Here is a 68723-nt window from a genome sequence, read left to right as displayed (position 1 = left end):
CATGCAAGGATAATCGAGGTTCGATATCTCCATTTGAGTTATCTTTTGCTACCAAATTTCTCGCCGTATATTTTATCATCAAGGCCGTTAAAGGTTCACGTCCGAAGACATATCCGTATTTGACTGTTGAGATGGTGAATAAAGCTAAAACCAACGGCGGATTCATTGATCAGAAAATGTTCAAAACAGCAGGAAGATATGGCTTTGATTCTCTTTACCTGACCGAGACTAGCATGCAAGTATTAGATTGCTACATCAATCACATTCGCCCTCGAGAAATGGAAGACAACACAACAAGCTAGGAGAACTAATGAGTAAACTGGTCTGCGATGCAACAGGCAAGTGCGTTCATCTTAGCAGCAGTGCGCAGAGCACAATTTCCGAGGACCAGAAACATAGCTCAGTCGTGGCAAAAGTTCACTATCAAAAACAACGATCACGCAAGGTCGCTAGCAAAGCGCACAAATGTTTGGAAAAACTACACGGCGACAAGGGAACGGAGCTAGAAATGGAAGTGCGAACGAGACTTTCAGACAAGTCAACTTCTTCGTAAGAGCAAAATGATGATAACAGCGATAGTTCACCAGCCGACGAGGACGAAGATATCACTAAAACACGATATGTTAGACAAACAGAAATTGGCACTAGAAGAAAAAAATGTAATGTTCACTCCAGAGGAAGACAGATATCTAAAACTAGGACTTAAGCGACACGGCTTCGGTCAGTGGAAAGCTTGTGAAGGTGTTTTATTATGGTTTCTTTGTAGCTTTCATTTGTGCCGAGCACCGCCGATAGAAACCTCTTCACTGTGCAACTAGGCGCGTTTACACGACTGAAAAATTTGGGTACGGACCCGTCAAAAAATTGGTCCGGACCTCACCCATTTTTGTAGAGAAACAGTCAAATCAAAACGGGGCCACCTTAAGGCGCGTTTTCACGATAGAGAAAATTGGGTACGGACCTGTCAAAAAATTGGTCCGGACCTGACCATTTTTGTAGAGAAACAGTCAAATCAAAACGGGGCCATAGGCGCCTATGGCCCCGTTTTGATTTGACTGTTTCTCTACAAAAGTGGTGTGGTCCGGACCAATTTTTTGACGGGTCCGTACCCAATGTTCTCGCTCGTGTAAACGCGCCTGACTGAATGTATATTTAGAAGATTGAACTTTCTTGTAAAGTTCTCCTTTGTAGAGCGAATAACCAAGTTTTTCCATCGCACGTTCGACGCCATTCATGGCTATTACAATCGTACTGGCTAAGTTAACATTTCCGTTTATTATTTATTTTTCCACAAAAAATAAATTGCCGCCATTTCCTTAATGTGAGCGCTAATCAATGCGGAGGAATGTCATTAAAATATCTATAGGTAAACAGTGTAATCGGTACCAAGCGAGACATTCTAAACCATGAAAAGGTCACCCACGTCTTGCAGTAGTATTCCAAATTTCTTATTGGGCTATATTATCTGTGTTTGTGATAGATTGACCAACTGACAGAGCTGGCACCAGACCAGAGAATGTCTGTTTTAATTTATTTTCCTTTTTCCTTTTCTCTTTCTTATTTTGCATTCATGTATATATTTTTAGACCAGTGATGGAAACTGGTCACACATTTTTTTTGTTTTTGATATTGATAACTTTGTGATTTTTTTGCAAATAACTATATCAACTGGGCCATGTTAAAATAACTCAACTGCAAAGTGTCAAAAGTACACATAGCTCATAAAATAGTCTTACAGTATTACTTTTAACTCTCAGAAAAGGCGATGCTGTTTAATTGCATGATAAACAAGTGCACTGTATAAACAGACAGAAAAAAATATAATAATCATGATCATCTTCAAATAGAACAAAATTCGATAAATCAATTTCTTACCACGCGTGAATTTGATCCAAGATTCAGTTTTGTTCCCACGGAAACACCCACGGTGGCAGTGATCAAGATCTAAAGATGGATGAATTGAATTATAAATGCACAATAAAATATAAGTGAACTTGAAAAAAAAAATCCAAGTTAATCTATTTTTTGCGAATGCCAGCTGAGTTTTGACTACCCTGCCAGATAGATAACTTTGAATATTGGAATATTTAATGTATTTATTTATTTTGCATTTTTTGTTTAGCATTTTTTTGTTTAGCCTTTTTTACAATCTCAGTATTTTTTTACAATTTATTTGGGGAGATACAATGGGAACTATACTTCTCAGTCACCCATGATGACAAAAAGGCGTAAACGTTTGGTTTCTTTCTAAATTTTATAACTTTTTAGCCTTGTAAATAATATTTTTAACAACAATAATAATAATAATTTTTAAATAAAAAATACAAACTTTATTGAGTTCTTTTCATACAAAACTTGAATCTCAGTTGTATCTGTCTAAAAAGAGAATATACATTTGTTTTTCTACAAGTTTTTCCCATGAGATAGTTTCAGTTGACATGTCAATAGACTTAACCTACATAATAACACTTTGTTTTGCCACTTGAGCCACAAGAATCGCTGGAATATTCCCGCCGCAACTTGTTTCCTTTAAAATCACTGAGTTCAGATGTCGCCATGACTTTGGAACAAAGCTAAATTGCGAAGTCCAGTCGGGCCGAAGTTGGGAACTTTGTATCGAAATTGACAGTTTGATTCGCTAACTCGCAACGTAATTGGAAACTCGTAACAAACTTCCAATTTCCCGAAAAAATAACATATTTCCAAGTATTTATCTTGAAAAGACGTGCACAAAAAAGGTCATTCCGGGTTTTAGGATTCCGGGCTTTCTTATCCGGATTTCCGGCATTCCGGTTTTCCGGGTTTCTGGCATTCCTGGTTTTAGGACAACCCCGTTTGCAATGCGCGAGGGGAAATTGTTCCAAGATATGATCGTTTTGAGCCGTTTTAGTTCAGATTTAAGCATATTAGGTGAACAGATACTGTGGATGCGGTTGACTAGGGCTTTAATCCCAAAAATTTTTTCGGCGCCATGGATTTGTGGAATATATTTGTTACGAATTTAGCAAAATGACCCATCAGCTTAATTGTTGTTACATTCTGTATTCACAAGCCTCCAATATCGATGGAAGCATTCATTTGTTAATTATGATTCTTTCAGCAATCTCCGTTATTCATGATTCCCAAGTTTTTTTCTACTAATTTTACAGCTACGATTTATGATTCATGATTCCGCTTCCACCCCCGATAGTACCTGTGTTAAATATATGAGGGAAAACTGTTTTGGAGTCCGAAATCCAGTATAGTTTATTCAAAAGGAGATTGTAATAATGCTACTTGGTTCTTCGAACTCGCCGTGTGATCTTACGCAAGATTTGCAGTCTTGCACACAAGATTGTTCGCATTGTTTCTCAAAGAAATGTTTGATTCCTCGCATGGACAAAATAATATTCATGCAAGTATGATTCTACACTTCGCAATTTCACTAACTAATAATTCATCAAGTTAAAACAATGAAAATCGTATCCGTGACGATGGATACCCAATCTTAATTAGCATAGATTTTTTACGATTTTATTTATACGTTTACTCCTTGTTTTTTTTGTTTTGTTTCGATTGAGAGGATATATCAAACATTCAAGACAGTGATTCATCGGCTATCCAATAATCTAGAATTTCGTCAAAAATGCTCCGCTGCGCGTCGTATTTTCAACTCTCTTCCGCTGCGCGTCGTATTTTCAACCCTATTCTCGCTGTTTGGATGAAGGTTTGATTCTTCCAATAATAATGCGGCATTCGCGCGCTTGATTCTTCAGCTGATTTCTGTGAAATCATACACATTTGATTCAACAATGGATGATGAAACAACTGTGTAAAATCGATTGTGAAATAGATCGATTTATTCATCAAGCAAATCACCTGTGACACAGTCCGTAGGAATTATCCAAACTTACCAACACTCCAGTCCAAACTGGCATGACAATATAACTTGGGACGAATATACGACGGAGTCGATCGAAAATTCCCGTTATGAACATTATGAGCGCCGCTATAAGCTGTAAAGGTGATACAAGTCCACGAAGCATGTGAGGTGCTTGAACCGCCATTTTATGATGAATCACGGAAGTAAAACTCGCGCGTAAAGACTCCTGGCACATTATCTAAAACTTTGTCATGCAATATTATCAGAATTACGTTTTCCTGTTCCTATTTTGCAAGGATTCTTGATGTAAAAACTTTCATATCATATAATCATAAACAGTTAAATGGCAGTGTTCCTTGATATGAACATTAATCCCATTTTCACACAAGTGGCTTTAAACAAAACCTTTGACATAGACGAAAAAGGCAGTATATAATTCACGTTTCGCTAAAAGTCGAAGGTATGCCTAGCCGTGCGTATCAGGCCCCTGTGTTGGAGCGCACGTTCGGCTCAAGTGCGGTGTGAAACGACACCAATTACGTCTAAACCCTATTCAGACCGGGGGGGCGTGGGGGGCGTGGGGGGCGTGGGGGGGGGGGGGGCTTTTGATCGAGGCCTGCGCTAACATTGAACGCTTATTACTTTTTCAAGATTCAACTAAACCCTGCCAAACTTTCTGAGTTTACCTAAAATATATCTGGGAACAATTTGGTTGGATAGGATGTTGCGTCAGGAACTTGACATCACCACGGCAACGGCATTTTGATAGGCATGTTTTCTCAAATTTGTAATTTTCGTGTTTCTTTTAATGAAAATTAACTTTAATACAATTAATTTTTACCTTTTTACGGATTTTAAGCACAGTTTTATTGATTTTGTGTACTTTGCAGTACGTAATTTTGGGCGGTTTTCTGTCATTTCGAAAAAAAAATCGAAATCCAAGATGGCGGATCCAAGATTGCGGCTGTTTTGACATCATGATGTAATTGTCACGTGATGTGACGTCATCGTCCCACGTGACGTATACCAAAAGAAAGATACTATATATCCTATAAGTTTCATTAACCGGGTGGGGGTCACGCATGTTGATTGGCTTAAAACAGGTCATCTTTCATCACCCACTTGAAATAGACCATTTTACAGTTGTCTGCTCAGTGACCTGGCCATTGACTGAAAGTGAGGCTGAAGGTGACCTTGTTTTGATACAGACCTCACTGCTTTTTTTGTGTTAATCACGTTGTTTTGATGCTAACTAGGTTTCATTTACATAATAAAGCAAAGAGGTTTGTATCAATGCAAGGTCACCTGCAGCCTCGCTACCATTCAAAGGCCTGGTCACTTGGTAGACAACTGTAAAATGGTCTATTGCCTCAGTGGCGGAAGGAGAATGAGACAGAGGAAATGTTTAAAATTACTTGCCGTTTGAGGGATTTAAATTACGTGCGTTATACGCGTTTTCCGTGTGTTTAACTCAACAATCATCGCTAAGACCACAGAGCAAAATAGAATTGCTGCTCAGTTAGAAATGACCAGTACGACATATAATTGAAAGAGTCAAGTTATATATTATGCGTTTTAAAAGTAGAACGAAAACAACTCTGATATCTCTACCTTCAAAGTCTTCAAAAGCGATCAAAGTGCCTTTGACCTTTAATACTGACGGCCGAGTATCGTATATATTGCATGTCATGCTTCAACATAACGCACTTCTTGTTAAACAGCAACAAAAGGTAATAAAACGCTACTGTGTGTACGTCTAAATGCCTTAGGCTTTCTTTTTTGTCGGTAGGGCATTGAAGGTCACGTATGTTGATTGGCTTAAAACCGGTCATCTTTCATCACCTACTTGAAATTGCCTCCATGGAGGAAGGGGAATGGGACGGAGGAAATGTTTTAAATTACTTGCCACTTAAGGGATTAACATTACGTGCGTTACACGCGTTTTCTATGTGTTTATATCAACAATAAATCATCGCTTAGACCACAGAGCAAAATAGAATTGCTGCTCAGTTGTTAATGGCCAGTACGAGATATAAATGAAAGAGTCACGTTATATTTTATGAGTTTTGAAAGTAGAACGAAAACAACTTTGATATCTCTACCTTCAAAAGCGATCAAGGTGCCATTGACCTTAAAGACTGACGGTCGACTATCGTATATATTGCATGTCATGCTTCAACGTAACACACTTTTTGTTGAACAGCAACAAAAGGAAATATAAACGCTACTGGGTACGTCTAAAAGCTTTAGGCTTTCTTGTTAGCCAAAAGAGTGGTTAAACATTAACCACCCGGTTTCAAGCTACTCAAGCTTCTTGTTGAGATTGCGTTAATATTCAAATGCTACTGGGACTTGTGTCACGTCACAAAAGTCACCCAATGTCACGATTTACTTTTAATCATTTCCAGAACATGTACAAGGTAAAACCCGATTTATGTATTTACCGGTATATATTTTATTATGATTATTATTATGAAAAATATTGAAAAAAAAAATTGCTTGCAGGGCCTAGAAAGATAAAGAAAATTGTTTGCAAACACGATATGTATAACAAAACATAGGAATTTCGAAACAAAAGTTTGCAGAGGAAAATTTTTCATACCCCACCCTCTCCAAGAAAATAATGGTCCGTCCCAGCTCCGTATGTTTTGTTGCCTTGAACTGGTATACTCCCCTGTAAAAGAGGGAATTCTCTCCATTAATCTTTTATTTATATATTCTATGTATATTCGTTATTAGCCATCACTGTAGAATTGAGCAAATATCAATATCAAGTTAGTTTTGAGCCCAAAACAAGAATCCAACAATGCACCCAGGATGTCTTAAACTAGGTGAACCATCTTCCACCCATGAAAAGAAAATAGATATACACTGTAATGAAATAAGTTCCCCTCCACGTCAACGGTTGATTCGAGTACAGACTGTAACCGTTTATTTTTCGTTGAAACATTAAAAGGAACCCCCTAAAAGAGACCAATCTGGGAGGGGTTCAGGCTTTTTAACGATACTTAAATAACATAAATATAATTTATATTCGTATACGGTGTATTTCTTTATGTGCAACTGACTCTTAACGTGACCTCGACATCTAGAAATATTGGCGTTTTGCCCGGAACAGCGTGAATTTTTTTACGTGAGTGGGACCGAAAATCCGGAAATTAAACCCCTGAGCGAGACAACGAGCATCCCCTCCCCTTTCATACGAGGAATCTCAATGCAGAGACCGACATAACGTTTACACCAAACTAAAAAAAAACGTTGATCCTAGATTCATATTTTATAACTAAAAGGAGCTAGATAAACGGCTACGATTACGAAATATTCAATTTTGAAGAACTGCGCATATACACTTGAAACAATATCGAGGCGCTTGATTTATCTTTGACAGGATATTTCCAAAATGCTCTCACAGAGCGCCTTCCTCGGGTTGGCTACTTACGGTTAGATTTATAGGTTCCATTTACACATGCACAACTCTGTCGCGTCATTCGAAAGAAAAAAAAAATGACAAACAAACAGTATACCGTAATTATTCGACTAAGCGCCCAACCTCGAATAAGCGCCCACCCAATAGGTAGGAAAAGTTAATAAGCGGCCAGCCTCGAACAAGCGCCCACCACTACCCCCTAGAAAGAGGGCACAAGAGAAGTATTGACTATTATTGACTGATTAAGATTGAAATTGACTAAGTACTACTAAGGGACTACCCAGTAGACCGCGTTTTCTTAATATTTTACAGAAACTCGTGGAAGGGTTAAAATTCAGCTTTGGTACATCTTCACGTTTTGTTAATTTATATATGGAGTGTGTTCATGGCGGCCATATTGGAGGAGTGAACAATAAAATGATTTTCCTTTGGGAAAAAGAAATCATTTTTATGCAAATATCTTTTATTGTTTGACTCCTCCAACATGGCTGCCATGAAAACACTCTATTGTTTTCTTGCAAAGTAAATGTAATTTGTCATAGTCGGGATTAACATAAATTAATATTTTGTCGACACAGAACAGAGAACTGGGTGCGAGCGTAGCACGCGAGGACTTATGGTTAGCGTGCTTGAAATAGAGTTCGTTGAGAGAATTGTGACATTCTACGGTCAGCCTCTTTGGCCTACACTTTACTCCGTTTAGTTTGGTGAAAATATTGTTCTGTTATTACCTTTTTCTTTCATAATTGTGAAATCATTGTTCTTTGTTTATGTAAGCCTTAAAACCCCAAAGGCGGCGCCATAGCATTGGTCGGGAGTACACGGTCCCTAGTTTTTCCTAAGTGTTTTTTTGGGGTTTACGTGTCCGGCTGTGGTGCATGTAGGTTTTGTATCTTTTTATCCATGCTGCTGTAATCTAATTGATGTGTCAATAAAACGTACCGTGGGCCCGGCTGACCGACGTGCCCATGCCTCATAGTCTTTGTGTGTGTTCAGTTGTGTAGTGAAGGCAAAATACGTACTTTTTGCTAAAAATGGTGAAAATTTAATAAGCGCCCAGCCTCGAATAAGCGCCAACTCTCAAGGTTCAAAAATTTAGTAAGCGGCCAGGGCGCTGAATAAATACGGTATTTTATTTAAAAAAACGTGATACTTACTTATAAATAACCACTTTCTTTATTTAAAGTCCATAAAACCTAAAGGCAAAATCCGTATTCATTAATCACTATAAGTAGTCAGTTTGGTAAAAACCTTTCTAAGGGTCGATCTCCATTATTAAATCAAAAGTAGACTGACTACAACTAAAGCTGCGTTCACATTTAACCCGAAACATGTTTAGAGTAAACATGTTTCAACGGAACATGTTTCACCTAAACATGCTTGTTATTGCATTGTTCACATTAGGTGTTAGTTTCAAACACGTTTCATGCCTTACGTGTAATTTATGCGGCTTCACGGTTCTTGCATAAATCTTCACCGTAAAAATATCGAAAAATATAGCTCGAAATTACAATAAAGTTTCCATTAAATCTTTGTCTTTCTGTCTATTTTCAAGCCCTTCGATGAAGCAGGGCTTTCAAGCGTTTAGCAAGAAGACAGTATTGTCCGAATTTGCGCTATCAGTCGGTAGCAGAAGATTTTTATTTTGTGAAGTTTGCTTTTCAATTGCAATGCTGCAATTCTGCGCGCTTGTAGCCGCCGTCGTGAACTTTCGTGGCGAAATTTTGCCAAATATTCTGCTTGAATCTATCCGTCGCCGATAATTCATATTGTATCGTTTATTAGCCCATATTTTAAATAAACATTTGGTCTCATAGAAAGCCCAAATTTGAAGCTAATGGGCACTCGCCTTCTCGCCGCATGTCCGCCATTTTTAACTTGTTTAGTCTGATCATGATTGAAACTACCTCGTGAGGTAGTTTCATTCGTGATCCTTTTAATCATGATTCGCGCATGCCTGCCTGATGTGAACACTTTTCACAGCGAAACATGTTTCATTGTGATCAGACTAATCATGTTTCGGCCTAATGTGAACGCAGCTTAAGATAACTTTCCTTTTAGGGAATTTGTATTAATCCACATTGTTCGGATTTTTACGTCTGCTAGGGGAAACAAATTCAGTATTGGTTAAAATAAAACAAACAAAACCTGACAACGCCTTTGTGGAATTCTGTTCGCCGAAGCCAAGAAAGTATTACTGAACATCATAATGATATGGGAAAATTTCATTTGCATTTACTTTCAACACACTTAATTAATATACACGACTATATATTAGAGTGAATTCGTGTAACCCGTTTTTTAAATGCTAATGAGCCGCAAAATATTCTAATGTTTGTGTACAATAAAACAATACACGAGTGATCAGAAAACCTCAAAGCAATCAGTTTAATTGTTTTCCAGAAAATAAACAGGAAGTGTTTCCTGAGGAAACACTTTCCTCCTTCTTTGAACACTTTATAAACCTAAATCGAAATAAAGCGGACATTTAGTTTGAAACCAAAAAAATAAAAGATTATCGGTCTGGCTCAAAACACACAGAATTTAATTTCTTCTCCTTGTTGTTTATCAGAAGACGGCAAAAAATTTGCCAAGAACACGTGCACAGCTATTTTCCTTCTCATTAAACCTTTTGTTTGCGAAACAAAAGTTGATTGCCATCGTGGTTTGCTTAAGCTCCCCAAATGAATTGCGCGCACAGAATTGTGTTACAGTCAAGTTTAATTTTTGTTTTCTTAACGCGATTTTGAATATAAAATGTTTATCGAAAATCGCCAAACAAATGAAGGCATGACAAATATTAAGTCCTGTTATCTGTTTCGGATTTTCTCCTTAGTCCTCTGTCTCCTCTGGGAGAATAGTTTTTTCGGTTTTTACATGTTGGTGAAAGCTTGATGATTTGTCCGTAATTTTCTGTTTTCCTGTACAGCTCATTAGAATATTACACAGCACATTAGCATATAAAAAACGGGTTACACGAATTCACTCTATTAATTAAGTGTTTTGAAGTAAATGCAAATGAGATTTTCCCATATCATTATGATATAACCAGACAACGAATTTAATTTTAAATACTGTTGTAGGTCTTACTTACTTCTGTATAGTAACTACTTATTTTTTACACAGTTATTATCATTTTTACCTTAAACAACTATTTGTAAAGCATTATTTGTTTTAGAGAATTAGAACTAATGCCACTTTCTTGTTCTATCAGAAATAACACCAAAGCCAATCGTGACTCCCTCGTACTCATTTTCCCGCCGTTCGCTCTGGCTACTTTCTTCCTGTTTTTATTGGTTCACTGGGTTGTCTATGGTCTTTGTGATTGGCAGGAGTGAATAATTTGGTTTTAGTTTAAAGACACTCACATTAAAACCGCTCTACCAAAAGTTTCTAACTTGAGCCCTTAGAGGCGTTCCAACCCTAACGCCATAGTCACTTACGGGTATGGCCGTCAACCCATTATCATTAAAATGAGTGGGGGAGGGGTTATTCCGTTAGAGGGTGGATGGAAAAATAGGTAAAACTAAACTTCCTAAATGTAGCTTAACGACTTTTCGAATTTTATTTCTAAATTAGACGAGTCTTTAACTCGAAAACCTAAAGTGCTATTAAGCGGTAGAGTCAAAACTAAGTTCAACTAACTAGATTTCTCTTTGTCGCCCTGAAGTATTATACTATTACTTAATATTCTTTCGTAACAATAAGACTAGCTGAATAAGCGCAAGCATAACCACAAGGATGTACACACTTGCTATAAGCACAAGCACAAGACGACATCCCCAGGCGCATTGCTTTATAAATTCCGATGAAGATTGAATGATAGGTCGTTAAGTCACGTCAACCGCCAAATCTTGCGCATGTGCCTTTTTCAAAAGAACGCTTCTTTTTCTTGAGCTAATGCTTGTGCTTTTATTCACCTCGGTGAACACTTACCGTTTGCTCACAAGTTCGTATGCTTATGTTTGTGCTTATCTCACAAGCGTGAACCAGGCTTAACTATTTAGTAAGTTTGTAATTCTACTGGTTCTTTTGTGTAGCAGTTGCTATTATTTTGGGGGCTAAAGGCATTGTTCCTGTTGTTTGTTCTATTGTTTTCTCCAAGCAGGGTAGCTGGTCATTCATATGAGACCTTGTCAGAACTGCTACTGTACCCGAGCCTACTATCCTACCGAGTACCTTCATGTGATGCTATTCTTGTCTTTATTTTTCACAATATATTGTGAATTTAATAAAATTCTTAAATTCTTCTCAGACCTAAAAAAACCGTCTTCTTACTGTATGATCCACACCATGCCCGTCCGTTTAAATTATGCCCTGTGTGAAACGAAATAAACGTTTTTAGATAAAAATGTTTGCAAATGCGGTTCGTTTAATAAAAATCATTTATGAGCAATAATGTCTGTTGGGATAAAAATCTAGTTCTGGTTAGACGGAAGTTTCCGAAAATTTGTTCGCCTCTCGCTTTATAGTGCAATTCTCTAGATGAGTCTTTTAATAATATCTACATTCGTTTAAAGCCTTCGCTGTATGATTGAGCGAATATCAATATCAATTTAAGTGAGTTATGAGCCCGAAACAAGAATCCAACAATGCACCTATCCGTAGGATATCTTTAACTAGGCGAACCATCTTCCAAGCATGAAAAGAAAATAAATTTCAAAAGTTCTCCTCCGCTTCAATGGATAACTCGAGTAACAGAAAAAAAAAACACTTTATTAAGAGTATATCAAGGTTTTTTTTTTCCTGTTGTGAGGATGTTATGTAGTAAGTGATCGCAAGATTCGCTAGTGAGTTTGTGTTAACAAACCTACGGCTACATTATTTCTCACCTGTGCCTCTTCAGGAGACTGGGGACCACTTGGATAGGTAGTTACTTGGGGCACATGGGAAGGGGTGCTCTCCTGGGTGTTGGCAGAGAGGACCTGGTTAGCTGGAACCTGAACATACATTAGCCCGCCTCCTGATGTACCAGGCATTTGCTGCAAGTTCTGTGCTGGCACTAACATGACAGGAGCCTTAGTGCTTCCCATCTGATTCAAGTAAGCCGGAGCCATCATAACAGGGGCGCCAGCTTGGAGAACAGGCTGTGCCATTGGGTAGTAGGCTGTTGCTCCCTTGGAAACAAACACACCAAGAACAAAATAAATTAATAAATGAAGGCCCGACCGACTGACCGGCCAGCCCGCCATCTTTTACCGCGAAATGGAGGCTATGGCAGCTGTGTATGGTGGGTGATTACCGTCATAATTAAACTTTGGATTATGTTACTTGTTATTGCATTTTGTTTTACAATAAGTTGCTTGTGTGTTTGAATTTTATGTTGGTTGTATCAATTTTCTGTCAGAATTCAGAAATTTTCGCCTAATCAAATTTTCGGTAACTCTAAACTTTCTAGTCATTTGAATTTTTCAGGTTGTGCCAGTTTTCGGGAACTATTCCAATTTCAGACTGTTTTCCAATGCTTTGCATCTCCGATTCGTTTTTCGTTTCTGGTGTATTTTTTGCCAGTAGTTCGAATTTTCGGACACATTCAATTTTCTGCTAGTAGTTCGAATTTTCGGACACATTCAATTTTCTGCTAGTTCCCGGCGCCATATTGGAATAGTAACCGCGCAGACATGATAGCGAGGCTACCGGTGACCCGTGGCTGAGCGTGAAGAGAGATTACAGTGAGGCAGGCAGTGAGGATTCGGCAATTAGCCCGTGTTTTTTCGCGTTTTTCGGAACATAAGCGAAAGTTTTGATTCTAATAATACTCCTTCGTCATCTTCTAAGATGAATGGAAAATATTGGGCCGCTTTTGGCTGTAAAAAAGGCGAGTAAACTTCTCAGGGGCTATCAGTAGTTTGCGTAACAAAACACAAGGAGATCCAGTGAAGAAATCGCATCCATGGTGTAATCTGATAAGACGCCAGCATGAGCATGGTGAGGACAATTTTCTTCGTCTTTAAAGCAATTTTTCTTTGTACTAATCATTACAAAAAAGGAAATATACACAGCTCTCCTGAGCAAGTCGTTGGGATCAGAAAGAAAGGTTTTTAACATGCAATGTTTACAGAACTTTTGTTTTATACTTGCTTCTAATCACTGAAGTTGTTTGATAATATTTTATATCTAGGAAAGCCCTTCTGTTGACAAGTCTCCATTTAAATATATATCTCAATTCAGAAATTATTCCCAATTTTGCCTACGGTTTTTTTTATTTCTGTATTTATTTTGAGTCTGATATAAGCTTATTGTATTTTGATAAGATTTGAAAGAAATAGATTATTGATAACAAAGAGTTGCTTTTAGGTAAAGTTGTAAGCTTAGTTTAAATATATTGTCTCATAGGTGAAAACTATCCCAGTAAACATGGATTGTGAAATTATCACACAAGGAAGTCACTATTTAAAAGAAGGCACAGAGAAACATCTACTCAAGAAATAAAAATGCAAAAGAAAAGGGAAAACTTTTTTCTCATTAACCAGGAGTATTATTGCACCCTATTAAATCACCTGATGAAAAGTCTGATTGATCTGCAAAGAGAATAATGCATCATTGAATTTAAACTGGTTGAATTTCAGGCAAAGTTTGGTCTCAACCACATTACAGTCAGGGTAGTTTAATCGTCCATCAGTGATAACCCATCATTTTGGTATTATTTCTCCAGAAGAGGTTAAAAATCAACTTTTCTATCAGCTCTAGATGAGAGAATTATTTTGGTCAAATTCAGGGAAAAATTTTAATTACTGTTACATCTCCTTTTGTGTACATGTGTATGTATTGACCTGGTAAAGTTTTGGGGCTGTTCATTCTTTGACAGTAAAGGGTTAACCACCCATAAATCTTTTACACTGAAACCAGAAAGTATGTCAATACTTTAAACACTTTCTGAATGTTTATTATCTCAAATGGGGAGCTATAAAATTTAAAGTCCTGCATGTAGTATTGAAAATATTTATGTAATGTTTAAGATGAATGTGTTGTTTAAATAAGACAGTAAAGAAAATAAAAATAAATAAAATCTTCATCATGAAGCTGGATGGAACTCTGCTAGATTAGCTGTAGTTCGGTGTCCATATGAAACTCTACCATCAATGGGGAAGAGGAATTTCTCTTGTTGTAACCTCCAGGTCAATCTGTAAAAGGTAAGGTAAAGTCTGTGTCCGAGCCAAGTGGCTCATACAGCTGGAGCTTATCCCGGTTTCCGTAGCATTAAGCGACTAGGTCTACTCCCCCCTGGATGGAATGCCAGCAGTAAATTCGCTGTTACCCATTTATACACCTGGGTGGAGAGAGGCACTGAGAGTAAAGTGTCTTGGCCAAGAACACAACGCAGCTCCCCCACCAGGACTCGAACCCGGGCCGTTCGACTGGGAGTTGAGTGCGCTAACCATTGGCCACCGCGTCTCCCACACCAGGTCAATGTGTAGGGGTGGAATTTGTTTTGTCTGAGAATGTGGTGTTAAAAAAAAATTGAAAAAGCAAGCCTTTTCTCTCCAAAATAGTCAATAAAATTCCTTTAAGGCCAGAATAAGGCAAGGACAAAGAACAAATACAGTTGTCCCTGGACATGTAAAGTATAGCAATGATTTTATCATTCCCTCAGGCAATTTTTGTAAATATAACTTTAGACTTGCAAGCATTATTGTCAGTTATACATGGTCCACATTTTGTGCATCTCATAATAATAATCCTTACCATACTGTTTGGGTTGGTAATACTTTTTTATAGTAACAGGAACTGTTAAATGGCTTTTTGAAACACCTTGATTCAACACTGCAAATGATTTATTTCAAAACTTAGTAGCTGATGCAGTCATTTCAACTGAAAACATTTTTTATTCTTAAAAAATTGCCCTCTGCTTGTGTTATTTTCCATTTCTTGACTTGAATAGATAATTTTCTGAGCTTCTTTCAACTGGCAGACTCCTTTTAGAATGTTTCACAATCTATGTTGCTGGGATTTCTCTTTACCTATGAGATAATATTAAAACTTTATTTAAACCAAGCTTATAACTTCACCTAAAAGCAGCTCTAACCAATATAAAATAAACTGCCACACTCAGAAATAAAATAAAAAAGAAGTCTGCAAAATTGAGAATAATTCCTGATTTGGGATAACTATTTTACTGAAAACTTTCAAGAATTGGGCATTGTGTAATGTAAAGTATTATTAAACATCAACTTCAGTGATTGAGAGCAAGTAAACAAAAGTTCTGTAAACATTGCATGTTAAAAACCTTTCTTTCTGATCCCAACGACTTGCTCAGGAGAGCTGTGTATATTTCCTTTTTTGTAATGATTAGTACAAAGAAAAATTGCTTTAAAGACGAAGAAAATTGTCCTCACCATGCTCATGCTGGCGTCTTATCAGATTACACCATGGATGCGATTTCTTCACTGGATCTCCTTGTGTTTTGTTACGCAAACTACTGATAGCCCCTGAGAAGTTTACTCGCCTTTTTTACAGCCAAAAGCGGCCCAATATTTTCCATTCATCTTAGAAGATGACGAAGGAGTATTATTAGAATCAAAACTTTCGCTTATGTTCCGAAAAACGCGAAAAAACACGGGCTAATTGCCGAATCCTCACTGTAATCTCTCTTCACGCTCAGCCACGGGTCACCGGTAGCCTCGCTATCATGTCTGCGCGGTTACTATTCCAATATGGCGCCGGGAACTAGCAGAAAATTGAATGTGTCCGAAAATTCGAACTACTAGCAGAAAATTGAATGTGTCCGAAAATTCGAACTACTGGCAAAAAATACACCAGAAACGAAAAACGAATCGGAGATGCAAAGCATTGGAAAACAGTCTGAAATTGGAATAGTAGACCTGCCAACTCTCACGCATTATGCGTGAGTCTCACGCCTGCAGATCCAAAATATCGATCTCACGCATACAGCCCAGTTTCTCACGCTTGACTGACAAATTTAGATTTCTTACTCTTAAAACCCATTAAATGTACATTCAATTCAATTTTGCTGAAACATAACTCAGAAAATGAGCATTGTTATTCGTGTTTGAGTCAATTTTTGCAATTTCACAGACTTCGGCAACGTTTGAAGATCGTCAAAACATCTTCGGAAATATCCAGAAATTGTCGGAACATCTTCGGAAATCTCCGGAAATAGTCGGAACATCTTCGGAAACGTTCGGAAATAGTCGGAACATCTTCGGAAAATGTGGAGAAGGTTATCTCACGCCTTTGACTTAGAAAAAGTTGGCAGGTATAGAATAGTTCCCGAAAACTGGCACAACCTGAAAAATTCAAATGACTAGAAAGTTTAGAGTTACCGAAAATTTGATTAGGCGAAAATTTCTGAATTCTGACAGAAAATTGATACAACCAACATAAAATTCAAACACACAAGCAACTTATTGTAAAACAAAATGCAATAACAAGTAACATAATCCAAAGTTTAATTATGACGGTAATCACCCACCATAGCTGTGACCACGATGCCATGGATTCAGTGATTGTAAATTAAAGGGGTCCCAACTATGTTCACTAAAATGTAAATGTAGCTTACAAAACGCAGAATTTTAGGGACCATTCATTTTTATGGAGTGGGGGGGGGGGGCTGGGAGGGCTGATGGGATTTGACAGACAGTCACTGTTATATATAATGCCCACCCCCCCCTTCTTCATCAGAAACTTTTTCCTGGCCCCCCCTCAAAATCCAATTTTCTTTCCGATGACCACCCCCCCCCCCAAAAAAAAAAATATCAAGTGAAATTAAAATTTATCAAGCGTTATGACTTAAGAATGTATTAGTTGTTCAGTCATAATAACAGACAAACTACATTCCTCCATAAAGCTGACATTGCCTTGACTGTTTATTGTGGATGCCGTTTGAAAGTTTGGGTTGACTGCATTTGTAACCAATATGCTGTTGGGTTGAGTTAATATCAAAGTAGGGGTACGTTACAAAGTAGGGGGGATCCGGGGGTATGCTCCCCGGGAAAATTTGAATTTTCAGAACGACAGGAATTGTTATTTTGGGCAAGATTTTTAACTATTAAAGAAGCCCTTATTACAATACTAATTGTTTTCAGTGACCCCCCCCCCCCCCCTAACTGACCATATTTGTTTGCCTGGCCCCCCCTTTGAAGCCATATTTTTTCGCATGCCCCCCTTCAAATCCCACCAGCCCCCCCTTTCTCATAAAAAAATGAATGGTCCCTTATGATGCCTCGTTACTTTTTAGCGCTAAAATGCAAATAATTGTACCACCATTTTCAATGCACGTGAGGACCACAAAACAAGAACAACCAAGCCATTAACAAACAACGTCGAAACAATAGAGCAACAACAATAGCACCGACCGGCATGGCGAAATTAAATCACCACATTTTCATTGCCATTTCCGTTATGGTTTGATTTCACAACAAACACCACATGTTGACAACAACAACCAGTTAGGAGATACTTTTCTCCGCTTTTACGACACAACTTAGAAAACTTCTTTCACTGCCATAAAAAACTAACCGAACTCTCCCACTGGCTGCCATGTTGTTGTTGTTGTTGAAATTGTTTTGGCAAGTTCTGAATGAGAGGATCTGCTCATGCGCCTTAGAAGCATGGGCTGACTTCCACTCTGATGATAAGAGAATGTATGGGAAGCTGCCCCCATCCTCATATGAGAAAATGTATGGGAAGTTGCTCCCCCCCCCCCCCCATCCCAAGTTAAATTCTGCCTGTTTTGAATGCACAGGTCTAAAGTGTGTGAAGAAAACATTGTCGATTTCCAAAATATAATTATATTAAATTTAAAAATCCCAAACTGGGAAAAAAGAGGGAAAAAATTATTAAACCAACCCTGACAGGCACACTGGCTCGGCTGTAGAGTAACAACAAAAAAATAGATTATACCTGATCTTACTCCCTAAAAATTAATTGTATAGTAGATGTTATTTGCTCTGCATAGTTCAGAGCAATAGTATTATACATGAAGGCTTCAGGCATGATAATGAAAGTTGACTGAGGTCTATAGTTAAGTATTAAAAGTGCCTTTAGTTTATTACATTACCGGTATGTACTTTCAAACATTTCACATGTACATACCTGCATCCCTCCAGATGTTGCATAATTGTTTCCTCCAACTTGATTCAGTGGTACATGCATTCTTGTCTGATTATTATAAGGCTCCATTGGGGGATCAACAAGCTGTTCCAGAATTTGAAAATAATGCACTGAATCAATTTTAAGCTTTTTATTGTGATTTTCAAAGACATACAAACTCTAAGATTCAAAACCCACCAACAATATTGCCCTTTTACTGCTGTCAATCATAATTATGGTCACAGCCAACTAACCTTGAAAAATAGAGCACAAAAATGGATCGAAATCAACCAATCACAACTGACAGATGTGACCCTTTGACCCGGCTGAAAAGAACTTTTGTTCCCTGAGAGGTCAGCTAAAATGATTAAAAGCATAAAAAGCGCAAACTGATGGCTGAGGTTTGAAATAATTCAGAGTTTGCATGTCTTTCAAAACCACAATACAGCTTAAAAGAATCACTTGGGCATAAAAAAGATCAATTTAATTCAAACCAAATCAAATCAAAAAAAAAAAATAATAATCTAAAATAAAAATCAAATCAAAATCAAAATACATCAAAAACAAAAGAAAATCAGAACTACAGAGTAACAGATTTTCATTAAATTGCTGTCTTTGAATCACATGTACAGTACCTGCATGTATGATGAATTTCTTTCTTGTGATGCCAATATCCCCATGATGGAAAGAAAAACTTCAGCCAGCGCCATGACAAAAATTATGGCTACCACTGCAAATGAGTCCTTGTCGCGATCCTCTAGTTCCGTTAGTTGAGCTAACTGGCCATAGGTAGAAAGAGGGGCACCATACCAGAACAGGATAAAACCACACAAGATGGAACAGAAGACATTCAGTGCTCTGTAGGTAATAACCTAGCATGGTTGAAAGGAAACAAAATGTTTTCAACCATTATCCAACAATAACGAATGAGAATAAAAACAATAACTGTTAAAATAATAGTAATAATTGAAGGGCTCGCTGCAAAAAGGGCGGTAGTGATTTTGGCCGAAAACGAACATGGACAAAACGACTCCAAATTTCGCATGTGAGTTTGTTTACGTGTGCTAAACATTGTCCTGCATTTCATTTCGCTGGTTTTTCCTTCGTTTTCGAAAAATAACACATGCAAAAAGACAAGGTTTTTGCTTGCGCGGCGTCTTTTGACTTTTCTTTTACAAACCTTTTGTTTCTCAAGACGATGAAGTCAGCTAAATTTTTAGGGTTACAGTCCTAGCCCTAACGCAAAAGGTAACCCCAAGGCCGTAGGGTCGGGATTAGAGTTTCAGATTAGGGTTACAGACTTAGCCCTAACGCAAAAGCCTAGCCCTAACACACACACACACACACACACACACACACAAAAAAAAAAACAAGTTTAACACTAACCCCAAGGGATTAGGGAGTTAAGCCGTTTCAAGTTAAGTTTAGGATCAGAGTCAGCCTCAAACTTTTATAGATCGCGCTTTTAATGCAGTAAGCTTTCACGCCAGTTTGCTTGCAGCTAGCTTTTTCTGCAGTCCGTTTGCACTTATCTAGTTTTTGTTGTTTCGGGCAAGACTATTTTACTCTGTTACCGTTAGCTGTAATTTGCCGAGGTGAAAGTGAAATAAAGACTGATTGTTGATTGAATACGCTTGCTCGTGTTGTCACATTATACTAGTTTTGCTTTCAGTTGAGTGCCGCCGGCTTGCTCTCACTTCTATCTCCACTCCTTACATCATCACACATCTACAAAATCCCGCGAAAACAAGATAAACTAAGGCACGAATCGATTGATTGATTTATTGATTGATGAATACTTAATGAGACACAGAAAATAATTTTGCGAGGGAACGTCCCCTGGGGAACATATAAAGAATTTTTTTAAGTCTAAAACCAGGTCACCTCTCGGCAACTTTGTCGCGGCAGCACCCAAGGGGACACTGCAAAACTCACGCTGACATAGTTCCCGACAAGAGATCTGTGTTTTAGACTTTATTACCGCTTGGCTCCGCCGGCCTTTGTCAAACAACTTTCTCTCTCAAACGCTAAAGAGCGCTATTGTACAAAACAAAGGCCGAACATCTCTCATTTCTTCGAGAAATGCTGTGGGACTTACGGGTTTTCAGACTTAATGATGTCCTTCAACCGCCAAGTGGACGCACTCGCTCGAACGAACCAGTAGTTTATTTCCCCAAGAAAGGTGCCATTTTTGTTCTCTGTTCTTGAGCCACTAACATGTGACTTAAGACGTCACAATAGAATAGCGAGTCCCAGTCCCTCGCTGCCACCGCCTGGGAGCAAATTAAATATGAGAAAACATGGCGGTCAGCAAAGTTGGTTTCTGAAAAGCTGTTTTTACATCCCGGACGACTGTAATAAAGTGCCTCGGGGCAAGATTTTCACACGCGAGGCGTGGAAAAATGTCTAGTGCTGGATTACTGTGGACAATGTAAGTTACAAAATCTTTTTCTTTTTGCATACGTTATTTTTCGAAAACGAAGGAAAGAACAACGAAATGAAACACAGGACAGTGTTAAGCACACGTAAACAAATCTGCATGCGAAATTTGGAGCTGTTTCGATAATGTTCATTTCAAGAGAAAATCACTACCGCCCTTTTTGCACCGAGCCCTTCAATTAATCATATTAATCATATATCAATCATAATTATTATAATCATCATTGTTACATTTAATATTATTATGAATAGTGATAACTTGAAAATGACATATTAATTTTATATCAATTGATTTTATAACTTGTTAAAAGGCTTAATTAGTATAGAGTGCATACATGTATGATCCTATATAAAACAATTATGTAATTTTTAATCCCAGTGAGGCAAAATCCTAAAAAAACATTAGTGGCAAGAAATAAACCTTTATCACAACTTAAAACCTTAGATGCAGTATAACCAGTATAAAGCCTTAGATGCAGTATAAAAAACCCTTTCTATGACAAGCTGTTGACAGAAACACTAGTCTCATGCCATATGGAACAATATATTTCTGTAACTTAATGAAACTTTGCGTAATTGCTAGGTGTCTTTCACTCTCTCAGTGAACTGAATGCAAACTCTGAAATTCAGTCCTTAACCAATGGTTTACGCTTTTTGCTGTCGTCAATTATCTTAGCAGACCTCTCGGGAAACAGATGTTCACTTCAACTGGGTCAAAAGGTCACGTTGCTTGATTGTGATTGGTAGATTTCGATCCATTTTGTTTGTTTCTGTTTTTCATGGTTCGTTTGCTGTTGCCATAATTCTGATCGACAGCAGCGAAAAACGCTATGGTAAGTTGGATTATGAATTTCAGAGTTCGCAATTCACTGAAAATGGCAATAATATTAATATCGTTGTAAGGGGAAAAATTTTATGCTTGGGTTGCTAGATTAATTTCCATCATTATACCAGGGATATCGTTGAAATCTGCTTCATACAATTTACATGTGCTGTAATGCATCAGTCAATTCCAGCAGTGCCCATCCCCCCCCCCCCCCCGGGCTAACCCCCAGGCATTAGCATTTCTTTAAAAAAAAATTGGCAAATTCCCCGGGGTGGGGATGAAGGAACCGGGCAAATGCCCCGCTCCCGGGTTAATTGTTTTCAATCTCTCGATAGGTGATATAAGAATATAATACAAATTGTTGCTTCTTAGCAATGAAGAAATATCTAAAATTGAGAAAATATACCTTTAAAAACATCCACGAACATCCACAACCTTCTCTAGTCATTCGTGAACTAGCTAATCTGCAACGTAGTCCACGTCTTGGCCAATAAACGCCTCCATCACGAATACGTGACTCACTCCACGGTTTTGAAAGTACATGTCAAATGCCCGGGGGTCAACCCGAGGTACGCAAATGCCCCACCCTCGGGACGGGCAACATTAGGAAATGCCCCGGGGTTGCCCGGGGGGGGGGGGATGGGTACTGCTGGAATTGACAGATGCATAACTTTTGCTGGGACACAGAATGCTGATCGTAGGATGGAATTTTGTTAAATCAACAATCGTAAAATCAGGGTTCCACTGTAGTTGACAACTCTATTCAATTTCGTGGCAAATAATTATATTTCCTGCAGGGCCATATGTTTAAGATAATTCAACTCTAAAATTTAACAACGACAAAAATATGGTCTCAAAAAAAAATAAAGTACTATATTACTTTTATTGACAATAAAAGACATTCAGTACACAGAGCTCAGAAAATGGGCTTATTACTTTTAAACCTCAGAAGAGGGCAATTAAGGCTGTTAAATTGCATGATACACAAGTGCACTGTATAGACACTGACCAAACAATAAGCCTATATGATAATTATCATCATCAACAGTCAACAAAATTTGATATTCAGTTTCTTACCAGGGCTGAGTTTGATGGAAGATTCAGTTTTGTTCCCACGGCAACACCCATGCTGGCAGTGATCAAGATCTGAAAATGGATAAATTGAATCATTATACTGTACCATAAAAAAAATGGTGGTTTCTTGTTACTTGTTTTTTTTTAGTATGAGTAACTGAGCAGAGCATTAAGCTATAAATATTAAACTTAAGACGAAGAGCGAAATTTTATTTAGTCATAAAACTCACCAACACTCCAGTCCAAACTGGCATGACAATATAACTTGGGGTGATTATACGACGGACTCGATCGAAAATTCCCGCTATGATCATTGCGAACGCCGCTAAAAGCTGTAAAGGTGAAACAAGTCCACGAAGCATGACAGGAGCTTGAACCGCCATGATGAATCACGGAAGCGAACTCGCGCGTGAGGTCTCCTGGGACATTATCTAGACTTTGTCACGCGATTTTAAGGAGAGGGCTTTTATATCATGTACACGTGTGAGAGAAATCATACGTCTAATCAGAAGCAGCATTTTATGTTTTTTTTTTTACGTGTAGGACGATTCAAGTTGAAGTTTTCATTCCCAAGGCTGATTGGCGGCGTTTCGCGAACAAGCCATTTCGGCGCAGTCTCCCTCGCAGCTGTTTTTAGTGGCGTCACGCAACGCTCCTCCCCATGTGACTACACTAATTATTACTCCAACGTTTACCTTGAAGCTTTCTCAATATACAAAAGTGAAAAGCCCACGGTTCTTAGGGACCTGTCATTTTTTATTGGGAGGGAGGAGGAGGTATTGGGGGGAGGGTCACTAATTTTTGAGCGCCAGTTTGGGAAAGGCCATTACTTTGTACACTGTACTTTACTTTCAGGGGAGGGCTCTAGGCTTTTATAGATTGTGCTCCTAAATTTAAAAGTGGCATATTATGCTACTAGCAGTGCTCAAAATTTTGCCAAATTATGCAAAAATTATGCCAGAATTCCCAAATTATGCTTCTGATTTCCGAAATTATGCTCACAAAATGACGTAGATTCTATACATAGAGGTGCGCAATAACGACACCAAATTATGATGTTTTTTAAATAAACTGTTATTGTAAATTTATTTGTGTTTATGGCAGTTTATCACGGCCGTCAGCTGTCCAAATTAGCTGCTCGCATCTCTAAACCGTTTGTAAAATGCCTCCAACGACTTAACAATCACAATTGTATAGCTAAAACACGCATTGCAAGAACAAACTACCTAAATTTCATTTATTTCTGTAGAAAGTACACCATATTTACTACATTTTATGAATTTATGCTCCAAAAAGTGCTAAAAATTGCTAATTATGCCGTGGCAGTGCTCGTTTCACAAATTATGCTTTTTAGCTCCAATTATGCCAAAAATTATGCTAGCACAATCTATAAAAGCCTAGAGGGCTCTGAATTTGTTTAAGTTAAAACTCTACCAAGTGTCTTAAATGATTTTTTTATCAAGTTCTTAATTTTGAAACGGATGTTCGCCCTTTCTCATGACGTCACTATGGCGTTGACAAAAGATTCAAGTCAATATTCAAGTATATGAACAGTAATGAGCTTTTCTCTTTTCAAAGACTGTATTTTGACTTTATTTTTATACACCTTTGCCTTAACTACATACTGTTTTCTGCTCACGACAATAGTCAAACATTCCGTCAATAGTGCTTATTTTACTATAGCCTCCCACGCAATCGTTTAAGGGGGGATCGTGGAGAGAGTAAAAAACGATCGCCCCTAAAAAGTGACTTCGTGGGAGGCCAATTTTACTAGTTAGTTGCAAAACCTAGGTATTAAATACTGTTTCTAGCAGTCCTTCGATAACAGGTGTTTTTAACTGGTATGAATTGACAACTTTTCATTATTTTTGACAGTTTGAGTACATTTGTTGTAATTTTAGAATCCATAAAATGAAAAAAAATCCCGGGAATGCTTGCAAAATTTCCCTGGGAAAGCTTGCCCCAACACCAATATGTGTACATTCAAAGGGTCACAATTTTCTGGACTCCAATTTGGGCGGGGTTACAATATTTTGGCTCAAATTTGGGGGAGGGTCACATTTCTTTAAGCGTACTTCTTTCAAGACTTAGTGACCCTCCCCTCTGATAAATAATGACCGGTCTCTTAGGCAGAATTATATATCGAAAGTCAGGAGAACAAGAATACACAAGAGAAAAGCAAAGCGGACGTGAAACTGTTGGATGAATATTTTTGATAAGCGAAGGACCTAACGACGAGCGAACTCGCAGGTTATTCTACCCGTTAGTTTAAGTTGACTTGAACAATTAAAACAAAAATAAGAACCGAAAAAAGAAGGCCGTGGAAGCAAATACAAAGCTGCTGAACGTGCCGTTGACCAACGAAGACTTTGAACTGCTTTACGAAATTAACTGCTTGGACTGTTGGAGTATCTTCGACTGAATTGTTCATTAAATGGGGCGTTCAATGACTTTAATGACAATCTCAGTACGTATATTTGTAAGGTATTTACGCACTCGTCAATTGCTTCGTCAAGAAATGGAAGAGAAGAAAACGATCCAAAAACTCCCTTTGAACTATGGCCAGGGGGTATCTTAACCCTATTCAGAGGGCCTCTTCACATGAGCCCGGTTTACGGGATGTCTCAGTTACCAGGACGGATTTTGACGTCTGTTCATATGGAAAATTTTAGCCCGGTTGACGGGGATAAAATTCAAGAAACAAAGCCAAAATGGCGACACATACAGTTGCATCTTTCGCGACTATCGTAGCTTTATTGACCCTTGTAACTTTATTAATAAAGCTAATTCGCATATTTCTGAAGTGGAAATAGATACAAGGCAAAATTAAGCCATTTTGACCACCCAGTTACGAAAGGGAAGCTATTTTCTCAAAAAAAGTTGCGTCCCGGCGACCGGGCTGGAGTGTTCATATGGGAAAATATTCTTCCCGGTTGCCGAGATCTCGGTTGCAGAAACCGAGATATCGGTAACCGGGCTGGCCCACCTTCTCATATGAACACATCCAAAATTTTACAAAGAAAATAGGAGTGAGCCGAGATCTTGGTAACTGGGCCAGCCCGGTCAACCGGGATCACGTGAAAAGGCCCTTAGACCGGGCTTTTTGGGGGGCGTTTGGAAGCCCCCCTCCCCCCCCCCCCCTATAACTTACAGAACATTTTAGCAATCACAATGAAACTTTCGGGATGTATAGTATGTCCGAACATCTATCTTTTGGTATACATCACACGGGATGATGTCGTCACATCACGTGACAATTACATTATGACGTAAATTCCAGAATATTTAAGCAATGACAATGAAACTTACAGGACATATAGTATGGCCAAACATCTATCTTTTGGTATACATCACGTGGGATGATGACGTCGTATATCACGTGACAATTACATCATGATGTCAAAACAGCCGCAGTCTTGGATCCGACATCTTGGACTTCAAATTTTTTCCAAAACGCCAGAAAACCACCCGAAACTACTGCAAAGTACTCAAAATTAATAAAACTGTGATTATAAACAGTGCAAAGGTAAAAAGAATTGTTTTAAAGTTAGTTTTAATTTAAAGAAACACGAATAAAGTATTTTTCGTTTGTCTCACGACGTAGTCACGTGTGATGGAGATCGCGACGTTTCAAATGCACACTGCTAGTCTTCATCAGGCGATAAGGTCGACTGGTTGTGCGTGAACTTATAAAGCACGCTGCTGCGCTGTGATTGGTGCATTTCGATCCTCGCTGTTTCTGTGTCATGTTGTTCCCCCAGCGGTCCGCTGTCGCACAGTTCTCCTGTTGTTGTGTTTTTTGATCGTGGGCATCCATGCTTCAGGAATTTCAATTCCATTATCCCTGTTGATATTATTAGGGTGAAGTCTTATGTCAATTGCTTCTTTGACCCTGCGTTTGTACCAGTGTGGGTCGCGATCAATAAACTTTACCTCATTCCAAAGCGGGTAGTGTCCGGTGTTGTTGGTGTCTCCTGCAACGGTGGAGGTCTGGGTACGGGCGAGTCGGATGTCCCGGTCGTGCTCTTTGATCCTGTCTTGCATAGGTCTTCTCGTCTCACCGATGTAAACTTTGGCACATTCACAGGGAATCCTGTAAACAACGCCATTTTGCTTAGTGGAATCAACATCGTCTTTCGGCCGTGCTAGGTGTGACCGTAGTGTGGTTTCCGACTTGAAAACAGCCCGCGGCCGCACGCCTTGTTGTTGTTAGCCTGCGAATACAGCCGCCTCTCACGTAGGGTCGCTGTTTACCAACGTTCCTATCGACTGTCAGCCGATAGATAGAAACCTCGAGCTCGCCGTCTAATTTTTAATTAGTAAAAACTCAACTGTGTTCTATTGAAAATCCGCGAATCTGATTGGTTCTCTCACTTTTTTTCTATTCGCTGATTGAAAACGATCGCGCGCTCGTTGCTCATTTAAAGATTAATTTTTCATCATTTTTGGCTTATACGAACGTAAAATTGTAGGTTTTTTAGCGTTCAGTCCTTTAAGAGTTTCTACTCAGTAAAACAATTAATTAGACAAGTCGTCCTCGCTTTCTATGAGCGATAGTCAACTCGCCTGCGCCTCGTTGACTATTCGCTCATAGAAAACTCGGGCTCGTAGTCTAATTGTTGAATAAAAACTAGATTTAACTCGCAAAGTTTGGCAGCAGCGTGTGGTTGAATCTTAGAAAAAAGTTATATGCGTTCAAAGCCCCCCCCCCCCTCCCCCCGGTCTGAATAGGGTTAAGAAGATGGCTGTTACATCAAAAGAGTCGGCTATTTATTTCAAAAGATTTGACTTGAGTGCTGTTTTGTTACAAGTAAACTCGGATGCTTCTCTGTGGTTTCTACTTCTTCAAGGTTCAACTAAGGGGGCCGGAGCTTTGAGTTTTAATCAATATATAATATCTGAACCCCCCTTTTTTAACCCATTGACTCCTGAAGATTTTCCAAAAAAAAAAACCCGCATTTTTTGGATGTTTTGACCTTTTAAGGTCTATTATAAGCTAAATTAGCTCCAAATCGCTCAAAACAGCCCTTGAAATGCAGAATGCATCCGTGTTGTTCAGCAGAATCACGTTTAACAGCTTTTTAGCTCGTGCATGCGCACAAATCAAAGTATGGAGATAAACCGTCGATTTTTTCGATTTTTTTCGCTTTTCCTTTTTCTCTTCTTCCTTTTTTTTTTGCTGCAATGTTTAGCCTTCTATCAGGCTTCTTTCTAGTAAAAGAATTTCCGCGAAAGTGCAGACGAGGCAAGAACTACTTACAATGGACAAGCAAAGAGGTTTGAAGGGGAAATTTTCCTCTGAGTTCTTCACTAACATTTGAAGCGTTTAGGTGCATATTTCAAGCTCTATCAATCTAATCGCGCTGGTTTAGGTAACGTTCTGCTTCACAATTGGAGCATAGATGTCACCTTTCTGGGTGAAAGGTGATGACGTCACAAGCGGGACAAATGCCCGGTTCCTTTACGGCTGGTTTAGGCCGGTTCAGGAGTCAATTGGTTAATCAAGCAGACAGACGAACTTTCGCCACGGAACTTGTAATATTGAATGTACGAGCTAAGTTCACACCTACGAAAATAAAACAGCCAAAAACTTTGGCTTCTAGTTGCAGAAGCATGTATTTGCTGTATTTTCTTGTGGTGTGTAAATTCTGCTATTTTGTTCCTGCTGCGTGTTGCTGCGACATTTCCCTGCAACATGATCCTTTCGTATGTCAGCAATTTTACAAGGACCAGAATCAGTGAACTCGTTACGCAGTAGCCTGTGAACAGGCTCTCCGGTCGAGAATATGAGGGGACGCAGGCGGTGTCAACTGTAAGTTCTTCATAGGAATGCTAGGATATTATCCTAGCATTCCTAACATACCTCACACCAGGTTCCTTCGCTTGAGCCGCGAAAGGTATCATAATCTGTTTCGCTGTCAAAAACATTATTTAATCTAATGAAGACCAGAAAAAGAAAATCATAATACCGTCGACTAATAATTTTGTGATGTTGTGATAACAGCGCGCTGTGATTTCGAGTTTTTAAAATGTTGTCGATGTACCTCGGCAAAATCGGAAAAACAAGGAACCAATTTTAAAGATGATTATTGAAGAAAGCGTGAAAATAAACAAATTTTTAAACTGACAACGAAAATGCACAGCACATTTTATAATACCGGGGAGGCTGTTAATAAAATACAGCCGGTCTGCTGTATCGGTACACCTTGTTCGATTTTCCTGATCCAGCCTATCAAAAAAACTATAGAATTTTCGAACTGACGAGCTCATATTATAGCCGCAAGTAGCTTACCAAACTGAATTAGCTTCATAATGAGCGGCCGACAATAATAGAAAGGCCAAAACAGTTTAATTCTTGAACTGCGAGAGTAGCGGCCTTTTGCGTACTAGATTCGTACTGGTAACAGGCCCCGTAAAATCACGAAACTGAATCTTAAAGCTGTATCGAAGCAAAGCCTTCAGAAAAAAAAAACGCATTCAATGAAAAACAATGCTAAATAACGCCGCACTGTTTCTATTTTCAGCATTTTGTACAATTTACAAGCGTTGTGGCAAGCATATGTGTGCAGCCGTCTTCAATAGAAACATGCACATAAAATTATTTTTTGCAGTTGTTTCATGACGCTGCACCACCTAAAACAACGTTGCCAGCTAATGATTAGTTACTCTTGATTATGTATTCCATTGGGAGAACAGACTTGCAGGTTACATCGGACTGTATGAGGCGCGCCGCCCGCCAGCTCCGATGGAGAAAATATTTTAAAGCGGTTGCAGTATAAGAATTGCAGGTTACATCGGACTGTATGAGGCGTGCCGCCCGCCAGCTCCGATGGAGAAAATATTTTAAAGCGATGCCGTATTAGAATTGCAGGTTACATCGGACTGTATGAGGCGCGCCGCCCGCCATCTCCGTTGCAGAAAATATTTTAAAGCGGTTGCAGTATTAGAATTGCAGGTTACATCGGACTGTATGAGGCGCGCCGCCCGCCAGCTCCGATGGAGAAAATATTTTAAAGCGATGCCGTATTAGAATTGCAGGTTACATCGGACTGTATGAGGCGCGCCGCCCGCCAGCTCCGATGGAGAAAATAGAATTGAGCAGAATTAGAATTGCAGGTCAAGTTGCTAATACTGGTCAGTTTAACGACGATACGGCTGTTTATTTTAGAGAACGAATAGAAAATGAATGTAGCGAGACATAATGTATCGCAAATAAAATGAGCCCGCTCAAATCTGTGTTTTTGTAACAAGAATCCGACCAAATGTTACAACAAGATGGAATCTTCAATTTACTGACCATGACCTAAAAGTAGTAATGTTTAATGGATTGACTTACCTGGCGATCTTCTTATTACTTATCCATGACGTGGTAGCCCGGGCTAAAACAAACACAACATTTCGAACGATGGCGTGCAGTTGAGCGCTTGCCTTAGTGCTGCAGAACGAGTGTCCGTGAAACCGACAATTAATTTTCACGGCACAACTGAAAGGTACGAACCATTTGCAATATGTCGTAACATATTCAGGATTTTGAACGACTTTCTGCATGGAAGGCGCCAGCATCACCGCAACTCGCGGCTGCAAACTCACCGTAAATGATCATCTTGCATAAGGCAAAAACAACCCTAAATCTTAAAAGGTCGAAACGTTTACGCAACATCAAAGTATCTAGAAATCATTCCTTGCTAGATGACCTTCTTCTGTCTTTCCCCAATTGCCGCCAAAGCAGAATTCGCCGCGAACATTATAATTTATTCTGCCGCCAGAATGGAAATTGATCCATGTAATATAACACAACTGATGAGAAGATAACTCAAATGCTGCTGACAGATTATAACACTTTCGGTAACCGCGAACTAATCCTCTTAAGAAATCAGGAACTTACAGTTGACGCCACTTGCGTCCCCTCATAACTGTCCTCATTAATAAACGTTCACCAAAACACACCAAAATCTGTCAAATATGAAGTAATATGGAAATGTCAAACAACACAGTCAAACATGTAGTACTCATTTAACAATACTTGCGTGAAATCCTGGGCATAAGTGGAAAAAGGACGGGGGGGGGGGGGGGAGGGAGAGAAGGAGAGAAGCGGAGAGCCTGTTGACAAAGCGTGAACAGGCTCTCCGGTCGAGAATTGGGCGAAAAGAAAGCGGAAGAAGTCAAATTAATAAATAAATTTGTTGAACGTTGCGATTGGCTATTGGAATGGAAACGAAGGAATGTCTTACCTATTTTCAAAAAGGACGATGCTACTGTGCTTTCATCTATGGCTAAATTTTATGATAAAGTTATCTATTTCCAATTAAGAAAAGCTAACCCTTGCATAATTGTGATGATTTTCCCAACCACCTTGTTTGCTGTTCCAAACCAACCCATAATGCCAAATATTAGGTGCATTGTCCTGGTCAAGGGAAACAACAACAACATGAAAGGATAAAATACGAATCGAAGTTGTTTCCATGTTTCATGATCATGATCTCAAAATAAATCATCATCAATATCTTAGTTTTATCACGTGTTATGTGTTTTTTTTTTTCTGTGTTTCTCCTTTTTTCAATTTGTAGGCTTTAAAAAAACTACTGCCTCCTTGGCTACTTAAAAACGAGCAAACATTACCACAGTGTATTCTGTAATTAGTCAAATAAGCAAGGTTGTAATATTTTGAACTTTTAGAAAACAGATGCATATATGAAGCAAAACCGTTCCGAAAAGCAATACAATTCAACAGCCACCGTCGGATTAGACGATGTTATAATACGCTCGTATCAGAACTGTGACCAGCAAGATTGCCGAGAAATCATCATGAAGTCAATGAAGCAATGGATTTATCTCGCGCTGCGCCTTGATTTCCCGAGATATTGTCGGCTCATTGCAGTCGTGGGTGTCTTGGCTCTTTTTGCAGCGGCTTTTACATGGTCTACGTACATTGTTTGTATTTACATTGGTATTTGTATTATTATTTTGGTGCTGCTCTATGCTAATGCTTACAACAATGGAAAAGAACTCATGGATCGCTGTTTGAAAGCAGATTTCAAGGACATTGGAAAATCTTACATGTCCAGTGAAGGTTGTCATATGTGGGTGGCTGAGTGGAATGGCAAAGTTGTGGGCATGGTGGGACTTCTTCGTGATGAAAGCCACAAGCCAGGGGTCGCGGAATTAAAAAGGATGCATGTATTGTCTTATGTTAGAAGACAGGGCGTTGCTATTAAACTACTTCAACGACTTCTCAGCTACGCAAAAGAGCAAAGATACGACAAAATTGTACTGTCTACCACAAGTGTGAATACAGCTGCTATTCTTTTTTACCAGAAATACGGTTTTCAACTTATACAAGTCTTCCCTTTTCAGCAAAAACTCCCTACAGATCTGCAAATGTGTTACTTTGAGCTTTACTTATAAAATAAGACTTTTTCGTTATTTGTCAGTCCTTATGAGGCACCCCCAGGTGATGTCAAGCGGGATCCCGGCAATCCCACTGATCCCGCCTAAATGCAGTAAATGGTGGGATCCCGGGTGAGAACTTGACCGGGATTATGGAACGCCCCAGGATTTAGACGGGATCCCAGGTAAGATCCCACTCTGTGAGATCTTAGGTCCCATGGGATCCCACCTGGGATTACAAAATTTCCCAGATGAGATCGCACCTTAGGTGGGATTACCTTTGGCTCCCGGGAGGGAATGGCGGGATCCCGCCATTCCCACCTGGCCACCCTGGGTGGGATGGGCAGGATCCCGCCTAGATCCCACCTGCGTTTTTACCTGGGACGGCCGTATTGCGGGCCCAAGAGAGGCCCGCAACCCTAATCTTGACAGTGACCAGCGGATTGCGTATTACGCGTGCGCGCCACGTTTATAAAGGCTATCTGCAAACCGGAAGTTGAAAATTTTGTTCTTCCACTAAGAACGATCAGAATGCAAAAAATGTGTCAATCACGACAGTTTGTCGTAACACCGGAAGAGAAAAATCTTGTCTCCAAGAGCGATAAGAATGCGAAAAATGAGGCTTCTGTCGAAATATTGCAGACATTACGTTTTGCAGACGTTGTTTTATAGGTGTTGCTTTTGAAAAGATCTGCTGTGATTGTATCACAGATAAACTACGGCAAAGCGAATGATTCCAACAACGGTTATTCTCGAGAAATTCCTTATAACACTGACAACAAAGCGAGTTTGCCGACGGAGGAAAATCACATCTCAATTCACACCGCGTGCTCGACTACACTTCGCAAAACTGTCAATCAAAAAAACAACTCTGATTGGTTCGCGGCAATAGGAAACGATAGAAAACATTCGTGACTTAAGCGTGACGCGTTACTCGACCTTACTCGCAATAATTTTCTTTTGTCCAGTGATTTATCGACACTGTCTGAAAAATTTAATATCGATAAACTTTGGCTTATTCACCATTGAAACATGGCAAACTTGTCAACATATGATTGGTAATATCAAACACGTAAAAAAATCATCATAATTTCGCACACATTGAGATACTGTTATTCTCGGTGGACAGACTCCCAATAAACAACTGCAGTTTATAAAAGAAATCTCAATTACCACAGTTATGCCAACTTCTGGAAAACTTCCCAAAAACTTCGACTTGAAGTAATTTTCCAAACTAACAAAAAACACTTCCCTCCCAGTACCTTCTCTTAACTGCATCGAGGCCCGCACTTTCTAACCTGTGGTTACCACTAGTAATAAATGGCTAATATTGTCTCCCTTTGTTGTGGGTTTCCTTTTTTTTTTTAATTTCCCAGTACGAACTTAGTAACTTTCAGGTCTTCCATATTCATTCTTGCGGCTTCGTTGACTTCGGCTTTGTATGTTTCATTGTTTCGAGCGGGGCGAGAAAGTCTTCTGTAAATTAACGAAATCCTCACTCGATCTATCTTGAAATCCCGGTCGCTTTTTACAGAGACCCATTGGGTTTTCTTTCTATTCTAAAAAGGCTATGCGATTCAAGGAAAATCTATTACCTGACTGATTCCACGTTAAATTTAACTTGAAAAACCGATATCGCACTCATCGCTTCGCGATTCGTGCGATATCGGTTTTTCGCGTGAAATTTAACGTGGAATTCCCTCGTTAGGTAATGGATTTTCCTATAATAGATGCGTTTTAAACACATACCAAACTTTCAGCGTATTGCAGGTCACAGAGTTTGTCAAATTAAAACCACAAATGAAAAAAGGCTAGCCAGACATGATTTATCCCATGAGCTTTTTTTTGTTTTGTTTTCTTTAAGCTGACTAGTGATGAAAAGGGGGAGGAGGGGGGGGGGGGGGGCTGACAGGCCGGCATATTCATAGCTCATAGCGATTCCTGAATGTGGTGACGAATTATTACTAATCAGCAAGTTCCTTAGAATGACATCATCGCTGCATAATTATCGTTTAAAGTTTGAAGCCCGGGAACGTTCAAGACAATAATAATTAGTAAAAAAAAAAAATCATATTACAATTCTCAGGAATCTGAATATCTGAAAAAGAAGCAGTAAATATGTTTAAGAATTATATAAAATCCTTAACATATTTTCCGTCTAAAGTTGTAATGTCTTCATAGACGAGGCGGATCTCAGGGAAAGCTTTTATCAGAATCTACTAGGAGTCGGAGCAATCAATAGTAATCACGAGGATTTGTTTCTCAACACCTTATATATCCCTTTTAAATCAAACGATGATAACATATTGCAGCTTCCTTGTTGCCAACAAGAAAGTAAAGTATGTTTTCTCAGTTTTGTTTTGCGCTAGTAAGCAGTGCCAGCAACGAATTGACTATACCAACAACGTTATGTCTGTGTTTTTTTACATTTTTAACCTTCGGAGACACGTTCCCCATTCCATGACCTTAAGCTGCTTTTTTCATGGCAACGAAGTGTATGGATTAAGAACAACGATGTATAAAAAAATAATAATAATAATAATAATAATAATAATAATAATAATAATAATAATAATAATAATAAATATGTGTAATGTTTCATAGACTTTTTTAAGCGACTTCCCTTCTATTTAAAGGCCCATAATAGATAGCTAATAACGTTCAGTACGACATTTCATGCAAACCGAAATATTTACTGACATCGATATGCAATTTTTATGTTTTCTGTTGGGAAATCAAAGCTTGTCTACGACATGGAATGTATGCTAGGAATTCTTTCCTGCTGGTGATAAAGGGTTAACGAGGTCCGGAAAGCAATTAAAGCTCCTGTCAATGCTACGGAACAAGGTATAAGATTTCAATGCTTTAGCAATCAATTTAAGTGTTTATTATCCGTACAATACGGTGGTAAATTACTAGTATTTTAACGCATGGTTTAATAATAGCGTTTTCGCATTATCAGAAAAAGGTAAACGTTACGAAAAAAACGCACTCTTAGTCTGGTTGTTACGGTGGCCCACAACTGTCACGGCAAAATCGTTTTCGCTACGGCAAAATCATTTTCGCCACGGCAAAATCGTTTTCGCCACGGCAAAATCGTTTTCGCCACGGCAAAATCATTTTCGCCACGGCAAAATCAATTTCGCTACGGCAAAATCAATTTCGCTACGGCAAAATCATTTTTGCCACGGCAAAATCAACTTCGTCATGGCAAAATCATTTTAAATACGCCAAAATCAATTTCGTACACGGCAAAATCAATTTTGTGTTACGGCAAAATTAAATTCACTCACGGCAAAATCAATTTGACTCACGACAATTTTTTTTCCACTCACGTGATGCTGGCTCGCAAAGTGTCATGGGAGTCAATCCAACATGGCGGAGCTGTGTTCACTCGTGTGACTTTTTACCGAGGATGTTTTGCGCAAATTGTGGCACTAATGTGCCACCAACAGCACGATTTTGCGTGCAGTGTGGACAAGGTAGGCTGTAGTGTTAATCAGATCTAGAATGTATTTAAATGATCTAGCTTTTATTACATTTATTGTTTTGTTTGCAACTGAACCTAGCCGTGCATGATGACCGACTCTGAGATATAAACTCGGAGTACTTCAATATAGAAAAGTCAAAGGCCTAATAACCATACATACCCTTGTGGTATTTTTTTTGAATGCTATGTTTTGGTCATTTTATAGTTATACCTACAAACAGTAACACAAGCAGTTCATACTCAGACTCAGACTCTGATACTGACCCTGACGACGAGGAGTGCGAATTCGACGAAGAGGAAGTTCTAAAGTATTACTTCAATCGTGGATTCAATTACCAAGAAATTCTTCTGTTTCTTTCTGAACGCCATAATCATCCTTTAAGTTACAGTACACTGTTACGGCGACTGAAAAAGTATGGTTTGGGAAGGCGAGGCGTGACAAATAAAGACGAATTTAATGATACCTTTGGTAAGGTGCAACAGCGCATGGCGGAACTTATAAATGGACCATGGTCATCGGCAGGATATCGAACAATTTGGCACATACTTGAAATGGAAGGTCTAAGGATACCAAGAGCAATTGTACAAGACCTGCTGAAAGAGATGGATCCAGACGCAACAGCACATAGGCGTAAACATCGCTTGAAGAGAAGAAGATATCAGAATCCTGGGCCAAACTACGCCTGGCACATAGATGGGTACGATAAGTTAAAGCACTGGGGTTTTCCCATTCATGGAGCAATTGATGGATTTAGTCGGAAGATACTATGGCTTGAGGTTGCACGTTCTAACAATTCTCCTCATAAAATAGCCTCGTACTATGTGCGAACAGCTTCAGAGCGGGACAAATGCCCTGTAGAATTGATCACAGATTTGGGCACAGAAAATGGCTTAGCAGCGGCTATACAGACATTTTTTCGCGACAATCCCGATGCCCATCGTTATGTTGCCTCGCCAAGAAACCAAAGAATAGAGGGGTGGTGGTCTTTTTATTCCAAAAGTCACTCTAAATGGTGGAGAAGCTTTTTCAATGATTTGGAATTTCAAGGAACGGTGGACACTTCATCTGAAATGGCCATGGAATGTCTCTGGTATTGTTTTAACGGGGTTCTGCAAGCAGAGTTGGATACAGTGAAAGAGCGATGGAACACCCACAGAATCCGAAAATCAAGACACGACACAGTACCAGGGCGTCCTGACTCTCTGTTTTTCTTACCAGAGCTCCATGGCGCATCTGATAATGGCGTGCCAATAGCAGTTGCAGAAATACTCTATGTCACCCAAGAAATAATTGAAGACGACCACAGTCAAGATAACGAGTATCAGGAGTACTTTGACTATGCAAGAACAAGCCTTTCAATTCCTCTGCCAAACAACTGGGAAGAGGCCCTTTCCTTATACACAAAATTGATGTTTGTTGCTACTCATGGCCAGTAGCTCCCCTAGTTCTTACACGCTTAGATTTACATACAGAGAAATACCCTCTAAGTTTTTTGAAAAGATTTTCGTCTAAAAAGGATGCATAACAGAAACTTTACAAATCTTCCGTCGTGTTAAGATTTTTACGTCACCCTAAGTGTGATAGCTAGCTAAATACCATTGACACTTAAATAAAGTTTTTATGATGATACTTAAGAGTATCCAAAAATTAAATTGACTTGCCTTTCTAGATAAAAGCTGTCTGTAGTGACCAGCGACATCTCAGTTTCAAAAAACGTGTATGAAATGGGGTTACAAGTAAATTTCCAGTTGTATTTCTGCCTATGAAGGTTTAGTAGTATCTTCTTCAGGAATTCAAACTCTTTGTAAGCAGAAGCACGGAATAAAGGACATCGGATGTTTGCGCATGGCTCAGTTTGCTTTCACTGTCGCTCTATTCTGAGTGCTTGAGATGACGAAGGCGCAGCGATGACCAACCTCGTTCTTAGGGTCTCTCTCTCTCCCCTTCATCCCACTCTTGAGGCAGGGGAATGAAAAATCCTGGGAACGAGGTTGGTGAATGGCTTCCCTTCCACTCTTTTCCTTTATTTTTTTGGAAGTCAGCAAAAGACTTAACACTGATTGATTCTGTGCTGCTGCACTGAGCTTGATTAAGAGGTTTCTCGACAACTGAAAAGAAATTATTCCGTTACGTTTTATTTTTCTTGACTGTGTGAAAAACTAATGGGCACATGTGATACAATAATCGAAGGGCTGTTGTTGTTTATTTCACTCCATAACAAAGCTTAGAAGCGAATTTTTAAGTTTAAAGTAATTTAAATTTTGCTTTCTTTTACTTGACAGCAGTGCTGAGCCTTAATTTTCGACTTACAATGAATGAATCTGTGTCAGTTTGCTGTTCTTTCATCAATCATGTACTGCTTTTCTACTTCATTTTACTCGCTCTTGTTGTGCACTAATGATTATTAACATTGACCTTTTCACATCAATCCTTTCGTTTTGCCTAGTTAATTTTACTATGGGATTTCTGTGGTTTTTGTACGTACCGCTAGATATTTCTTGTTCATAAAGCTCCCCAAATTTGCTGTTTTTAACCATTTTTCTAATGGAACTGCCAGGGGGTACCTCCTATAATGGCCTATACAGGGAGGCTACGCCTAAAAGGGATACCTTCAGGCTGCAGGTATATAAAACTTAAGGACAGGAACTTCACAAGTTTAGGCATATGAAAGGGTAGGGAAGTAAGTATTTAAAAGGGCCTTCAATTAAAATATTTCGAACAGACAAAACTTTCAGGTGTATTTTTTTTTAATTTATTGAGCACTGCAAAAAAAAGGCAAGAATCGTCCTGTTCTTAGTCTATGCCATGTCTTTTAGCAATGTGAAAGGGGTACCTTTCTTTAGTAAAAGGTACACGAAGAGGCAGTTTCTGACAAAAATTGTCGTGAGTCAAATTGATTTTGCCGTGAGTGAATTTAATTTTGCCGTAACACAAAATTGATTTTGCCGTGTACGAAATTGATTTTGGCGTAGTTAAAATGATTTTGCCATGACGAAGTTGATTTTGCCGTGGCAAAAATGATTTTGCCATAGCGAAATTGATTTTGCCGTAGCGAAATTGATTTTGCCGTGGCGAAAATGATTTTGCCGTGGCGAAAACGATTTTGCCGTGGCGAAAACGATGTTGCCGTGGCGAAAATGATTTTGCCGTAGCGAAAACGATTTTGCCGTGACAGTTGTGGGCCACCGTAGGTTGTCGTGTATTTCCGAGAAAGTAGACTAGGCAGGCGTAAGACAGAAGCTACTTTCTTACGATCTACGAAAATAAGTTAATAGTGATCCTTGAAGCGAAAGTAATATTGTATTGCAGTTGAAGGTTGTGACGTGCTAAAGCACTTGCGAGCGATTCGATCTGTCGCTACTGGTTTATTTAACTCCAACTGAGCAGAAAGACACGGTCTGCCTACCTTGAAGAATTCGTAGAAAAGTTCCTTTAGTCGTACCGAACATGGTGGAATTTGGACGAAAATTCGTCGGAACCGGAAAAATTCGATTTAAAAAAAGATCCGTGTTCTGGACTAAGCTGCAGAAAACAGTATCTTAAACAGTAACATCGTACCATTTAAAAGTCGTCAAAAAGAGGCTTTTTTACAAACAGGTGACTAGGACAAACGTGTGTGAAATTTCATACACATACCGTGGTTGCTAAATTAAATTAAAGGCATTCTAATGCACTGCCTTGTAGTAAACAACGTATTAAATTATCATCCCAAACCTAGCATCATAAAAGGTCAAAACTACTCAAATGAAAAAAAAAAAAATCGCGTAAAAAATGAGTCCCAAGTACCCCGTTCTTTAAAAAGATATCAGTTAACTGGTCATGGTTTTTTTTCCTTTTCTTTCTTTTTTTTTTTTTGACTTTTTGTCCTTATCACGTTTTGCTAAGTCACGATGACCTCTTTGTTGCCTCAATTGCTAAAGAAAACACGACACATCTGCTGTTATCTGTGTTTCCACTATGCACGCATTTTTTTTAATCCCACAAAAATCTAAAATGCTCCAAACCTCCTTGGCAAAACCTATCTTTTCAATTACAGTAACAAAGCTAAACAACAGAGGTGTAAACTTGCAGCGTCCACCTGTGCCATGTACGTTCCCTTTTAACTGTTTCTTTGTTGAAAACAAAATAGGCTCGAACAACATCCTTCTTAATAAAATCAGAAACAATTAGTTCCACTAACTTTCCTCTTTTAGTATCATTTACTTTATACTTGTACAAGGTTCTTTCCTCGCCTATATCATTGTTATGCACCTTTCGTCATGATTATTAAAAAAAGTAAATTGTTTCTTCCAAAGACACCGGAGGGAAGAAGGTCATGCGAGAAGGCAAGTGTTCTCTTGTCGATGATTATTCAATATCTGCAATCCGTGAAATGTCAACTAATGTGCACATCAGCTAGTATTGTCTTCTTCTTGTTTTGATATGACGGAGTTTGTTTCTTCAAGTCCATGCTATAATGATCTCCAATATTTTGAGACAACAAACTTTGCTGTTTTTCTACACCCAGTACAGGTCATCTTCACTGGCTCTGACTTCTCGGAATATTTTAAGTGATATGGACAACAGCATAAAGCAGCCGAGCACAACAATAACCAAACTGTACTCCAACAGCACTTCTTGAGCTGCTATTAGTCTCTGCGCTCTGGAATCAGTTCTTGATGCGTTTATGTTGACGCGTGTTACGTACTCCATAGCTACAGCTGAACGTACTTCATCAGCGCTTTTGTTTTCCTTCCTTATTACCATGTCCTTATATCATAATTCAAACTCTCCTTGCTCTTTGCTATAAGTCCCCTATGTCCTATTGGGGAGAATCTGTTTCTACGTCAAAGCGTTACTTCATAAATGTTCAATAAGTTTTTTAGTTCTCGTCACCTTCTCACATGATTTGTTTTAGAAACGTAAAGATAATATACAATTTGATTATTGCTGGTGATCAGAAAGGTCAATTAGCTTTCACATTAGTAAGCTATGTAATGAGATACATGTTTTTCTGCTCTAAGCTAACCATGTTACTTGTAGTTCCGAGCAGAAAAAACAAAATCAGTGCCTCATTAATGATATGACCATTCACTTATGACGTAATGACTTTATCTATTTGATGAAAGACACACACTCTCATTTAATGTACCTTCCAGGTGTAAGATTTATCAACCAGCTGAACAAAAGGCAAGCGCAAGGCATGTTTGAGCCGACTTGCCGATCCTGTTTACCCTGTAAAGGATTTAAGCTATGTTTTTGAATTGCTACGAGTTGATTGAAACAACAGTGAAAGCAACTTCGGTGACCCCCGCCGTGAAACTAATACTTCAATCAACAAAAGGGGTTCTGAAGTACTTTAAACACTCAAAAGTCTCGGCAGGCATTTACAAATCGGATAGGTGCTTGCTCTTTGGAGCATAACACACGAGGGGTTAGGGGCGGCTGTGTGATATCTTAAAGTTGGCATAAAAGAAATGGAGGGGGAGAGGTGCTATTGGACGGAGTAAATGCTAGTTTCGTCTTCAAAACGGTAAAGAAACAATGTCACGTGACGCTTATTAAGACTTGGTGTCAAGGAGGGGAGGGAGAGTCAGAAAGGTGCTCTTCCCCCACAAGTTCTTTCTTTTTTATAAATTTTAAACATCGTTTTCTCAGCAGGTTAAAACTTTTACTGGCTGTTGATCATCTGTCAGGGGCGCTGGCTGTTGATCATCTGCGTTCCAAGAGTGTTACCATGGTAACGTCATTACATTACAACATTACATCTTGAACCTTTGAGGAAGGTCACTACCGATGCCAAACTTCACTTATTACAGAACGTAAAAATGTAGTTAAAATAATTTATTTGAAAAACAGAGTGGGTAAAAGTTTGTCTTGTCTGCAGCTGAATTGTTTTGTGCTTAGCGACAACGCGTGAAACAATATCGCAGTTTTTTTGGCCTCATGTACCAGCTGTGAAATGTTTGCTTTAGTTTGTTACCGTATTTCCTGACAGAAGCCGGAAGTATCATTCTTCCGTGTTTGTGTGACATTTCGTATAATTATACTGAATATAAAAAAGGCAGTCGACAAATTAAGGGTCAATTGCTCGACAGCTGGCAAAGAAGAAAACTATCCGAGACACTATGGAGCAAGTTCCAGCAGCAGCCACGAGGTATCTTATCGTCCCCCTAACAATTTCTTCGTCGACTGAAGAGGAATCTCACATCAGAAGAGTCAGCTACTCATTTCAAGAGATTTGCCTGGAGTACTGTATTGTTATTATTGCACTGGGATGTTTCTTTGTGGTTTCTACGTCTTCGAAATTTCTTCTGCGTGAAACTGACTGGTTGCGCACGTGACATGTGCTTCATGACATGGTACTGGAACTGATAACTTGTTCAAGAACTCTTCACGTATATCGACCTTTTTCGTGCTTTTTTTTTTTTTTGAAGCGTTATCTGAGGACAATTATAATGTGCCAGATTTTCAAGACAAGGTTTTGGCAGACCGACAAGGATATTGTCAAGACGAGACCGCCTTTAATTGTTGGAAGCAAACCGGCGAAAAACGAGTATTAGTCCCCTTACGACAGTCGACTTTTGACAAGATTTCTTAACGGATCTACATTGCTTACTATTGGAAAACAATGTTTCAACTCGTGACGTATGCCGTCTCGACCCGGAACTAAAGTGATCAAGTCAGTTCTATCTTGTGCAATGCTTTGACCACAACATGAACCTTTTTCTAGTGTAATATTGAAGTAGTTCCTCAAAAAAGATATTTATCGCGTATTATGACAAAATTTCCTGATGGAAATTGATGTTAAAAAGAGCCGTGCCAAGTTATTTAAGATTTAATTTATTGCGGGGATATTGAGACGTACATCGTGACCTAGAACGCATAGCAACTTAAAGACATTGAATAGGAACATGTTTGTTTTGGGCGCCTAAACCGTTAAAACTACCTGCCATGGAGGCATTGTCGTCGTCGTAGTCCTAATGTGCAAAGGGTCACAAACGGCAATTGTTTTAAGTCAAAGTACCTTTTGTATAATATAGCAGCGGTACAAATTAAAGTTGTTTAATTTTGCTTTACTTGCTTTTCATCGTGACCAAAAAAGGAACTGACGTAATGGCTCGAACTGGATGGTGTAACATTCCATGTATATTCTATAAACACGGAAATAGCAATGCTTCCATATTTTCACAGAATCGGAATTCCGGGAAACGATTAACCTTCATACACCCTAACTATTCAGAGAGCGTGTTTGAGGAATTCGTGTAATCTTTACTGGGAGCTAGAGGGTGGACTACCTGCCAGAGATGAATCACCATTAATTCTCAAACAAGAACAGATTATTTATGTTGAGAAAGGCACCCCCCGTTTCTATTTATTTCTTTTAAGATATTCAGTAGATAACCGAGAGCTTGCTCCAGAAGGGGAAATAGTTTCCCTGGATGTGATGTAATATGAGTCAATAAATCTACAATCTTAGATGTGTCTATTATCCCGTGACGTCAAAGACTACCAATGATATAACAACATAAACAAATGCAGCAAAGTCACTCAGTAAAGAGAAATTGAAAAATAGATATATCATTTACATCTGAATGAACGGGTTTGGCGTAGGTTCCATGTCTTGATACGGTTGCCATGGGATAGCCAAAATCCGTGGAAAAACAATGGAATTTTTTGCCCCCTGAGTAGAACATTTTTCAACTCGGCTAGAAGAAGAAAAAAGAACTTGTGGGGGAAGAGCAAATATCTGACACTTCTTCCCCTACTTGACACTAATTTTAAATAACCGTCACGTGACATTGTATCTTTACCGTGTTGAAAACGAAACTGACATTTACTCCGTCCAGCCGCATTTCTTCCCCTCCGTTTCTTTTGAGTTTAAAGATATCACACAGCCCGCCCCTAACATCTCCGGCTATGAGTGTGTTAGAGCAACACCTATCTTGATCAATTGAGGTGTAAATGCCTGCCGAGAATCTTGAGTGTTTGAAGTACTTTAGAACCTTTTTGTTGATTGAAGTATTAGTTTCACGGCGGGGGTCACGGAAGTTGCTTTCGCTGTTGCTTTCGCCTTTTTACCTAGTAAAGGATTAAAAGCTACGGTTTTAGATTGGCACGAGTTAAACAGGATTTGCAACTCGGCTCAAACATGCCTTTTGTTTAGCTGGTTGATAAATGTTACAGCTGTAAGGTACATCAAATGAAAGTGTTTGTCTTTTATCAAGTAGATAAAGTCATTACGTCATAAACGAATGGTCATATCATTAATGAAGCACTGATTTCATCTTTCTGCTCGGAACTATACAAGTAAACATTCATCGTGTTTAGATAAGAGCAGAAAAACATGTATCTCATTACATAGCTTACCTAACGTGAAAGGTAATTGACCTTTCTGATCACCAGCAATGATCAAATTGTATATTCTCTTTACGTTTCTAACACAAATCATGTACGAAGGTGACGAGAACTAAGAACTAAATGAACATTTAGGAAGTAACGCTTTGACGTGGAAACAGATTCTCCCCAATAGGACACTGATAGGGGACTTATATCAAAGAGTAAGGAGAGTTTGAACAATTATATAAGGACATAGCTATAAGGAAGGAAAACAAAAGCGCTGATCAAGTACGTTCAGCTGCAGCTATGGAGTACGTAACTCGCGTCAACATAAACACATCAAGAACTGATTCTAGAGTGCAGAGACTAATAGCAGCTCAAGAAGTGTTGTTGGAGTACAGTTTGGTTATTGTTGTGCTCGGCTGTTTTATGCTGTTGTCCATATCACTTAAAATATTTCGAGAGTTCAGAGCCAGTGAAGATGACATGTACTGGGCGTAGAAAACAGCAATGTTTGTTGTCTTTAGATATTGGAGATCATTATAGCATGGACTTGAAGAAACAAACTCCGCCACATCGAAACAAGAAGAAGACAGTACTGGCTGATGTGCACATTAGTTGACAATTTCACGGATTGAAGATATTGAATAATCATCGACAAGAGAACATTTTCCTTCTTGCATGACCTTCTTCCCTGCGGTGGCTTTGAAAGAAACACTTTACTATTTTTTTCTTAATACTCATGACTGGGCGTACACAACATAGATTTAAAGGGACTATGTCACGGATTTACCAGATTTTGACCGCCAAAATGTATATTTGTGTGGCATACTGTATAGTCCATTTTAACTGCTATAGAGCACAAACGTACTCACCTGCGATGGCGGGTGGACGGATTGCGAACGGGCAAACGCACGTCTCTCTATTAGCCGTAGTTGATTTCTGGCAATGTCGTCCTCAGTTGATATGCTTTTTTGGGTTGTTGCCTTCCACATAGAACAGTAGACCAAAATCGCGACAGTCCCTTTAAGGAAAGGATGGATAAAACCTTGTACAATTATAAAGAAATATTAAACTAAAAGAGGATGGTTAATGGAACTTATTGTTTCTGATTTTATTGAGAAGGTTGTTCAAGTCCATTTTATTTTCAACAAAGAAACAGTTAAAACAGGAAACGTCAATGACACAGGCTGACGCCTGTTGAGCTTTGTTACAGTAATTGAAAATAAAGGTTTTATCAAGGAGGTTTGGAGCATTTTTGATTCTGAGGGATTGAAAATTTGCGTGCATGAGGAAAACAAAGATGACAGCAGATGTTTCATGTTTTCCTAAGCAATTGAGGCAACAAAGAGGTCATCGTTACTTAGCAAAACACGATAAGGACAAACAGTTAAAAAAAAAGAATGAAAAGAAAAACAATTATTCAGACCAACAGACTTATCTCTTTTGTAAAAAAATGGGCACTGAAGACACATCTTATCCATTTTTTTTTTCATTTGAATAGTTGTGACCTTTTATGATGCTAGGTTTGCGATGAGAATTTATTACGTTGTTTACTCCAAGGCAGTGCATTGGAATGCCTTCAATTTAATTTAGCAACCACGGGATGCGTATGAAATTTCACGCAAGTTTGTTCTGGAACCTTTTTTTTTGTAAAAAGCCTTTTTTGTCGGCTTAAATGGTACGATGTTACTGTTTATGAAACTGTTTTTTGACGCTTAGTCCTGAACGTTAATGAACACGGACTTTTTTTTTCTAATCTATTGTTCTGATTCATCCAATTTCACCACGTTCGGAAGGACTAAAGGAACGTTTCTATGAATTCTTCAAGGGAAGACATTATGTTCATTAAAAAAGGATAAAGCAGTCAGTTTCTATCTGCTCGATTGGGGTTAAATAAACCAGTTGTGACAGATCGATTCGCAAGTGCCTTAGCAGTTAGCACTTCACAACCATGACTGCAATACAATATTAGTTTCGCTTCAAGGGTCACTATAAACTTGTTTTCGCAGATCGTAAGAATGTAAGTTCTGCCTTTTACGCCTCTGGCCTACTTTCTCGGAAATAGACGACAACCAGACTAACAGTGTGTCTTTTCTTTGTTACGTTGTCTTTTTCCTGACCTTATGATATGAGAACGCTGATCATGCCTTTAAAAATCCCATTTACTACCGTAATGTACGGAGTAAACACTTAAATGATTGCTGAAGCATTGAAACCTTATACCTTGCTCCGTAATGTATCAGTCAATTCCAAGCGACCCCACCAGTCGGGCTGAAATGTCATTGTGAGTCGGTTTTCTCGTTGAATTGCGGTCGTTTTGCCTACGAGTACGAGCGGATTCGCTAACGACCAGTTACCCTGAGTTACCTTCTCGTTAACACTTGGTCTAAACGGACACTCATGCCCTATTTATCAGCCAATTTTAATATGAAAAGATGGATACGTTGAAACTAGGTATTTTACATTAACGTAACCAAATACTAAGTTCACGCGCTTGAACTCGCTGGCGTTTTATAGTTTATGACACATTTTGTCAACGCGTACGGTCAAATGCCCGACCATCCAAGCTTCTGTTCGATCAAATTTCCAACTATCTGGGCCTCAGTAGCGGTCAAATGCCCTGGGGTTGCCCGGGGGGGGGGGGGGGGGGAGAGATCTCGCTTGGAATTGACTGATACATAACATTGACAGGAGCTTTAATTGCCTTCCGGAGCTCGTTAACCCTTTATCACCAGCAGGAAATAATTCTTAGCACCCATTCCTTGTCGTGAACGGCAATAATGCGAATATTACGTTCATAAGACGTCTTGATTTCCAAACAGCAAACATTAGAAATCCAAGCAAAAAAATTCCATGTCCATAACATTAAATATATCAGTTCACGTGGAATTTCGTAATGAACGTTATAAGCAATAAAATAATAGAAATGAAATCACTATAGAAAGTCCGATGAAACATTATCTATCGTTGTTTTTAATGATTGTTGGTATATGAATTCGTTGTTTACAATGACGGTTTAACAAAAGAGTTCACTTTTTAATTTGTTTTTTTTTTTTCTGGTGTAATATTGAAGTAGTTCCTATGGATATTTTTTGCTCATTATAACAAAACGTCCTGAATCTGATGGAAATCGATGTTCAAAAGAGCGGTGCCACGTAATTTAAGATAATTTTTTGCGGAATATTGAGACGTACAACGTGAACAAGAACTTCAAGGCGCAGCTATTTAAACTTCCAATAACGAATTGTTTTGTTTGTTTTGTTTCTGCCATAGGTGCAATGTTGTGCGTCCTAGTCATAGTCTTCAAAGGGTGACAAATTGCAATTGCGCGCTTTACTAGTAAAAGTTCTTTTTTATATTATAGTATAGTAGCGGTACCAATGAAAGTTGTTCAATATTGATTTACTTTCATTCATTGTGACCAAAAAAGGAACTGAGGTAATGACTCGAAATGGACGGTGTTACATTCCATTTATATTCTATAAACACGGAAGCAGTGCTTCCATATTTTCACAGAATCGGAATTCCGGGAAACAATTATCCTTCATACACTCTAATTATTTAGAAAGCGTGTTTCTGTATTTTCTCATGACGTCAGAGAATAACAATGTTAATACTAACATAAACAAATGTGGCAATGACACTTTGTAAAGAGAAAGTGAAAAATAAATATATCATTTATATCTGTAAATACGAGTTTTGCCTATTTCCCATGTCTAATTACGGCTGCCATGGGAAGTCTAAACCTGCGAGAAACAATTGTGACATCAAAAACGGAAAGTTTTTGCCTCCTGAGTAAAACGCTTTTTAAAATTAGAAGAACTTAAAAGAACTTGTGGGGGAAGAGCATCTTTCTGACTCTACGACCTCTCCTCGACACCAAGTCTAAATAAGCTTCACGTGACACTGTATCTTAACCGTGTTGAAGACGAACCTAGCATTTACTCCGTCCATTAGCACCACTTCTCCTCCGTTTCTTTTATGCCAACGTAAAAGATGCCACTAGCAATGAGTGCGTTATGCTCCAAAAAGCATCCACGAGTAAATGCCTGCCGAGAATCTTGAGTGTTTGAAGTACTTTTAATAGAACCTTTTTCTTGATTGAAGTATTAGTTTCACGGCGGGGGTCACGGAAGTTGCTTTTGCTGTTGTTTTTATCAACTCGTAGCAATTCAAAACCATAGCTTAAATCCTTTACTAGGTAAACAGGCTCTGCAACTCGGCTCAAACATGCCTTGCGCTTGCGTTTTGTTTAGTTTGATCATGATAAATCTTACAGCTGGAAGATACATCAAATGAAAGTGTGTGCCTTTCATCAAATAGACAAAGTCATTACGTCATAAACGAATGATCATATCGATTCATTAATGAGACACTGATTTTGTCCTTCTGCTCGGAACTACAAGTAAACATTCATAGTGGTTAGCTAAGAGCAGAAAAACATGTATCTCATTACATAGCTAACCCAACGTGAAAGCTAATTGACCTTTCTGATCACCAGCAATGATCAAATTGTATATTCTCTTTACGTTTCTAACATAAATCATGTACGAAGGTGACGAGAACTAAGAACTAAATGAACATTTATGAAGTAACACTTTGACGTGGAAACAGATTCTCCCCAATAGGACATAGGGGAGTTATATCAAAGAGTAAGGAGAGTTTGAACAATTATATAAGGACATAGTTATAAGGAAGGAAAACAAAAGCGCTGATCAAGTACGTTCAGCTGCAGCTATGGAGTACGTAACTCGCGTCAACATAAACACATCAAGAACTGATTCTAGAGTGCAGAGACTAATAGCAGCTCAAGAAGTGTTGTTATAGTACAGTTTGGTTATTGTTGTGCTCGGCTGTTTTATGCTGTTGTCCATATCACTTAAAATATTTCGAGAGTTCAGAGCCAGTGAAGATGACATGTACTGGGCGTAGAAAAACAGCAATGTTTGTTGTCTCAAGGTATTAAAGATCATTATAGCATGGACTTGAAGAAACAAACTCCGTCACATCGAAACAAGAAGGAGACAGTACTGGCTGATGTGCACATTAGTTGACATTTCACGGATTGAAGATATTGAATAATCATCGACAAGAGAACATTTTCCTTCTTGCATGACCTTCTTCCCTGCGGTGGCTTTGGAAGAAACGCTTTACTTTTTTTTTTTCTTAATACTCATGACTGGGCGTACACAACATATATTTAAGGAAAGGATGGAAAAAAACCTTGTACAATTATAAAGAAATATTAAACTAAAGGAGGATGGTTAATGGAACTTATTGTTTCTGATTTTATTGAGAAGGTTGTTCAAGTCCATTTTATTTTCAACAAAGAAACAGTTAAAGAAGGAAACGTCAATGACACAGGCTGACGCCTGTTGAGCTTTGTTACAGTAATTGAAAATAAAGGTTTTATCAAGGAGGTTTGGAGCATTTTTGATTCTGAGGGATTGAAAATTTGCGTGCATGGGGAAAACAAAAATGACAGCAGATGTTTCGTGTTTTCCTAAGTAATTGTGGCAACAAAGAGGTCATCGTTACTTAGCAAAACACGATAAGGACAAACAGTAAAAAAAAAAGAATGAAAAGAAAAACAATTATTCAGACCAACAGATTTATCTCTTTTTTAAAAAAATGGGCACTGAAGACACATCTTATCCATTTTTTTTTTTTTTTTCATTTGAATAGTTTTGACCTTTTATGATGCTAGGTTAAGGATGATAATATAATACGTTGTTTACTCCAAGGCAGTGCATTGGAATGCCTTTAATTTAATTTAGCAACCACGGGATGCGTATGAAATTTCACGCAAGTTTGTTCTAGAACCTTTTTTTTTTTTTTTTTTGTAAAAAGCCTTTTTTTGTCGGCTTAAATGGTACGATGTTACAGTTTAGGAAACTGTTTTTTGCCGCTCAGTCCTGAACGTTAATGAACACGGACCTTTTTTTAATGTATTGTTCTGATTCATCCAATTTCACCACGTTTGGGACGACTAAAGGAACGTTTCTACGCCGGAATTCTAAAAGGGAGAACATTATGTTCATTATAAAAAAGGATAAAGCAGTCAGTTTCTATCTTCTCGGTTGGGGTTAAATAAACCAGTAGTGACAGATCGATTCGCAAGTGCCTTAGTACTTCACAATGGTCGGGGTCCCACTAGCACTTGACAGTGCTGTTACAACGTTGTTTTGACCTCTTAGGTTAACACAGTGTAACAACGGTGTCACATAAACTGCGGTTCCACTAGCAGTTGTTAAAAGCAGTTTCATGTGGCTGACAACTTGTCAAATATCAGCTTAAAATTTTGCATTTTGATACATATTGAGGAGGTCGAGTTGGAGGACAGACTGCTGCAATTGTTGCTGTAGGTCGTAGATGAAGTATTACGCAATTCGTCTACCAAACTGGCAAACGTACTTTATGACAATCACAAAGGAATAACTATATAGTAGGATCAGGTAGAAGGTCGGTGAGCGTCATGGTCTTCTGTTGTTCCGTTCAGGTCAATGGGTGAACTAATCATTTTGTGCGTTCTTATCGCGTATGACTTCCGTGAAAACCTGATGGTCATCCGATGATGACATAGCTTTTGAGTTGTAACAGCGTGTAAAATCCTGATGCCGCGTACCTGAGCACGCTGACCTGACACTAAAGAATAGTCGGTCACACTGAAACAGTGTGAACCGGTAACAGCGTTGTCAAAGTGCTAGTGGGACTCAGAATCTTTAACTGCAATACAATATTAGTTTTGCTTCAAGGGTCACTATAAACTTGTTTTCGCAGATCGTAAGAAAGTAACTTCTACCTTTTACGCCGGTGGCCTCCTTTCTCGGAAAGAGACTACAACCAGACTAACAGTTGTCTTTTTTTTTGTTACGTTGCCTTTTTCCCGACCTGATGATATGAGAACGCTGATCATGCCTTTAAAAAACCCATTTACTACCGTAATGTACGAAGTAAACACTTAAGATGATTGCTGAAGCATAGAAATCTTATACCTTGCTCCGTAGCATTGACAGGAGCTTCAATTGTCTTCCGGACCTCGTTAACCCTTTATCATCAGCAGGAAATAATTCCTAGCATACATTCCATGTCGTGATCGGCAATAATGGAAGTATTATGTTCATACGACGTCTTGTTTTCCTAACAGCAAACATTGGAAATCCAGTCATATAAATTGCATGTCGATAACAGTAAATATATCAGGTCGCGTGGAATTTCGGACTGAATGTAATGAGCAAAAAAAAAAATAAATAAATAATAATAATAATAATAATAATAATAATAATAGAAGTGAAATCACTAAAGAAAGTCTATGAAACATTATATATCGTTGTTTTTTATCGAGTTTCCACGAAAAAGCGGCTTAAGGTCACGAATTGGTACACGCATGTGACTTCGAAGGTAGAAAAAAAGTAAAAAAAAAAAAAAAACAGGTAAAATGTGTCGTTGTTAGTAAATGAATTGGCTTCTTTGCAGTGACGTTTTAACAAAAGAGTTCAATTTTTGCTTATTAGCTCAAAGCAAAACTAAGTAGACATACTGTAGTTTGGATAGGCAACCAAGGAAGCAGGAACATGCTACTGTGGTTTGATGTTAAAGTGGAAGATAAGGAGTAGACAACAGAAAATAAGAGACCCCTTATTTTCACTTGGAGCAGAGCAACAGAAACTCGTGGTTACTATTAATTGCTCCGAAATGTAATTCAGCTGTCCTAATTTGCAATAGGTTAACACATGTAAAATGGGAGATAATTTGTTTTAAGCTAGATTTTGTTGTTGTTGTTGTTGTTGTTTTTGTCATACACAAACTCTCGCTAAATATATTTTCCTAGATTCTATCAAAGCATTTCCCCGAGATCTTGTCGCGTACAAAAACACAAAATGACAACTTGAGACAGAAACAATGTCAAAGATTTATATGGGGATCAAATATATATTTTTTCCCATTATTATTTAACATCTTCAATGCTGCCTTTCCTTATATTCAGTCCAAAAATTTGAGGGGAAATCGTGATCACCAATATTGCTCACATGTCACGTTTTTCGCGTATTTTAACAAAATGTCCTGATGGAAATTGATGTTAAAAAGAGCCGTGCCACGTTATTTAAGATTTAATTTATTGCGGGGATATTGAGACGTACACCGTGATCGAGAACGCATAGCTACTGAAGAACGTTGAATAGCGAAATGTTTTTTGGACACTTAAACCGTTTAAACCACCTGCCATCGGAGCAATGTTGTCGTCGTAGTCGTAATCTGCAAAGGGTCACACGGCAATTGTTTTAAGTCAAAGTAGTTTTTGTATAATATAGCAGCAGTAAAAATTTAATTTGTTCAATACTGCTTTACTTGCATTTCATTGTGACCACTGAAAGGAACTGACGTGAAGGCTTGAACTTGACGGTATAGCATTCTATGTATATTCTATAAACACGGAAATAGCAGTGCTTCCATATTTTCACAGAATCGGAATTCCGAGAAACGATTAACCTTCGTACACCCTTCGTACACCCTGTTTCAGGACTTCGTGTGATTTTCACTGGGAGCTGGAGGGTGGATTACCTGTCAGAAATGAATCACCATTAATTTTAAAACAAGTACAGATGATTTATGTCGAGAAAGGCATCCCGCGTTTTTGTTTATTTCTTATAAGATATTTAGTAGATAACCGAGAGCTTGCTCAAGAAGGCGAAATAGTTTTCCTTCGATATGATGTAACATGACGTCAATTAATCTATAATCTTAGATGTGACTATTTTCCAATGACGTCAAAGACTACCAATGATGGGATAATAAAATAAGTAAATGCAGCAAAGTCACTCAATAAACTGAGAGAAATTGAAAAATAGATACATGTATATCATTTACATGTGAGAATACCAGTTTGGCCTAGTTTCCATGTCTTGATACGGTTGCCATGGAATAGTTAAAACCCGTGGAAAAACGATCAAATTTTCTGCCCCCTGAGAAGAACACTTTTCAAAATTAGAAGAAAAAAGAACTTGTTGGGGAAGAGCGAATCTCTGACACTTCCTCCCCTCCTTGACACCAATTTTAATTAAGCGTTACGTGACATTTTATCTTTACCGGATTAAAAACAAAAGTGACGTTTGCTCCGTCCAGCTGCATTTCTTCCCCTCCGTTTCTTTTGGGTTAAAAGATATCACACAGCCAGACCCTAACCCCTCCGGCTATGAGTGTGTTAGGGCAACACTCATGTTGACTAATTGAGGTGTAAATGCCTGCCGAGAATCTTGAGTGTTTGAAGTACTTTTTGTTGATTGAAGTATTAGTTTCACGGCGGGGGTCACGGAAGTTGCTTTCACTGTTGTTTCAAACTCGTGGCAATTCAAAAACATAGCTTAAATCCTTTACAGGGTAAACAAGATCTGCAACTCCGCTCAAACATGCCTCGCGCTTGCGATTTGTTTAGCTGGTTGAAAAATCTTACAGCTGGAAGGTACATCAAATGAAAGTGTTTGTCTTTTATCAAGTAGATAAAGTCATTACGTCATAAACGAATGGTCATATCATTAATGAAGCACTGATTTTATCTTTCTGCTCGGAACTACAAGTAAACATTCATAGTGGTTAGCTAAGAGCAGAAAAACATGTATCTCATTACATAGCTTACTAACGTGAAAGCTAATTGACCTTTAATGTCTGATCACAAGCAATGATCAAATTGTATATTCTCTTTACGTTTCTAAAACAAATCACGTAATAAAGTGACGAGAATTAAGAACTTGATGGATGTTTTTGAAGTTACGTTTTGACGTGGAAACAGATTCTCCCCAATAGGACATAGGGGACTTATAGCAAAGAGTAAGGAGAGTTTGAATTATGATAAAAAACATGATAATAAGGAATTAAACCAAGCCAAGAGCGCTGATCAATACGTTCAGCTGCAGCTATGGAGTACGTAACACGCGTCGACATAAATACATCAAGAACTGATTCTAGAGCGCAGAGACTAATAGCAGCTCAAGAAGTGTTGTTAGAGTACAGTTTGGTTATTGTTGTGCTCGGCTGTTTTATGCTGTTGTCCCTATCACTTAAAATATTCCGAGAAGTCAGAGCCAGTGAAGATGACCTGTACTGGGTGTAGCAAAACAGCAATGTTTGTTGTCTCAAGATATTGAAGATCATTATAGCATGGACTTGAAGAAACAAACCCCGTCACATCAAAACAAGAAGAAGACAGTACTGGCTGATATGCACATTAGTTGACATTTCACGGATTGCAGATATTGAAAAATCATCGACAAGAGAACACTTGCCTTCTCGCATGACCTTCTTCCCTCCGGTGTCTTTGGAAGAAACAATTTACTTTTTTAAATAATCATGACGAATCTGTACATAACAATGATACAGGAGAGGAAAGAACCTTGTACAAGTATAAAGTAAATGATACTAAAAGAGGATAGTTGATGGAACTAATTGTTTCTGATTTTATTAAGAAGGTTGTTCGAGCCTATTTTGTTTTCAACAAAGAAACAGTTAAAAGATAACGTACATGGCACAGGTGGACGCTGAAAGTTTACACCTCTGTTATTTTGCTTTGTTACTGGGAGATTGAAAATAAAGGGTTTGCCAAGGAGGTTTGGAGCATTTTCGATTCTGGCGTAAACAAAGATAACAGCAGATGTGTCGTGTTTTCTTTAGCAATTGAGGTAACAAAAAGGTCATCGTGACTTAACAAAACTAGATAAGGACAAAAAGTCCAAAAAAAAAAAGAAAAGAAAAGAAAAAAAATACCAGGACCAATTAAGTTATCTCTTTTAAAAAACGGAGTACTCGGGACTGATTTTTTTTTGCGATCTTTTTTTTTTTATATTTCAGTAGTTTTGACCTTTTATGAGTCTAGGTTTGGGATGATAATATAATACGTTGTTTACTCCAAGGCAGTGCATTGGAATGCCTTCAATTTTATTTAGCAACCACGGGATGCGTATGAAATTTCACACAGTTCGTTCTAGAGTGACACTTTTTTTGTAAAAAGCCTCTTTTCTGACGGCTTAAATGGTACGATGTTACTGTTTAGGATACTGTTTTCTGTAGCTTAGTCTAAAACACAAATCTTTTTTAATCGAATTTTTTCGAAAATGGAATGCAGATATAAAATTCCACCATGTTCAAGACGACTAAAGGAACTTTTCTACGAATTCCTCAAGGTAGGAGTAGAGCAGACAGTGATTTTCTGCTCAGTTGGAGTTAAATAAACTAGTTGTGACAGATCGATTCCCTCCAAGTGCTTTAGTACTTCACAACCTTTTAACTGCAATACAATATTAGTTTCGCGTCAAGGATCACTATAAACTTATTTTCGTAGACCGTAAGAAAGTAGCTTCTGTCTTACGCCTGCCTAGCCTAATTTCTCGGAAAAACACGACAACCAAACTAAGAGTGTGTCTTTTCTTCTAACGTTTGCCTTTTTCTGAAGATGCAACAACGCTGACCATGCGTTAAAATATCTCATTTACCACCGTATTGTACGGATAATAAACACTTTAATTGATTGCCAAAGCATTGAAATCTTATACCTTGTTCCGTAGCATTGACAGGAGCTTTAATTGCCTTCCGGACCTCGTTAACCCTTTATCACGAGCAGGGAATAATTCCTAGCATACATTCCATGTCGATAGAAATTTCCCCCCTTTCGCTTCGTCTCGTCCGCTCCTCCCTCCCTTCGTCGGCGGGGTCTCCACGCTGTCTCCTTGGTCGCGGCCTGGCTGTGGGCGCGGTTCGTCCGCTCGGCCGTTCTTCTGGCGTGTGTCGGCCTCTGTTTTCTCTCTTCGTTTGTGGCTTCTGGCTCATTTCTTCGTCCGTCCTTGCCTTCTCGGCCCTTGTGCCGCGCTCTTCCGTCCTCTGTCCACGTTCCCGTGTCGTGGTGTGTGGTGCACGCCTGACTGTGGGGGACGCGGGTTCGTCCGCTCGGGCTCTTTTCTTCTTCGGCGTGTGTCGGCCTCTGTTTTCTCTTCTTCTCATTCCATGTCGTAAACAAGCTTTGATTTCCCAACAGAAAACATTTAAGCATAAAACTTGCATATCAATGTCAGTATATATTTCGGTTTGCATGAAATGTCGCACTGAACGTTATTAGCTAGCTATGGTTGGCTATTAAGGGCCTTTAAATAGAAGTGAAGTCGCTTAAGAAAGTCTATGAAACATTATACATCGTTGTTCTTAATCCATACACTTCGTTGCCATGAAAAAAGCAGCTTAAGATCATGGAATGGGGAAAGTGTCTCCGAAGGTTAAAAATATATATAAAAAAAAAACATTAATGTGTCGTTGTTGATATAGTCAATTCGTTGCTGGCACTGCTTATACTAGCGCAAAACAAAACCGAGAAAACAAACTCTACTTTCTTGTTGACAAACAAGGAATTAGAAGCAGCAAGATGTTATCATTGTTTGATTTAAAATGGATATATAAGATGTTGAGAAACATTACAAAACCTCGTGATTACTATTGATTGCTCTGACTCTGACGGTAGATTCTGATAAAAGCTTTCCCTGAGTTCCTTTCCCTGTTTGACTGCTGTACACGTTTCCCATCTTTCATAGACTGTTCACAGTCCCCTATTTTTCCGTGAAGTCGTAGAAATGGATCGTTCAGTCCGACGCGCCGCCATCTTGGTTTACGAACGCGAGCAAAAAATGGGGAAAGTGCAAAAAAAACCCGTGGGGAGGGAGGGGGGGGGGGGTGAGAATCCAGCCCAGCCACCCACGGGGTTTTTGCACTCTCCCCAGTTTTCGCTCGCGTTCGTAAACCACTGATGGCGGCCCGTCGGACTGAACGATCGATCTCTACGACTTCACGGAAAAATAGGGGACTGTGAACAGTCTATGAAAGATGGGAAACGTGTACAGTAGACAAACATTAAAGCTTGCGAGAGTACCTTGCGTGCACATTGTTAGCTGCGTGCAATACCAGTGCGGCGCGTCCGACTGGATTTCATGCGTCATTTTTTCGCGCCCGCTTCAGGGCGTTGCGGTGGTTTTGTCCTGTTCGCGCTGGTGCCCTTCCCACGTCTTTGGGCTTGCCTTTTCGGTCGACGGTTGGTGGCGTCTTTTCGTGTTCTTTGGTTCTGGGTTCGATTTTGGCTTCGTGCTGGCTGCTTGACCGCATCCATCTTGTGGTGCGTGCTTTTTCTCTTTGTTCTGCTTGTGCTTTGTTCGTCTGTTTCGTTGTGTGGGTTTTCACTGTGCTGTGTTTGGCCTTGTGTCGCGCCTTCGTTTTTGTGTGTCTCGACTGACTGCTTTGCCTTTCGTGTTGTTCTTTGCGTCTTGGGCCTCGCTTTCGTGGGGTGCCGGTGTTGCCTTGTCGTGATGGTCCGTGCTTTGCGCGGTTCCGTTTGGGGTTTTGTGTTGGTGGGGCACCGTGTTCACCCGGGGTGTTTCGCCTGCGCGTCCGTGGCTTTTCCTGCTCCTCCTTGGTCGTCCCTCTCTCTGTGGTCTTCTCTTCTGGTGGTGTGTGGTTTTTGTCTGTTCGCCGTCGTCTGCTTCTGCTCGCTGTGTCTTTGTCACTTCACGCGCCCTCTGCTCGCTCCTGTTTGGCTGTGTTCTCGTCGTTTTTGTCTGTGTGCTGGTCTGGCTTGCGGTCGGCTGTTGGTCTGGTTGGTCTCTGGGTTTCTCACGTGTCCTTCCACTTGCCTGTCCCTGGGCCTGTCTGCCGGGCTGCCCCTCCGCGCTCGTTCCTCCCCGCCTCCTTCCGTTCCCCGGCCCCGGCCGGTCCGGTTCGCGTGCCGGTCTCGGCTCCGGTTTCCATGTTCGCGTTCCCGCCGCCCCTGCGGCCGCTTTCTCTCTGCCTTCCGACGTCCCTCCTTCTTGGATGTGGGTGTCCCATCCAGATGCATGTGCCCACCTTTTGCCGGGGTGATGTCTTCGTGCTCTGATCATTTTGCTCCGGGCTGGTCATCTCGGCCCGGGCGCCCGCTCCGCTCTTCCGGCTGTCATCTCGCCCGCCCCCCCTCGCCCTGCCTCCTCTGCTGTGTGTTCTGTGTTGGGGTTGGGTCTGTCTGTCGGGCCTGTGGTGGACTGCGTCCCATCCATGGGGTTCTCCTGTCGCGTTGCTCCCGGATGCTCTGCTGTTGGGCCACTGGTCGCCGCTTCTTTGTCTGCACTCTGACTCATTGACTGCTCTTTTCTTTCTGTTTGTTCGTTCTCTGTTTCTGCTGTTGGGGGACTACTTTCTGTTGCTTCTCCTTCGGGCTCTGTCCTTTCGCTGTTCTCCCTTCCGCTTCCCTTTTCTCTGGGCGATTTTGGGTCTGCCACCCTGGTGACATATTGGGTTGGGGGCTGGGCTGCCTGGTCTGTCGCTGTCCTCCCTGTTCCTGTGTCTTTGGGGGGGGGGGGGGGTCCTGTTGCACTTGTTGTGGCCAGATTCCGGCTTCTCTTTCGCCTTGCCTCTTCCTTCTGTGGTGTGGGTGTGGGGTTTGGCGATGTTTGGGGGTGTCTGGTGCGGACTTGGCGGCGGACTTTCTTCTCGCCCGCCTGCCTCGTCGGCTCCGGGGCGTCGCGCGGCCCTGGTTGCTTTGCGCCCTTGTGGGTCTCACCACCCCTTGTTTGGGGTCTCTGCTTTCCACGACTGCGTTGCGCTGACGTCTCACTTCTCGTGGCTTCATTGGGTGGCTGCTCTCCCATGCTTTGCTTTCGTTCCGGTCGCGGCTGGGGGGTTTTTCGGCTTCTTGGGTGGGTCTTGTTCGTGCTGTTCCCCTGCTTCCTCCTCTGGTTCGGTGATTGGTTTCTGGGGCGCGCGGTCCCTGTGGGCTTCCTTTCTGGTCGGATTGTGCGGGTGGCTGTGTGGCGTTGGCCGATGTCTTTCTCCCTCGTCTCCCTTCTGTTCGCTCGTGCGTTTCTGGTTTTGCGCCCGTCGTCTGTGTTCCACGGTGGGGATGTCGGAGCGGTGTCTCTCACTGTCATGCCTAGTTCCTGCGCTCTCGCCTCTTTTGGCTGGTTCTGTGTGGCGGCGATCTCGTTCATCCTGTCTTTCGTGCGGCGTGGTCTATTTCGCTCAGGGACGATGATTCGGAGCGTGCTGCACGTTCCGGCCACCACTGCTGTCTCGGGGTTCATCCGGGGGTCTCTTTTTCTCTGGACTCGGGGCCGACGCCTTGCTCCCCCTGGCTGTCCTTTCGTGGTCGCTGTTTTGGTCGTCGCCATCGATTCTTCATTCCAGTTCTGGCGCCCCTGAATACGGAGCTATATCTTCAGTAAAATCCCTTACTATATCATGGTACTGTTTTATAATCCTTTATAATTGGATAATGATCATTCTAAACAGCTTCAAATATTGTAGATGTGTTTATCTGTGAATTAAATTTATCTGTTCCTTTTTCCTTTAAAAAATAAAACGCACCTGAAAAATGTGTACTTTACTTAAAAAATTCTTCAAAACAAATTTCCAAGTCCTTCATTTCTTCAAAGACCGATGACGTAAGCATACATGTAATCGCATAAGTAGTAACCGAGGTTTTTATTTTATCTTTATTTTATTTAATTTTTTTGTCTTGGTTACTTTTCATCATTCTTCTGGTTTCCCCAATGTTTGCGGGTTATTAGCAAATTTGTTATGATTTAAACGAAATTTAACATATGGCTCCACAATTAGCCTTACCTTACATTTTCTTACATTCATACTACTAAACCGTGATTATGTTCAATGTATAACAAGTTAAAAAGAAATAATCATCATGATAAGCTCAGAGATCTGCACATGTAGGCCAGCCACGCACGCACATAAAAAAACTTAAAAAAATTGACAACTGACAAATTTAGAAACTGACATCCCATGCTGCTAAATGGGCATGTCTTCCAAGGTATTTGCCACGACCTGGGTTTGTCAAATGAAAAGATGAAATAAAAAACAACAACGTTGAGTTGTTGTTTACATGGCAGACTGAAGTCCATGATATACTCCTGTTGTAATGAATTGGATCAACAACTCGCTCTCCACCTCACACCACTCAAGACTAAATGTACTCAGATATTCTTGGATAATCAGCTGCTACTCTGTACAGGAAATCAACTTGGAGTACAGTTTGTTTCTTCTTTTTCTCGCATTTATCGCCCGTATTACTTTCAGCTTGAGTTTTCACCATAATGGACCCCGTGCTGCTACTAGTAGCCAGAATCTTATCAAGTACATTTACAAGTAATCCCAGTCTAAATATCACAAGAGGAATCGTGGAAGCAGGCTGTGGAAGGACTCTTCAAAAGTTATGACACTAACCGGCCTTCACTCGTCAAATTCAACATCAGTCAAGTTAGTCTGCCATCACGTATGCCGACTTCGGTAGAAAAGTTCTTTAAGCGAGCTCACAATTATCCAGTACATCATTCTCCCTTGAACCCAAAACTCTGTTTAACTGTACGTTAGAAATCAAACGCGTTTTGCCGATGGATGCTCTTAAGGGCCCACTGACGGATTTCTCGCGCGTTGCTAAGGTGCTAAAAGAGCGCGCGCTGTATTGCGTGTACGGGTTACTCACGCTATCTGTACGCGCCAGATGTGCAAAAAAATTTCCTTTCGAGCACTTCTTCAAACTCGCCAAATAAGATGAAACAATAAGAACTACCGAAAAACTTCCTGACTAATAGTTGACTTCACATCTGAGAATCAGTCAGATTAAATTGAACCAGGAAAAGCAGTTTTTTTACACATGCAAATAATCACAAAAGCGTACGCGTACAACTAGCGCGCGCACTGTTCTCTTGTCAGATGAATTACGCATGCGTTAACAAAATGATTTCCGGTTTGCAGAAAAAATCTAAATACTTGGCGGTCTTTTATTTGATTCACTTTTTTTCGACGTTATATTTTTCCGACCTGGGTCGGGAACATAACTAAGTATTCATTTGCTTAAATCATTTTTAATAAAAATTTTATGGACAAATCAATATTTTAAATCTCTCTAAAAAAATTATTTTCCATAATGAAATGAAACCCATACTTACCAAGATACAAAAACAAATAAAGATCATGACACTATGAATGATTTTCTGATAACATGCAAAACATCAAAAAGTTTAGACTTTTTCTTTATTGGTCACGTGATCATGGGCATGGCCCGATGACTTCATATTTACGTAATGGACTTAGTAAAAGATTCAACCATAACTAAACAAGAAAAATTGCTAAAACTATATAACCGTGAATGTCCCTAGCAACGGGTCCAAATATATACGTCAGTGGGCCCTTAAAGTTGATTCAGTACTCATGACAATCAAAGATGGCGTACCAAAACTGAGTAAACAACAAAGTGCCTAGTTCCCAGTGCTACTCGGTTGGAGTAATCGTAACATTGCCCGTCCACGGGCCACAGCATATAGGCGTTGCGTCACCGCCTAAAAATGCAAAACTGTATAATATAAACACGTGTCGAACGATACCTTTTGTCATTCAGATTGGGCATTCAATGATCTATACAAAACAAGTTATACTACGTAATAAAAGTTTGCGCAGACTCCTTTTCGACGAAATCAAATGCCAATGAACTGGCATAACGAAACATTTAATAATTAGTAATGAATTATAAACTTATATTGTGCAATTATCAATATAAAATTTACAATATACGCCGTTACAATGTTAAAAATTTAAACGACACCTAAATATTAAAGCTAAAAATTACAAATACAATTGACTGGCTAAAAAAAATATAAAAACCTAAATAACATAAAAAAACATCAGATGTAGAATTAGAAAGCGAATAAAAAGGTCTTCATAGGTTTCTTAAAACTATTTACAGACGTTATGTTTCTAATGTAACTTGGAAGATCGTTCCATAACTTTGGGGCGGCTATATGAAAAGAACGATCCCCGAGCGTAGCAAGTGATTAACTCCTGCTATAACTAAGGCGTAAACTATTGTTGAAATGAAGGTGATGTATTCCAGTAGTGTCTCTAACAGAAATAAGATCAGTTATGTAAGCTGGAGCAAGACCATGCATGACTTTTAAAGTGATTAACAAAATTTCAGGTTTTTAACCGTTTTAATAGTAAAAAACACATCCAGCCAAGTTTTACAATCAATGCCACGTGAGTCACTCCTGGCGGTTACAAAGTTTTACAAGTTACCTCATGTAATTCACACGAAACGTCACGAGCAAAGAAAAATTAATGAAATAAACTGCCGTAACAGTCTGTATGGGCACTCGTAACCTCTGTCGTGACTCACTGCGTTCGATTTTTTATTCACTATCTCCGTTAATTCTGATAAACTGACGGAGACGGAGAAGCAATGTTCACTTTACCGGTATTGTAATATTTTATAAGTGGAGCTTAAAGTAATACAAACGAAGATCTGTAGGAAGACCTTGAGGAAAAGGCAAGACTTGTATAAGCTGAAAACCGTATTTCTTGTAGAACAGAATAGCACCTGTATTAGCACTTGTGGTAGAAAGTACAATTTTTTCGTATCGTTGCCCTTTTGCGTAGCTAAGAAGCCTCTCGAATAGTTTTCTGGCAATGCCCTTTCTCCTCAAAGAAGATAGCACATACATCCTTTTTATTTCCGCGACCCTTGGCTCGTGGTTTTCATTATGAAGAAGTCCCACCATGCCCACAACTTTGCCATTCCACTCAGCCACCCACATGTGGCAACCTTCACTGGACATGTAAGATTTTCCTATGTCCTTTAAATCTTCTTTCAAGGAGCAATATAAATATTCTTTTCCATTTTTGTAAGTATTACAATAAAAAAGCACAGAAATAATAATAGAAACACCGATATAAAGACAAGCAATGTACGTAGACCACGTAAAAGCCGCCGTTGAAAGAGCCAAGACACCCACGACTGCAATGTACCAACAATATCTCGGGAAATCAAGACGCAGCGCGAGATTTATCCAGTGATCGTTTCCCTCCTTAAAAAGGTCTAGGCAATCTTGATTGTCAAAGTTCTGATACGAGCGTATTATAACCTCGTGGAATTCGTTTGTGGCTCCGTGTGAATTGCATTGCTTTCCAAACCGATTTTCCATCCGGCTAGGTGCACTTGATTCCTAAAAAAATTCAACAGTTTGCAATGTTGTTTTATTAGACTAATTAACAGAGAATGGACTATAGAAATTCTTGCTGAACTCTAGGTAAAATAGGAGCTAGTTGTTTCTATTCCGCTGACTTCCCATTGCACTGAAAGCCAATAAAATTGCGAAAGAAGAAACTCAGAGGAATGAAAGGTGTCCAAGCCTCCAATGCTCTTCCCCGGGGTTTTTACGGATAAATGCTTAAAATATAAATTAGTTTCAATGTTGTTTTTGTTTTTTTTTCTGGTCAAGTTCGTTAATTGTTTTAAAAGCCATGAACGTGACCGGTCAAAATGACCGGCAAACCTTAACTTTGTCCGGCAAATTGCCATCTTGAGCGGACGTTATTTTTAGCCCTGAATATTGTTATTGCTACTGTTATTATTCGATTATTATTGTTTTGTTATTGAAAACGTCAGAAGGTTTGTCCGTAACTGTAATGTGATAAGTAATTCATTTGGTGCATTTATACGGGCACCAGGGTAAACATTAATAAAAACATACAAAATACAGGGCCGTAGCTAGTAACAGGCGAACCAAGGCACTTGCCTCGGTAAAAGTCTTGAATTTATTAGTTTTTAATGCTCCTGTAAAAGGGTATGCATTACTCGTAGGTAACTACGAAAGAAGTGTTTCTTTTTCTGATGTTGCCTAAAAATGGCATGTCCCGCCTTCTAGATTTCAAAATGTAACCCCCTAGCCAGCTCGCGACTTTAGCGCTTTTGCAATTGCCTCGGTAAAATTATGATCATAAGCCCCCCCCCCCCCCCCCCTATATAAACCCATCTACCTGGAAACAAAAAGATACATCCGATTACAGCTCCACCCTCCCCCGGAGTTAAGCCCCTCTCACCGGATGACAGTAGTGACGGGCAAATGTTGCTTTATGATTCGTTTCTACCTTAAAACGTATTTCGATCAACACTCCAGTGGCTCGTTTCGAAACGTTTTTTTTTTTATTCCACCTATAAGCCCTCCGGGTATAAGCCCCTCCGCTTATAAGCCCACCCAAAACCCCTTACGAAGTTGTATAAGCCCAGGGTTTATAACCGGAATTTTACTGTATCGGAAAAGTCTGGCTACGGGCCTGAAATATATATTAGCTGATATAAAAACCTTCCTACATGTTGAATAGTTGTCATTTCATATTCTCATAAACTAGAATTGTAAAAAGCATTGAACTTGGTAATACTGAGTGACATGCAAAGACAAATTCAGTATTTCAAAAGTTATGACCGTTTGTATCAGCACATGTGCGAGTCATAACGAAATTTCCGCTTATATCATCGTTATTACTTGCTGATACAAACGGTCATAACTTTTGAAATACTGAAAACGTACATGTGATTTTGCATATTTAAGCCGATAAAGGATTGCACTTTTCAGCAGTGTAGAATAGAGTTATCAGCCAGGTCCCGAAATTGAAATATTCGCTTCTAAATCAAGGCCTTTTTTTCAACCTTCATTCGATGCCAATCAGTAGTGGTCATTATATCCTTGATTTCGCATTTCTAGATAAATCGAGGGAAAACTTACTACTTTCTTAAAAAAAACAAACTAGAAACGTTTATGAACAAATTGAAATAAAAATTGTTGTTGTTCGATTAGCCTGCGAATACACCGCCTCTCATTCGCTCCCGCTACTTCCCACGTAGTAGCGGGAGCGAATGAGGGGCGGCTGCATTCGCAGGCTAGTAATAATAACAATAAGACTTTATTTAACGAGGGTAACATAATTTACTGATGACCCAGTAGTTTAGTGGCCTAGCAGTTTAGTGTTTAGTGTAGCTAGTGTTCGATGCGAATGAAATACAGCGGCTTGAAAAATGCCTATTTTTCTAATTTTCCAGACGTTGCGGCGGACTCCTTACGCGGCCAGAAAATAATTTTGAATCAAACCAAAACTGTTTTAGTTCTAGCCTCGGTAACGTCTTTTAGTTGCCAGAGTTTCAGGCAAAATTTTGTTTTCGACACGAATTTGAGTGGGTGTTTTTTTCAGAAAGACTGCCTCTTAACTATTAAGGTAACGTCAGATTACATGATCAATCTTAAAATGTCTTTTATGTAAATGTAAAATGAACAGTTAACCTGCAACCCATAACTTTAAAACTGATCCGGCGTGAGCACTTATCAAGCCTATTTTACGGATGACTTGTTTTAATGAGTTTTTATGTTAATCGGGAAAAATGGGGTGAGTAAAGAAGTAGACACTTATGGATGTGAAATCACGGAACGAAATTTTGGTTCTGTACACTTAGGGTACACTTGAGGCCTTATGCGTCCAATGGCACGAAAAGGATCGATGATGATGACACTTAGGGTGGTGGCGAAGAGAAGGGTCTAGAACACGTTTTCAGGAAACCAAAATAAGAGATGTCAAATTACGGTCATGCACTGGTCACGCAATTTACCACATCTACACATCTAGATCTAGTATACTGGATATTTTGTTGGAAGATAGAAAGAATCACAGTTTACAGTTTTTAAGTACTGATTTTATCTAGAACTTGTTATTGATCGATTAAATGTCCCCATTAAGCGCATCTATGATCCGCTAAAAGAATTGTTCTACGTTCCGATGTTCGATCGTCTTGACGTAGACGTTTGGCAATCAAACAATTTCAGAATTCAGGCAAGGTTTCGAACAACCAAATGCAAACAAAAATTCGATCGATATCGCCAGTGATAGATTATAATTTGATTAAAGGAGATCGACAAATGGCCGATGATATTTAGTTATACGTTTAGGATTTAAGACTAAGATTGTAAACTTCGTTTTCAAGTTGCCAAGGTTTTCTTTGTTCTTACCTGTAAGCGTTGATAGTTAATTTCCATTTTCTACCGCTCGCGTGCCGTGTAGCTTTTGGGCCACTTGATGATCTAGCAACTCTTTCCAGAACGTTTTTAAAAGCAAAGCACAGTTGCAGAGAAACACTCGACGTGTCAAGACATTTTGTCAGCTTCAGTTGGTCACACAAGCGTGACAAGCGCGACGCAGACAAAATCTTCAAATTGTAAATTATTATAATTCATTACACGTATAATTCATTCACGATTGAATTGCAAACACATACACAACAACAACGCAGCGTAACACTATAGCTATGTAATCCGGATATTAGGGACGGACCATTAGAAAAGTGATGGGGGGGGGGGGGTGGGGGAAAAACCCAAAAAAAATTCATGCAAGCCAAAATGGCAAGAAAAAATATTCGTGCAAAGGGGAAGGCAAATAAAAAAAATTCGTGCAGAAGGAAAGGTCCTATTAAGCACTGAAAATACCTGTCATCATTTAACACTTGATGAGATCAATTATTCGACGAAATATATGGTGGAGAACGCTGAAAATAGCATTTCCGAGCCTAGAAATTTCAAAATTTTCTGGGGGAGCATGCCCCCAGACCCCCCTAGATGGATTGTAATCATAACATTCGTTACGCTCGTCTCTTTCCAGCAGATTGCTTACTAGTTAACACATTTCTCAAACAGATTGCAAACATGAATGGTACGATATACAGTAGTTTTAGTTTCTGTTGTCAATTCCTGTCAAATATGATTTCTGCAGTAATTACGTATGAATTTCTATTACGTATTGTTTCGGTTTTTGCATATGCTTATGTCTAAGTTTTCCCACGGACTAGTACTTTACACAGAAATATGTGAAAAACACAACTCTATTATGCGAAGTGAGAACTTCATCCTGCTGTGGTGTGTTAACAAGCGAAAGAAGATGTGCATAGAATTACAGTGTCCCGTTAGGCACACAGGTTGGTGTATGATTGCGATCGCACTTAAAAAAGCTGATATCAATTCAAAAACGTCTAATCCATTACAGACAATCAAAAAGACTTTTTTATTTATTGACTATTTGTTGTAGAAAGGGGTGGGTCATGTAATTTCCAACCCTCGATCAGGGGTGGGTCAGTCAGTTTTGAGCTAGAAGGAAGGAGTGGGTCGCATATTTTTCAGCCTCCACTTTTCCAATTGCACCGCCCCTTGACCCCCCCTCCTCGGTACCTATTGTCAATCCCTAAAGGATGATATCAATGAACAACAGCATTTTGAAAATATTTAAACTATAAAGCAAATAATCAACAAAGAAGCATTTGTCAAAAACATGGTATAAAGTAACAATTATAATACATGGCATTTGCCTAAAAAAAAAAAAAAAAAAAAAAAAAAATTCGAGCAGAGGGTTTCACCCGAAAAAAAAATTCCTACACAAGAAATGGACAGAAAAAAAAATTCGTGCAAGCCGAAAATTCCCCACCCTCCCCCCCCCCCCCACCCTATCACTTTTCTACTGGTCCGTCCCTTACTCCACAAATCTCCTGCTAGATCATGGTACTGTTGAATAGTCCTTTTTAACTGGATAATAATTGTTACCATTTTTCAACAGCTTCAAATCCTGTTGTAGTTGTGTTTTTACGAGAATTAAATTTAACTATTCGTATCCCTGAAACTTTTCAGGGGCACCCAACGGAATATTTCGTTAAAATATCTGTTCGGAAGACGATTTGAGATCTAGAATTTTCGGAACATTCGTTGTAATTTTTTTTGCTTGCCTGCCTTTCCTTAGGCTCAGTTTCCAGCCGTGGGGGTTTCGGTGCGCCCGCTCCTCTCCCCCCCGGCGGGCGCCCCTCCTCTCTCGTCTTTTCCCTCTCCCTCTCCTCCTATTCTTCTCCCATCTCTCCTTCCTTTCTCGCCTCCTTCCCTCATCAACGAATCTCCTCCAACATCCCCCCCTCTCTCTCCCCCTTCTTTCCCACACATCACTCCCTTGCCTTTCCCCACCTCCCCACCACTTACAATTCACTATTCAAATTTTTACGACGACTGCAGTGATAAACGTCTCTTTTCCTTCGCTCTGTGTTTTCTCCTTCGACTTTTTTTTTTTTTCTTTTTTTTCCTTTTCTCTCCCTCTCCTCTTCACTTGAGTGACTCTCTCTCTTTGGGCTATCTCTGCCACTTTGTTCCTCCCTCTTCTGCACCATCTGTTTTTGGTGCGCTGGGTGGTCGGGCTCTCTGGTCGCTTTCTTTGTCTTCGCCTGGTCGTGCCTGCTCTCTTCTGTCGGGCCTGTCTTTTTCTCTTTTGCCCTTCTTTTCCTCTTTTGCTCTCTTTCTCCCCTGGCGCTCTTGACCGGAGTGGCGCTTTCGTGGGCGCTTCGAGGTTGGGCGCTTCCTTGTCTTTCTCTACTTCTCTTGCCTCTTCCGCATTCACTGCACTAGCATTGATCATATTCGAGGTGTCAGATTACTTTGGCTCATGGGCACTGATTGGGTCCTTCTTCTCCGCCTCTCCTGCCTCGGGCTCGCCTTCTTGCGATGGCTCTTCATCTCCTGTCTGGTCCCTCTCACGCCTCTCCTTCTGCAGTGATGACTCTTTTTTTTTGTCACTATTATCTTTTCCTTTTTCTCATTTCGTTCCCTTACTCCCCTCTTCTCCCTTCTCCCTGTCTCTTTTGCTTTGCTTCTCTCTCTCTTTCCTGCTGCGCGCTTTTCTGCTTCCTGGTGCTTATTCCTCGTCTCCTCTCTCTGCCACTACTGCCTCTGTCGCTAGTGTTCTGCCTCTTTTTCCTTCTCTCCTAACCCTCTCTGCTGTCTCTCCGCTTTTCCCCTCTCCTCTGGGGGGGGGGGGGGTCTTTTCCAGGGGCGGTTGGAGGCTTGTTCTTTGTTGCTGTGCTTTTTTGGGTCCTTTTTGTTTTTTTTTGTTTTTTGGGGGCTGTGTGCTGGGGGTTTTTGCTGTCTTGTCTGGTTTTTTTTTTTTTTTTTTTTTGGCTTTCTGCTGCTTTTTTTTGTGGGGTGGTTC

At 39.5% G+C, this 68723-nt stretch overlaps 5 protein-coding genes and 1 long non-coding RNA gene across 7 annotated transcripts in view; 2 read left to right on the top strand and 4 right to left on the bottom strand.

Moving 5' to 3' along the window:
- The window catches only part of LOC144665124 (uncharacterized), a 10340-nt gene extending 6084 nt beyond the window's left edge, over window positions 1-4256 (bottom strand). The window contains exons 1-2 of the mRNA XM_078526297.1: window positions 3894-4256; window positions 1876-1944 (exon numbers count right to left, since the gene is read on the bottom strand). Of these exons, the coding sequence (XP_078382423.1) occupies window positions 1876-1944; window positions 3894-4097 (273 nt within the window). The 5' untranslated portion in view covers window positions 4098-4256. The remainder of the gene's footprint in view (window positions 1-1875; window positions 1945-3893) is intronic.
- A 4190-nt stretch (window positions 4257-8446) lies between these two features.
- LOC144665756 (uncharacterized) lies at window positions 8447-23069 on the bottom strand. Its single transcript, XM_078527052.1, has 7 exons — window positions 22911-23069; window positions 22684-22752; window positions 18977-19213; window positions 18345-18446; window positions 12122-12406; window positions 9330-11606; window positions 8447-8590 (listed from the first exon to the last, which is right to left on the bottom strand). Exons 1-6 carry the CDS (start codon window positions 23061-23063, stop codon window positions 11595-11597), a joined length of 858 nt encoding a protein of 285 aa, XP_078383178.1. The 5' UTR covers window positions 23064-23069; the 3' UTR covers window positions 8447-8590; window positions 9330-11594.
- Window positions 15047-16100, bottom strand: LOC144665843 (uncharacterized). Its single transcript, XR_013573075.1, has 2 exons — window positions 15626-16100; window positions 15047-15250 (listed from the first exon to the last, which is right to left on the bottom strand). It is a non-coding gene; the product is annotated as an uncharacterized LOC144665843 (long non-coding RNA).
- Window positions 23070-31371: 8302 nt separating the features above from the next.
- LOC144664931 (N-acetyltransferase 8F1-like) lies at window positions 31372-32085 on the top strand. Its single transcript, XM_078526130.1, has one exon. It carries the CDS (start codon window positions 31372-31374, stop codon window positions 32083-32085), a length of 714 nt encoding a protein of 237 aa, XP_078382256.1.
- Window positions 32086-35433: 3348 nt separating this feature from the next.
- On the top strand, window positions 35434-37400 carry LOC144665864 (uncharacterized). 2 transcript variants are annotated; one of them, XM_078527144.1, is made up of 2 exons: window positions 35434-35549; window positions 35808-37400. In XM_078527144.1, exons 1-2 carry the CDS (start codon window positions 35483-35485, stop codon window positions 36992-36994), a joined length of 1254 nt encoding a protein of 417 aa, XP_078383270.1. In that variant the 5' UTR covers window positions 35434-35482; the 3' UTR covers window positions 36995-37400. The 2 variants fall into 2 exon arrangements, with proteins under 2 accessions (XP_078383270.1, XP_078383269.1); XM_078527143.1 differs by having other exon boundaries at window positions 35763-37400.
- A 24460-nt stretch (window positions 37401-61860) lies between these two features.
- LOC144665783 (N-acetyltransferase 8F1-like) lies at window positions 61861-65893 on the bottom strand. The gene is made up of 2 exons (XM_078527075.1): window positions 65723-65893; window positions 61861-62890 (listed from the first exon to the last, which is right to left on the bottom strand). The coding sequence occupies exons 1-2, from the start codon at window positions 65747-65749 to the stop codon at window positions 62156-62158; spliced, it is 762 nt and encodes a 253-aa protein (XP_078383201.1). The 5' UTR covers window positions 65750-65893; the 3' UTR covers window positions 61861-62155.
- Between the last annotated feature and the right edge of the window lie 2830 nt (window positions 65894-68723).

The sequence above is a fragment of the Oculina patagonica genome, chromosome 9, assembly GCF_052425735.1.
Source record: "Oculina patagonica isolate OP01 chromosome 9, crgOcupat, whole genome shotgun sequence".
Classification (NCBI taxonomy): Eukaryota; Metazoa; Cnidaria; class Anthozoa; order Scleractinia; family Oculinidae; genus Oculina; species Oculina patagonica.
This window is presented reverse-complemented; position numbering and strand designations above follow the sequence as displayed.

Coding starts and splice junctions, on each gene's coding strand:
- LOC144665756 (XM_078527052.1), bottom strand. CDS start 23,063: ATGGCGGTTCAAGCTCCTGTCATGCTTCGTGGACTTGTTTCACCTTTA. Junction 19,214..22,683: donor TTCCATCAAACTCAGCCCTG/GTAAGAAACTGA, acceptor CAACCATGCTAG/GTTATTACCTACAGAGCACT. Junction 18,447..18,976: donor GAAATTCATCATACATGCAG/GTACTGTACATG, acceptor ATTCTGGAACAG/CTTGTTGATCCCCCAATGGA.
- LOC144664931 (XM_078526130.1), top strand. CDS start 31,372: ATGAAGCAAAACCGTTCCGAAAAGCAATACAATTCAACAGCCACCGTC.
- LOC144665864 (XM_078527143.1), top strand. CDS start 35,483: ATGTTTTGCGCAAATTGTGGCACTAATGTGCCACCAACAGCACGATTT. Junction 35,550..35,762: donor TTGCGTGCAGTGTGGACAAG/GTAGGCTGTAGT, acceptor GTCATTTTATAG/TTATACCTACAAACAGTAAC.
- LOC144665783 (XM_078527075.1), bottom strand. CDS start 65,749: ATGGAAATTAACTATCAACGCTTACAG. Junction 62,891..65,722: donor TTAACTATCAACGCTTACAG/GTAAGAACAAAG, acceptor GAATTTTTTTAG/GAATCAAGTGCACCTAGCCG.